Here is a 72,089-nt window from a genome sequence, read left to right on the forward strand (position 1 = left end):
TCTTTCTGTGATTGGGTTAGCTCACTCAGGATGATATTTTCCAGTTCCAACCATTTGCCTACGAATTTCATAAACTCGTTGTTTTTGATAGCTGAGTAATATTCCATTGTGTAGATGTACCACATTTTCTGTATCCATTCCTCTGTTGAAGGGCATCTGGGTTCTTTCCATTTTCTGGCTATTATAAATAAGGCTGCGATGAACATAGTGGAGCACGTGTCTCTTTTATATGTTGAGGCATCTTTTGGGTATATGCCCAAGAGAGGTATAGCTGGATCCTCAGGCATTTTAATGTCCAATTTTCTGAGGAACCTCCAGACTGATTTCCAGAATGGTTTTACCAGTCTGCAATCCCACCAACAATGGAGGAGTGTTCCTCTTTCTCCACATCCTCGCCAGCATCTGCTGTCACCTGAGTTTTTGATCTTAGCCATTCTCACTGGTGTGAGGTGAAATCTCAGGGTTGTTTTGATTTGCATTTCCCTTATGACTAAAGATGTTGAACATTTCTTTAGGTGTTTCTCAGCCATTCGGCATTCCTCAGCTGTGAATTCTTTGTTTAGCTCTGAACCCCATTTTTAATAGGGTTATTTGTTTCCCTGCGGTCTAACTTCTTGAGTTCTTTGTATATTTTGGATATAAGGCCTCTATCTGTTGTAGGATTGGTAAAGATCTTTTCCCAATCTGTTGGTTGCCATTTTGTCCTAACCACAGTGTCCTTTGCCTTACAGAAGCTTTGCAGTTTTATGAGATCCCATTTGTCGATTCTTGATCTTAGAGCATAAGCCATTGGTGTTTTGTTCAGGAAATTTTTTCCAGTGCCCATGTGTTCCAGATGCTTCCCTAGTTTTTCTTCTATTAGTTTGAGTGTGTCTGGTTTGATGTGGAGGTCCTTGATCCACTTGGACTTAAGCTTTGTACAGGGTGATAAGGATGGATCGATCTGCATTCTTCTACATGTTGACCTCCAGTTGAACCAGCACCATTTGCTGAAAATGCTATCTTTTTTCCATTGGATGGTTTTGGCTCCTTTGTCAAAAATCAAGTGACCATAGGTGTGTGGGTTCATTTCTGGGTCTTCAATTCTATTCCATTGGTCTATCTGTCTGTCTCTGTACCAATACCATGCAGTTTTTATCACTATTGCTCTGTAATACTGCTTGAGTTCAGGGATAGTGATTCCCCCTGAAGTCCTTTTATTGTTGAGGATAGCTTTAGCTATCCTGGGTTTTTTGTTATTCCAGATGAATTTGCAAATTGTTCTGTCTAACTCTTTGAAGAATTGGATTGGTATTTTGATGGGGATTGCATTGAATCTGTAGATTGCTTTTGGTAAAATGGCCATTTTTACTAAATTAATCCTGCCAATCCATGAGCATGGGAGATCTTTCCATCTTCTGAGGTCTTCTTCAATTTCTTTCCTCAGTGTCTTGAAGTTCTTATTGTACAGATCTTTTACTTGCTTGGTTAAAGTCACATCGACGTACTTTATATTATTTGGGTCTATTATGAAGGGTGTCGTTTCCCTAATTTCTTTCTCGGCTTGTTTCTCTTTTGTATAGAGGAAGGCAACTGATTTATTTGAGTTAATTTTATACCCAGCCACTTTGCTGAAGTTGTTTATCAGCTTTAGTAGTTCTCTGGTGGAACTTTTGGGATCACTTAAATATATTATCATGTCATCTGCAAATAGTGATATTTTGACCTCTTCTTTTCCGATCTGTATCCCCTTGATCTCCTTTTGTTGTCTGATTGCTCTGGCTAGAACTTCAAGAACTATATTGAATAAGTAGGGAGAGAGTGGGCAGCCTTGTCTAGTCCCTGATTTTAGTGGGATTGCTTCAAGTTTCTCTCCATTTAGTTTAATGTTAGCAACTGGTTTGCTGTATATGGCTTTTACTATGTTTAGGTATGGGCCTTGAATTCCTATTCTTTCCAGGACCTTTATCATGAAGGGGTGTTGAATTTTGTCAAATGCTTTCTCAGCATCTAATGAAATGATCATGTGGTTCTGTTCTTTCAGTTTGTTTATATAATGGATCACGTTGATGATTTTCCGTATATTAAACCATCCCTGCATGCCTGGGATGAAGCCTACTTGATCATGGTGGATGATTGTTTTGATGTGCTCTTGAATTCGGTTTGCCAGAATTTTATTGAGTATTTTTGCGTCGATATTCATAAGGGAAATTGGTCTGAAGTTCTCTTTCTTTGTTGTGTCTTTGTGTGGTTTAGGTATAAGAGTAATTGTGGCTTCGTAGAAGGAATTCGGTAGTGATCCATCTGTTTCAATTTTGTGGAATAGTTTGGATAATATTGGTATGAGGTCTTCTATGAAGGTTTGATAGAATTCTGCACTAAACCCGTCTGGACCTGGGCTCTTTTTGGTTGGGAGACCTTTAATGACTGCTTCTATTTCCTTAGGAGTTATGGGGATGTTTAACTGGTTTATCTGTTCCTGATTTAACTTCGATACCTGGTATCTGTCTAGGAAATTGTCCATTTCCTGAAGATTTTCAAGTTTTGTTGAATATAGGTTTTTATAGTAAGATCTGATGATTTTTTGAATTTCCTCTGAATCTGTTGTTATGTCTCCCTTTTCATTTCTGATTTTGTTAATTTGGACGCACTCTCTGTGTCCTCTCGTTAGTCTGGCTAAGGGTTTATCTATCCTGTTGATTTTCTCAAAGAACCAACTTTTGGTTCTGTTGATTCTTTCTATGGTCCTTTTTGTTTCTACTTGGTTGATTTCAGCTCTGAGTTTGATTATTTCCTGCCTTCTACTCCTCCTGGGTGTATTTGCTTCTTTTTGTTCTAGAGCTTTTAGGTGTGCTGTCAAGCTGCTGACATATGCTCTTTCCTGTTTCTTTCTGCAGGCACTCAGCGCTATGAGTTTTCCTCTTAGCACAGCTTTCATTGTGTCCCATAAGTTTGGGTATGTTGTATCTTCATTTTCATTAAATTCTAAAAAGTTTTTAATTTCTTTCTTTATTTCTTCCTTGACCAGGTTATCATTGAGTAGAGCATTGTTCAATTTCCACGTATATGTGGGCATTCTTCCCTTATTGTTATTGAAGACCAGTTTTAGGCCGTGGTGGTCCGATAGCATGCATGGGATTATTTCTATCTTTCTGTACCTGTTGAGGCCCGTTTTTTGACCAATTATATGGTCAATTTTGGAGAAAGTACCATGAGGAGCTGAGAAGAAGGTATATCCTTTTGCTTTAGGATAGAATGTTCTATAAATATCCGTTAAGTCCATTTGGCTCATGACTTCTCTTAGTCTGTCGACATCACTGTTTAATTTCTGTTTCCATGATCTGTCCATTGATGAGAGTGGGGTGTTGAAATCTCCCACTATTATTGTGTGAGGTGCAATGTGTGTTTTGAGCTTTAGTAAGGTTTCTTTTACGTATGTAGGTGCCCTTGTATTTGGGGCATAGATATTTAGGATTGAGAGTTCATCTTGGTGGATTTTTCCTTTGATGAATATGAAGTGTCCTTCCTTATCTTTTTTGATGACTTTTAGTTGGAAATTGATTTTATTTGATATTAGAATGGCTACTCCAGCTTGCTTCTTCTGACCATTTGCTTGGAAAGTTGTTTTCCAGCCTTTCACTCTGAGGTAGTGTCTTTCTTTGTCTCTGAGGTGTGTTTCCTGTAGGCAGCAGAATGCAGGGTCCTCGTTGCGTATCCAGTTTGTTAATCTATGTCTTTTTATTGGGGAGTTGAGGCCATTGATATTGAGAGATATTAAGGAATAGTGATTATTGCTTCCCGTTATATTCATATTTGGATGTGAGGTTATGTTTGTGTGCTTTCATTCTCTTTGTTTTGTTGCCAAGACGATTAGTTTCTTCCTTCTTCTAGAGTATAGCTTGCCTCCTTATGTTGGGCTTTACCATTTATTATCCTTTGTAGTGCTGGATTTGTAGAAAGATATTGTGTAAATTTGATTTTGTCATGGAATATCTTGGTTTCTCCATCAATGTTAATTGAGAGTTTTGCTGGATACAGTAACCTGGGCTGGCATTTGTGTTCTCTTAGGGTCTGTATGACATCAGTCCAGGATCTTCTGGCCTTCATAGTTTCTGGTGAGAAGTCTGGTGTGATTCTTATAGGTCTCCCTTTATATGTTACTTGACCTTTTTCCCTTACTGCTTTTAATATTCTTTCTTTATTTTGTGCGTTTGGTGTTTTGACAATTATGTGACGGGAGGTGTTTCTTTTCTGGTCCAATCTATTTGGAGTTCTGTAGGCTTCTTGTATGTCTATGGGTATCTCTTTTTTTAGGTTAGGGAAGTTTTCTTCTATGATTTTGTTGAAGATATTTACTGGTCCTTTGAGCTGGGAGTCTTCACTCTTTTCTATACCTATTATCCTTAGGTTTGATCTTCTCATTGAGTCCTGGATTTCCTGTATGTTTTGGACCAGTAGCTTTTTCCGCTTTACATTATCTTTGACAGTTGAGTCAATGATTTCTATGGAATCTTCTGCTCCTGAGATTCTCTCTTCCATCTCTTGTATTCTGTTGGTGAAGCTTGTATCTATAGCTCCTTGTCTCTTCTTTTGGTTTTCTATATCCAGGGTTGTTTCCATGTGTTCTTTCTTGATTGCTTCTATTTCCATTTTTAATTCCTTCAACTGTTTGATTATGTTTTCCTGGAATTCTTTCAGGGATTTTTGTGTCTCCTCTCTATGGGCTTCTACTTGTTTATTTATGTTTTCCTGGAATTCTTTCAGGGATTTTTGTGTCTCCTCTCTATGGGCTTCTACTTGTTTATTTAGTTTTCCTGGAATTCTTTCAGGGATTTTTGCGATTCTTTCCGGCATTTTTGCGATTCCTCTCTGTAGGCTTCTACTTGTTCTCTAAAGGAGTTCTTCACGTCTTTCTTGAAGTCCTCCAGCATCATGATCAAAAATGATTTTGAAACTAGATCTTGCTTTTCTGGTGTGTTTGGATATTCCATGTTTGTTTTGATGGGAGAATTGGGCTCCGATGGTGCCATGTAGTCTTGGTTTCTGTTGCTTGGGTTCTTGCGCTTGCCTCTCGCCATCAGATTATCTCTAGTGTTACTTTGTTCTGCTATTTCTGACAGTGGCTAGACTGTCCTATAAGCCTGTTTGTCAGGAGTGCTATAGACCTGTTTTCCTCTCTTTCAGTCAGTTATGGGGACAGAGTGTTCTGCTTTCGGGCGTGTAGTTTTTCCTCTCTACAGGTCTTCAGCTGTTCCTGTGGGCCTGTGTCTTGAGTTCACCAGGCAGCTTTCTTGCAGCAGAAAGGTTGGTCTTACCTGTGGTCCCGAGGCTCAAGTTCGCTCGTGGTGTGCTGCCCACGGGCTCTCTGCAGCGGCAGCAACCAGGAAGACTTGTGCCGCCGTTTCTGGGAGCTTCAGTGCACCAGGGTTCCAGATGGTCTTTGGCTTTTTCCTCTGGCGTCTGAGATGTGTGTGCAGAGAGCAGTCTCTTCTGGTTTCCCAGGCTTGTCTGCCTCTCTGAAGGTTCAGCTCTCCCTCCCACGGGATTTGGGTGCAGAGAACTGTTTATCCGGTCTGTTTCCTTCAGGTTCCAGAGGTGTCTCAGGCAGGGGTCCTGCCGCTCCTGGGCCCTCCCCCACAGGAGCCCAGAGGCCTTATACAGTTTCCTCTTGGGCCAGGGATGTGGGCAGGGGTGAGCAGTGTTGGTGGTCTCTTCTGCTCTGCAGCCTCAGGAGTGCCCACCTGACCAGGCGGTTGGGTCTCTCTCTCACAGGGTACTCAGCTTTCTTAATTCTCAGTGCTGGATTGATTTGTTAGGTTAAAATAGTAATATTAAATGAACTGGTTTTGTTTTTCAGATTAATTTAATGATTCACTACAAATTTAGTTGATTTTCATATTAATTTAAATGATTCAGTACAAATTTAGTATGAACAATAAACATAAATATGCTTATCATTTGACCAACCTCAAAGGAAAATACCATCAAAGTACAGAATTTTAAAAGATGAAAATTGTGACAAAAATAGGGAGATCTTTGATTTTCTCTAATTTCTGTTGTGTATATGAGGTGTTGAAGAGATCAAATGGTATGAGGTTATTGTAGAATGATTCAAGTTATGACTGAGGTACACAGAGCAGGAAACAAGAGCCTTTTGAATGTAAAAGTTGTAACAGATGAAACAAAAGTTATCTAGTTTATTTAACAATATTTTATTTTCCTATAGATGCAGGATGTTTTTGTGGAGCCCACATTGGTTTGAATTCAGCATGCTGCTGCCACAAGTCCTGGAACTGATTTTCTCATGGCATAGTTGCCTCTAAGACCACTTTAATTACAATCAAATTACAATGTTCTGTCAAGTAATTTGATATATTCTTGGAATTACTTGCTATTAAGTTTATTATTGCAAAAGAGATGTGAAAAAGGTTGAGTGAGTTGGAGGGAGGTGGGATGTGTTCTGTCACAATACAGATGCCACATAATGAAAAGTGCCTCAAAATTGAAAAGGATGACCTCAAATTTTACTCTGTGATTGCAATTTTAGGCACAAAATTTTTAAGTAGACACAAAAAGTATCTGATGATATTTCACAGGTCTTAAGACTTCAAAAACTGACAGCATATTTTCTTTTATTGCATAAAACTCTATGCAATGAAACACTAATGGATAAAAAAATGCAGGGAGCTAACACTCCATTAAATTCTCCTCAGCCAGCCAACACCAACATGCATCTTGCAAGAGAGGAATGATGGTTTATTTTTAATCTCTCAAACAACAAAACAAAGGACAATGAACTAAAACATGACTTCTATCTGAAAGACAAAGGGATTTAAATATCCTGTCCCTTATTGGATATTGGCCATTTTCTTCCACATCTTAAACTACTTCAAGAAATAATCATCTGCTTTTGCAACTGTCTTTGCTTGTGGTAAGTGCTAATAGTTTGACGGTTATGCAGTGAAATGAAAATAGAATTCAAAGAGAAATTATTTGACCTCTAAAATACTTGTTAAAATGAATAGCATACCTAAATTGAGAGTGAGATGTGAGTATTGCCCTTGCACAAGTGTTTTTGTTCTTAATTTCAATAATACCTGCATGGTAATTTGAAAGGAATAAAACTATCATTTTTACACTTGATTCTACAATGACCAATTACCTCTTGCAGAATCAACAGTATTGTTTGCTAAGAGAGAATAATTCTTTTCAGTGGACACTCAAATATATTTTAATCGCGGTATATTTCTTATAAATGTGTATTTCAATTGCTACAATGGTATTCAATCTTATGTTCAAAAACTTCTCATCACTACCTGTTTATTGATGACTTAGGGAAAATCAATGGGTTTCAAGCATGGCAGTGGAACAGTGCTTTTTCATGGGGCAAATACAACCACATTCCTTGAGAGAACTAGTGATGGACCACATGTATATATACCTGTAACTATTGCTTTATGAATGAATACCGTGAGATCTGAAGAGATGAGAAAATTGTGCTCTCAAATTTCTCAACAAGTAGAATATCGGTAGATGATAGATAAACACATAGGTAGTTGATATATCTAGGATGAAAGATAAACAGATGATAAAGAGTATATAGAGTAATTATTGAAATAAATATTGACGAACAAATAATGCCTCAGGGTGTTTCTACTGCATTTAATATATGATTTTGTTTTCCAGCTCCTACCACAAATTCTGTTACCAAAATGATTGTGAAAAATATAACCACAATGAGTGGATTTCTCCTCAAGGGGTTCTCTGACAACTGTGAGCTGCAGATCTTACATGCTTTGCTCTTCTTGGTGACATACCTATTGGGCTCAACAGGTAACTTCATCATTATCACCATCACAACACTGGACTCTCAGCTCCAGTCTCCAATGTATTACTTTCTGAAGCACCTTTCCATTCTGGACCTCTCATCCCTCTCTGTCACAGTTCCTCAGTATGTTGACAGTTCCCTGGCACGAAGTGGCTACATTTTATATGGACAGTGCATGCTGCAGATTTTTTTCTTCACAGGTTTTGCCTGGGGTGAAGTGGCCATTCTCACAGTGATGTCATATGATCGTTATGTAGCTGTTTGCCTTCCACTGCACTATGAGGTCATCATGTGTCCCAGAAAGTGTAGGTGGGCTGTGACAGCTGTGTGGCTAAGCAGCGGCATTCCCGGAACCCTGTACGTAGCAACCATATTCTCTATCAAATTTTGTAGGGCCAAAATAATTCACCAATTCTTCTGTGATGTCCCTCAGTTGCTCAAGCTCTCCTGCTCTAATGATCACCTTGTAATAATGGGAGTGGCTGATTTCCTGTCGGCAATGGCCTTTGCCTGCTTTATTGGGATTGTCATCTCCTATGTCCACATATTCTCCACGGTTCTCAGGATGCCCTCTGCTGAGAGCAGGTCTAAGGTCTTCTCTACTTGCCTGCCCCACCTTTTTGTTTTCTCATTGTTTCTTTCTACAGGCTCCTGTGCATACCTAAACCCTACCTCAGACTCTCCAACTGCTTTAGAGTTCTTATTCTCTGCATTTTACACAGTACTACCTCCAACTCTCAACCCTCTTATTTATAGTCTGAGAAATGAGACCATAAAGAGTGTTGTAAGAAAGTTACTGTTTAGTACAAAATTTGCTGGTTAAAATCATTTTGCCCTGTAGTTACTGACTGTTTAATTAGACACAAAAATGATTTTAATTATTGATATTCTTTCAAACTCTTATTTTAATCATGGACAATGTTTTGTTTTTTTCTATAGACAAACTACATTATATAAAATTGTCCTTATGGAATTACAGTGTGTTATCTCTTTACATTTTAATATAAAAACTGTTGTTCCTTTAAATTAATAAAAATATTAAAAGTCTTGCATTAGAGATCCACTGTTTACCTCCTAATGCATCCATACAGAAACATACACACACACACACACACACACACACACACACTGATATTACTGATATTCTCAGTATATTTCTTAACACTTTTGCAGAGATAATATTGCAATAATAAAAAGAACAAAATTAATAATATTAACCCCATTTCCACTCAAACTCATAATTTGTACGTCAACCATTTATTTTAAATTTTTATTTCAAATTCATTTTTAACTATCAAGATACATATTGGTATAAATATATGATATCACTAGGTAAACTTGAATGGTCAGTTATAGTTTTTCCTGAAGTATAGTTTTCAATTCACATATAAATCTGTAAATCTTCACTCTCTTTTGTCTGTATCAATATATTCAACATCATTATAAGAAATAATAAAAATTCAAGTTTTTCCTTTATACTTCTAAAGATTAGGTTATTGAATCAAATTGTGCTAGGAACATCCCAGCCTGTAGTGTGTTAAAAGGAGACACAGAGTCAGACTCAAGTGTAGCTTTAAAGACTGATGGTTCTAGCTCAATAACTATACTAAATGTTTGTTGATAGCTTCTAAAATGTCCTAAAAACTTTCTAGCTCTGAGGGTTAAAAGCTTCTGGCTTAGGTGATGAACACCTGTAGCCTAAGGGCAGGGGATTAAGTAAAGGATTAATTGTGAGAGCCTTTTCCCTTTTATCCAAATGCCTCTTACTTTTCATGCTAGGGGAAAGTTTGGAGCAGTAAACTTCTGTTGAACCAGGAGAAAAGAATCTTGCTTGCAGAAGGAAAAACAAAAACAAAAACTTTGACACAAGCAAACATGGATTAAACTCACATAAATTCATATAAAGATTCATGCATACAAATTTCTTAAATGTCTACTCTGGGCCCAGCTTACATGCATTTTCATAATTACATCCTCACACACACACATCCAAACTTCCATATGCGTTTGGAGCAAAAGACCAAACATAATGCAGAAAGAACGCACTCATTCTTGATGAAAAATGAGCTCCAATCTTTATTGCATAGAGAAAGAAAAAGCTTTTGCCCTTTAAATGCTAAATGAATTAAACCCGAGTCTGTAAGAAGATAGCCTTTTACTCTTTAATAAGACTAAACCTGGCTTGTTATTAATAAAAGACGTGTTCTGTCTCATGGTAAGGAGAAGACTGACAGTTCTTCCTTTTTCTCTGCAGCTTCTTTTTTCATCTTTCTGCATTCTGCATATTGGTCTCTTAGTTTAAGTTGCCTTATAATTTCTTAGTTCATGGGTTTTGTGTTGTTCATTTATTGCTTTGAGGATGCCTTATTCTCTTCTTAATTTTTTCCTACTTAGGGGATTATAGGAAGAGTAAGTGGTGGGGTAAATTGGGAGGGGCACACTCTTATAGAAGAAGGGGAGTATGAGGTGATAGGGGGCTATGGACAGGAAACTGGAAAAAGGAATAACATCTGAAATGATATTAAAGAAATATCCAAAAAAAAAAAAACCAGAAGCTTTATTTTCCAGTGAAGGTTTTCTTGCAGAGAACATGAACAAACACAAACCCTGCCTGGGACATGATCCTTTCATGACAGTGGGAGTTCAAGGGAATTAGTGTGTACAGTACTTTTCCTGAAATATTGAATACTGATTTGGTCCATGTCACAAGTTTTGGCTGTATACTTTTATGAGAGATGAAATCCTCATAATCTCACTTCACCTCTACCAGTATGTTAATCATTAAATCGAATATCAGTTGTATCCAAACTAGTTTTACTTCAGTCATCTGGTAATCTTATTATTATCACACCCATTGTAGCATTGCTGCTAGACTTCTTTCAAGCACACTTTATTTTCTTTAATAGTGTCTACAAATAACAAGTATGTGGTACTGATAACTTAAATCCATTTATTTTTATTGTTCCATGATTAGTTGTTTATATGTCTCTGGGCCCAAATAAGACATATTGAAAGGCAAAATGTGTACAGGGCCCAATCCTGACAGCTCATGCTGGCTAGGATTTTCAGCAAAGGGAACATCCATCCATTCTTTATAGGAGTATAAATTTACAGCTTCTACAAAAATCAGTGTGGTGGCTCTTCAGGAAGTTGGGACTAGATGTGTCTCAGGATCCACCTTTACAACTCTTGAGGATACACAAAGGATTTTAATTCCTACTGCAGAGATTGTTACTCACCCATGTTCACTGAAGCTCTATTCATAATAGCCAGAAATGTGAAAGTGCCTTGATAATTATCAATGGATGAGTAGATGAAGAAAAGGTGGTACATTTACACAATAGAACATTTTTCAGTCTTTAAAAATGAAATCATGAAATTCACCAGGAAATGAGTGGATTTAGGAAAAATCATCCTGAGTAATGTATTCCAGACCCAAAAAGATAAATTTGGTATGGGACATATTTGCTTATTCGCTTGTATTTGGATGCTACCTGTTAGGTAGGTTAGCAACAGTCTACATAATCACATGAGATGGAACCCATCCCTGACGCTGCTCAAATGGCCAAGAACCTGACACTAGATAGGGCAGGGTTATAGAGAAAAGCCCAATACTTCTAAATGAAGATAGCAGTAAAATTATCCTCACAACATGTTGTAATATACGTGGATTAGTGCCTTGCTCAGCCATCATCAGAGAAGCTTCTACCTGCAGTATATGGGGACAAATACAGAGGTTCACAACTGAACAGCGTGCTGAGAAGGGCTCAGAAACAGCCAGTCTGAAATGGGATAGCTCTATCAAATCTCTTCCCTCACAGCTCAAAGAATACTGCAAAAGAGGAGACAAGAAGAATTTAATAGCCAGAGGGGATAAAAGATTGTAAGAGCCAGGGGGGATGGAGGTCATTAAGAAAATGAAGCCTTCTAAACACAGGTGTACTAAAGCCCAAGTGAACTCCCAGAGACTGTGGTAGGATGCACAGGGCCTGCACAGTAATACAAGATGAGGTCCTAGCACTGAGAAGAGAATTGGACACAGTTGCCATCCCTAAGCAAGAAATGAAAATACAAACATAAAGTTAGTTGTCTCCAGTGGAGAGTAGGGGTGAGAACATCTGTAGGTGGGAAGAAAACTGGGTTTGCCCATAGGTCTGTGAAGTTCATGGGGAATGAAAGTAGAGGGTAGACAGGCCTCTGTAAGTTGTCTCTTGTGCAGTAGGGATGAGATTGAAAAATTGGAAATGGAGGTGTGGAAGAACATTGAAGATCACCTACTTGGTTCTCCTGTCGATGTAAAAACCAAAATATGAATAGCTGTAGAGCTATAACTTGATAGCACAGCTAGCCTTGTTCTCAAGCAATGGAAAAAACAGTAATAGTAAAGCAATATCATGATCAATTTGTCCCTCAATTTCATTGGTCTCAGGAAAGTATTTGGGTCTCACCCATGTAAAACTAAATGATGCTTCAAATTAAAGCTCTACACAATGTAACCCATCAGATGTTCAGAAACCTTTTGGCAAAATCCTATAATTGCATTTCTGTTGGTGACTTTCAAGAGGCCATGAGATTCTATTTGAAGCAAAACAAAGTAATTCTTTATTTGCTGTAGAAGAGAATAAAAATTTTTAAGGAGCAAACCAATTGTTCTCTGGCATCATCTGTGACTTGGCCACACTCAACATCCATCTGTACTGATGATTGCCTAACATGAACTCTAAACTTCAAGTAGAAGGAATCCTTGATATATCTAGATTTCCTCATTAGCCTAACTGATGAATTATGATTTCTTTGAATATAACTTTGATAGAATAAACTATGGATGGCAAATATATAACTTCTTCCATTATTTTTCTCCTGTAATTTATCTATTCTTTTTTCCTGTCATAAATGTAAAATTTTTCTACACAGTAGCTGTCTACCTCAGGTAGTCAGACTATCAGCTGCCCCTGTGAGATATTGCCTACAATGGCTGAATCAAAGACACTCAGTGAGGTGCCCAGAGTTCTGAGCTCCAGTCAACTTTCTGGAGATTCACAGCTCTACTAAGGCCTGAAAACCACTGAGCTGGGACAACTAAACCCCACGATCACAAACCATTCAGTAGCTTTGTGGAAATGTTAAGGACTCCATTTCCCAAGTGACGCGGGGTCAGAGTAAATGAAGTAACTTGGTCTGAGTCCAAATTTTTATTTCAAAAGAGACTACAAATCCAAGTCCATCCCCTCTCCACAAGAAAACAGCTCACCACAATTGTTCTCTAGGGACATAATATGATTTAAAAGTCTGCAGTTGTGAACAAGATATATGTGAAACTGTTGATCAGCTTGGAGAGCTACATCCACAAGACTTCCTGGAGTAAGTTTCCCAAACTTGTATGAGGACAGATCCGTATTTTATGGACATTCTAATGCAACCTTACACTCTAACTAGGTTAATATTAAGTCTATCATAATGAAGTAGGAAGGCCACTTTACTGAAAACAAACTAGATTTTAAAATTCTTGTACACATAATAAGGGACTATGTGAGAAGACTGTTGAATGAGAAAAGTTAGTGTGTTACTTTCTGGAAAATATGACACTTCTGTAAACTGTTAAACCACTTCTAAAATAGCTCTCAGAATCAGCAGAGACATCCAAGGTAGACAAGATCAATGTGATTGTTACTCTGTCCCTGTGTCTTTTTGAAATGTGTAAATTTTTATAACTTGAAGGCAATATTGTTATTCAAGTTACTAACTCACGTTTTTCCTATTAAAGTGTTTACCTCCAAGCTGATGAAACTACCTGTGTGGATCAAGGGATAACTGTTTTAGGAAGGACTCAAACTTTCCTCCTGTCTCATATATAGGAATGATCAATATTATTCAGCTTTCTTTCTTTCTTTTTTTCTTTTTCTTTTTCTTTTTCGGAGCTGGGGACCGAACCCAGGGCCTTGAGCTTGCTAGGCAAGTGCTCTACCACTGAGCTAAATCCCCAACCCCATTACTCAGCTTTCTTAATTCTCAGTGCTGAATTGATTTGTCAGGTTTAAATATTAATATAAAATGAACTGATTTTGCTTGTCACATTAAAATTTTAATTTAAATGATTCAGTAGAAAATTTAGTATATACAGTAAACATAAATATGTTAATCATTAGACCAACCTTACAGAAAAATACTATCAAATCACAGCATTTAAAAGATGAAAATTCTGACACAAATAGGGATAGCTTTGATTTTTCTCAAATATCTGTTGTGTATCTTAGGTGTTGAAGAAATCAAATGGTACGGGGATATTCTAGAATGATTCAACTTATGACTGAGGTACACAGAGCAGGAAAAATGAGGCTTTCAAATGCAAAACCTGTATCAGATGAAACAAAAGTCATCTAGTTTATTTAACAGTATTTTATTTTCCTAGAGATGCAGGATCTTTCTGTGGAGCCCACATTGGTTTGAATTCAGCATGCTGCTGTCAGAGGTCCAGGGATTCATTTCCTCATGGCATAGTTGTCTCTAAGACCACATTAATTACAATCAAATTACAACATCCTGCGATGTAATTGGATGTAGGTTTCGAGTTATTTGCTATCAAGTTCATTCTTGAAAAAGAGATCTGAGGGTGGTGGAGTGAAGTACAGGGAGATAGGATGACACACGACAGATGCCACATGATGGAAAATGTCTCAAAGTTAAAAAGGATGTCCTCAAATAATATTCTGTGATACCATTTTTAAGCACACAATTTTTAGATAGACACAAAACTTATCTGATTATATTTCACAGGACTTAAGACTTCAAAAGACTGACAGCATATTTTCTTTAGTTGCATAAAATTCTGAAATCAAACACTAATGGATTAAAAATGCAGGAAGCTAACACTCCATTAAATTCTCATCAGTCATTCAACACCAACATTCATCTTCCAAGGGAAGAATGATGGTTTCGTTTTAATCCTTCAAATATCAAAACAAAGGACAATGAACTAAAACATGATTTGTATCTGAAACATAAATGGCTTGAAATTTCTAGTCTCTTATTGGATATTGGCCATTTTCCTCCACACCTTAAACTACTTCAAGAAATCAACATCTGTCTTTGCAATTGTTTTTGCTTGAGGTAAGTGCTAATAACTGTTTGATGGCTACACCTGAGGTTAATAGTATAGGCTGCAGTGAAATAAAAATAGAATTCAAAGAGAAATTATTTGACCTGTAAAATACTTGTTGAAATGAATAGGGTTACTAAATTGTACGTGGGTTGTGAGTGTTTCCATTGCCCAAGTGTTTTTATTCTTACTTTCAATAATACCTGCATGGTAATTTGAGAGCAATAAAACTATCATTTGTACACTTGACTCTACAATGACCAATAACTTCTCGCAATAAAAAGAGTATTGTTTGCTAAGAGAGAATAAATCTTTCCAGTAGACACCCAAAACTTATCATAATTCCTGGCAAACATATTTTAATTCATATAAACGTGTATTTTATTTGCTACAAAGGTATTCAATCCTATTTTCAAAATTTTCTCATCCATAGTACATCACTGCTTGTTAACTGGTGACTTAAAGAAAAATCAGTGTGTTTCAACCATGGCAGTGGAGCAGTGCTTTTTCTTGGGGCAAATACAATCACATTCCTTGAGAGAACTGGTGATCGACCACATGTATATACACCTGTAACTACTGCTTTATGATTGAATAATGTGAGATCTATAGAGATGAGAAAAATGTGCTCTCACTTAAATTTCTCAGTAAACAGAATATCAGTAAATGATAGATAAATAGATGATATATCTAGGGAGAAATATAAATAGATGATAAAGTGTATATAGGTAATTACTGAAATAAAATTGATGAACAATAAAGCCTCATCACCTTTTTTGTGTATTTAATGTATTATTTTGTTCTCCAGTTCACAACACAAGTTCTGTTACCAAAATTATTGTGAAAAATATAACCACAATGACTGGATTTGTCCTCATGGGATTCTCTGACAACCATGAGCTGCAGGTCTTACAGGCTTTGCTCTTCTTGGTGACATACCTATTGGGCTCAGCAGGTAACTTCATCATTATCACCATCACAACACTGGACCCACAGCTCCAGTCTCCAATGTATTACTTTCTGAAGCACCTTTCCATTCTGGACCTCTCATCCCTCTCTGTCACAGTTCCTCAGTATGTTGAGAGTTCCCTGGCACGAAGTGGCTACATTTCCTATGGAGAATGCATGATGCAGGTTTTTTTTTTCACAGCTTTGGCCTCAAGTGAGATGGCCATGCTCACAGTGATGTCTTATGACCGCTATGTTGCCATCTGCCTCCCACTGCACTATGAGGTCATCATGGGTCCCAGAAAGTGCACTTGGGCTGTGGCAGCTGTGTGGCTAAGTGGAAGCATGTCAGGGACATTATACACAGTGAGTATACACTCTATCAGATTCTGTGGGGACAAAATAATTCACCAGTTCTTCTGTGATGTCCCCCAGTTGCTTAAGCTCTCCTGCTCTAATGATCACTTTGTAATAATTGGAATGATTGATTTCCTGTCTGTAATTACCTTTGCCTGCTTTATTGGGATCATCATCTCCTATGTCCACATATTCTCCACAGTTCTCAGGATGCCCTCTGCTGAAAGCAGGTCTAAGGTCTTCTCTACTTGCCTGCCCCACCTTTTTGTTGTCTCATTGTTTCTTTCTACAAGCTTCTGTGCATATCTAAACCCAACCTCAGGCTCTCCATCTACTTTAGAGTTCTTATTCTCTGTCTTTTATGCAGTAATACCTCCTACTCTTAACCCTCTTATTTACAGTCTGAGAAATGAGACCATAAAGAGTGTTGTAAGGAAGTTATTGTTTAATATAAAATTTGATGTGTAGGATTATTTTGCCCTGTTGTTTCTGGTTGTTTAATTAAACACGTGAATGATTTTAGTCATTAGCGTTTCCTCAATCTGTAATATTAATGAAAAGTTATGTTTGTTTTCATTTTTTGTAGATAAACTGTGCTATATAACCATGACTTTATGGAAGTACATTTCCTTCTTCCTTTGCATTTTAGTATTAAAAGTGTTGTTCCTTCAAATTAATAAAATATTTAAAAGCTGTGTAAAATATATTCATTACTTTTTAATTCCTAAACATATATATACGCCAACACACTGATAATCTCAGCATTTTTCTTGACAATTTTGCAGAGGCAATATCACAAAAATAAAAACAGAAAATAATACTAATACTAATACTCAAATGGCCAAGAATCCAAGACTAGATAGGCCAGGGTTATAGAGAAAAACCCAATACTAGTAAATGAAGATAGCAGAAAAATTATCCACACAACATATTGCAATATTTGTGGATTAATGTCTTGCTCAATCATCATCAGAGAATGTTCTACCTGCAGCATATGGGGACAAATACAGAGGTTCACAACTGAACCATGTGCTGAGAAGGACTCAGAAACACCCAGACCTCTATGGGATAGCTCTATGAAATCTCTTCCCTCATAGCTCAAAGAATACTGCAAAAGAGGAGGCAAGAAGAATTTAATAGCCAGAGGGGATAAAAGAATGCGCAAGTACCAGGGGGGATGGAGGCCACTAAGAAAATGAGGCCTTCCAAATACAGGTGTACTAAAGCACATGTGAACTCCAAGTGACTGTGGTAGGATGCACAGGGCCAGGACAATTCCACCAGATGGGGTTCCCCCACAGAGAAGTGAAGTGGACCCAGTTGCCATTCCTAACACAGAAATAAAAATGTGAATGTAAAGTCTCAAGTGGAATCTCACTCTAAGAACAAAAACAAACAAAAATATCAAACAAACTCACTGACACTTTTTGTGGTACTCCAGGATGGTTGCAGGTAGGAGCCTAGCATTACTATCATCTGAGAATCTTCATCCAGCAGCTGATCAAAACAGATGTAGAGACCCACAGCCAAACATGAGTCAGAGCCCAGGGAGTCTTGTAGAAGGCTCAGCAGAAGGACTGAGGGAGCCAGAGTGGTCAACGACACCACAAGAATGACCTACAAAGCCAACTATCCTGGGCCCATGGAGGCTCAAAGAATCTGTACCACTAACCAAAGAGCATGCATGGACTGGACTTAGGCCCACTATGCATGTGTAGCTTGGTCTACATAGGGCGTCCATAGAAACTGGAGCAGGGGCAGTCTCAGACTCAGACTCCGTTAGCTGCCTATGGATCACATTCCCTAGCTGGGCTGCCTTGTCTGGCCTCCGTGGGAAAAGACGCACTCAGTCCTGAGGCAAACTGGTATGCTAAGGTGGGTACCATGGGGGGCTTCCACTTATCTGAAAGGAAGGGGAGGATGGAATAGGGAAAAGGGTGTTGGACAATGGGAGTGGAAAGAGAGGAGGGAAGGGGACTGTGATCAGGATGTAAAGTGAATATATTAATTAATAAAGGAGAAAAAACCACAATGGCATCTTTGGAGAATCTATGTCTCGAAATGCTTTATCAGGGCACTTTTCTTAACCATACAGGTCCTTTGCGTATATATTATGGCTTTTGCTTTTTTTTTAATGGAATCACTGGGTGCATGAACATGTGTATTTCTGCACTTACTTGTGTTTTGTGTGCTTTGTCTTTGGTTGTATTTCTTCTGCTTTTTACTGTGTGTGTGTATGTGTGTGTGTGTGTGTGTCTGTGTGTCTGTGTGTTTGTGTCTGTGTCTGTGTGTTTGTGTGTGAGAGAGAGACAGGGACAGAGACAGAGAGAGAGAGAGAATGTATGTGTGTATGTGTGTGCATGTGTGCTGTGTGTGTGTGTGCCCTGTTCCAACAATTTTGTTTTGTTTTATATTTTATTTTATTATTATTATTTATATGTCTGGGATTTTATTGTAATGAGAGATTGGTTGTAGATTTGTATTGGAGGGGAAGTGAGAAGGAACTTGGAGACATTGGAAAATGGGGAAATGGTAATCATAATATATTTTCTTTTGCATATAGTACATTCTTCTTTTGTATATAGACTACTAATCTTCATGTGTTAATTTTGTGCTCTGCTACTTTTCTGAAAGTGTTTATCAGCTAGAGCAATTTCCTAGAATACTATTACAAACACAAAATAAAGAAACTTTGACTTCCTTTCCTGTAGTAGCTATTCCTCATTGTCGACTTGACAATATCTGGAATGAACTACTGTCCAGAATTGGAAGGTTCACCTTTGATCCTGATCTTGAGCCTGGGATACACAAGTTTCTGACCTGGATCTTGGTATGCAGGTCCTGAGGCAAAGTGGCTATGAATCCCAGGAGCTTAAGGCAAGTCAATTGCTGAGTTCAATGTCACCTGTGACAAACCAAGTTCCAGGTCCAGGTGTGATGATACACAGTTTTAATCTGGGACACACCTTCCGCTGGAGACTTACATAAAGACGTTGAAAAAAGGAAGAGTCTCTCTTTTTTGCCTGCCTGTATTGTGGGACTGAGCCACCACTAGATCCTTAGATTTACATTCACAACTGCTGCTGATCAGTGTTGGTGAGTTGGACTACAGACTGTAAGTTATAAACAAATTCTTTTTTATATGGAGATTGTCCATAAGTTCTGTGACTCTAGAGAACCCGGAGTAAGCCAAGATGCTACCAGCAGCATATTTAGAGGAGCAGAAATATAAGGAAAAATCTTTTAAATATCTAGCGTTGGTGTGGTAATTCACCAGCACCTTCAACTACTGAAACCTCCCCCAAATACTCTCTCTCCTGGGACCTAGAGAATATTGAAGATCCGTGATTGAAAATATATTTCCAACTTAAAGAAGCTAGTGCCTTTGATTATCTTCATGAATTAGGTGATGCGGTGTACAAAACTTTCCACAAGTTGGGGGGAAATTGAAATATGATTTTGCTGGCCCATTGCTCTTAGTATCTCTGGAAAACTTATGAAGGAAAAGAATGAGCTGTATGAGAAAATCCAATGTCTCCTGATGCCATTAAATAATTTCAAGCTTTCTAAGTGTGTTCTTGAAGAGAATCTTCTCTCCACCAGCCATAGAGCTTGGATTTGCAAATATCAAACTGAAGCCCTCCTTATAAGGTTGGCTGAATTGCACTGAGAATTCAAGTCTCAGTCTCAGAGGGTGTCAGCAGTTAAATTAAGGGCATCAATTGGCAAAAAAAAAATGTTATCCTATAACTTGGGATAGGGATTTGTGGGAGGACCCTGTTGAAGGTGATAATTGACTCTTCAGATTCTCAATGGTTTACCCCACCTGAAGAAGCAGTACCCTCAGCCCCACAACCCTTGAAATATTGCCTCTTTCACATGAGAAAATTAACCCCTCAGAGAAGTCCAGTAGTGATTTTCAAAGAAGAAAATGCCAGACAGTGTTTATGTTTCTCCAGGCCCACCAACAGTTTGTTCTTGACCCATAACCAAAATCAAGGCAAAAATAGGCCTCTAGGGAGGAGGTAGAATGTGTTGCCATGAGGAAATGCCATCTACTACTAAGGAGCTTAGTGAGTTTGCTAATTCATTCAAGCAGAAGTCTGGAGAATATGTGTGGGAATGAATTTTAACAGTGTGGGATAATGGTGGAAGGAACATAAAACTAGATCAGGCTTAATTTATTGACATGGTCTCTCTGAGTGGAGATTCTAGGTTTAATATGGAAGGCCACACAGTTAAAAAAAAAGTGTCAGAAGTTTGTTTGAATGGTTGTCTGAAGCGTTCATCTAATGATGGCCTACTGAAAAGGAGTTGCAGATGCCAGATATCCCTTGGCTCAGGGTTGATAAAGGGATTTTAAGACTCAGGAAAATTGTAATGCTAGAGTGGATACGTTGTGTAAAACCTAATCCTCCACAATTGGAAGGCCCAGTAGATCAGCCCTTCAGGAATCCTGTAAGATGCAAACTGGTGAGAGGGGCACCAGGACATTTTAAGGATTTTGTTTTTACCATTTTCTTTGTGCCAGACCTTAGGTTTGGAGATACTGCAGCTCAACTAGATGAATTAAATGCAATGAGTTTATTTTGGCCCCAAGTTAACAAGGGCCAGGTGGCAGCATTGAATCACCTGAGACAAGGTGATAGTAGGTAATATAATGGACAGCATAGACAAAATGTGTATAATGATATAGCGTGCAATGGCCAGCACAGGAGAAGTGAATTTATAATGGAATGACTCATTCAGACCTTGGTCTGGCTAATCAGTAATGGTATTTCCAGGCATGAAATAGATAAGAAACCTATTATCTGTTTGATCTGTATAAGCAGAAAAATTCTCAAAAAATGGGAACGGCTACATTGTATTGTGGCGACAGTCAATCTAGGCCAGTAAATCAGTTTACAGACTTGAGGCAGTTTGTAAACCCAGAACCCCTTGATTGAAGGGGTCCCAGGTTCCACTGAGGAAGGATCTTGATAAGACACCTAAAAGTTTGGCTGTTCATCTTTCCCTAGTTCTTCCCTAGAGGGATCTATGACCTTTTACAAGGGTAACTGTACAGTGGGTGAAAGGAAATAATCAGACTTTCTGGGGTCTATTGGATACTGGTTCTGAATTGATGCTAATCCCAGGAGACCCTAAGAAACATTGTAGCCCTCCAGTTAAAGTAGGGGCTTATGGAGGACAAGTGATTAATGGAGTTTTGACTGATGTCTGGCTTACAGATGGTACAGTAGGTCCCTGAACACATCCTGTAGTCATTTCCCCAGTTCTGTAATGTAAAATTCAGATAGATATACTTTTAAGTTGGCAGAATTTTCACATTAGTTCCCTGACCTGTGAAGTGAGCGCTATTTTGGTTGGAAAGGCTAAATGGAAGCCTTTAGAGCTGTCTGCAAAAAAAAGTTGTGAATCAAAACAATATCATAATATGGGTGTAATTGCAGAAAAATTTCAAGGACTGGAAAGATTCAAGAGTGGTTGTTCCCACCACATCTCCCTTTACTCTCCTATCTGGCCAGTAGAGAAGAGAGATGGATCATAGAGAATGACAGTTGACTATCAGAAACTAAATCAGATAGTAACTCATGAATGCACCTGCTGTACCAGATGTAGTTTCATTACTTGAGCAAATTAACACATCTCCTGGTACCTGGTATGCAGCTATTGATCTAGCAAATGCTTTCTTCTCAGTACCTGTCTATAGGGACCAATGGAAGCCATTTGTTTTCAGTTGGCACAGCCAGCAGAATACTTTTACAGTTTTGCTTCAAGGGTAAACTAACTCTCCCGCCCTGTGTTGTAACTTAGTTAGATAGGATCTTAATCATTAGTCTCTTCCACAAAATATCACAGTGGTACATTATATTGATGACATTACGCTGATTGGACAAAGTGAGCAGAAAGTAGCAACTACTTTGGACTCATTCATAACACACATGCGTATCAGAGGATGGGAAATAAATGCAACCAAAATCCACGGACCATCTACATCAGTGAAATTCTTAGGGGTTCAGTGGTGTGAGGCATGCAGAGATATTCCTTCTAAGGTGAAAGAAAGGTTATTGCACCAGGCCCCTCCCACCACCAAGAAAGAAGCACAGAGTTTAGTGGGTCTATTTGCATTCTGAAGACAGGACATTCCTCACTTGGGTGTGTTACTCAGGGCCATGTACCAAGTGACTCAGAGAGCTCCTAGCATTGTCTGGGGCCTGGAACAAGGGAAAACTCTTCAACAAGTCCAGGCTGCTGTGCAGGCTGCTCTAGCTCTTGGACCATATGATCCAGCTGACCCAATGGTATTTGAGGTGTCAGTGGTAGATAGAGATGTTGTTTGGAGCCTCTGGCAGAATCACAGAAGAAACCTTTAGGTTTTTGGAGCAAAGCTATAATGAAGTGGTCCTCTGCAGACCACTATTCTCCCTTTGAAAAACAGCTCTTGGCCTGCTATTGGGCCTTAGTGTAAACTGAACATTTGACAATAAGACACAAAGCTATGATGTGATCTAAACTGTTCATCATGAGCTGGGTGTTATCAGACCCTTCAAGTCAAAAAGCAGGACGTGCACAGGAGCAGTCTATTATCAAATGGAAGTGGTATATACGTGATCCGGCCTTGGTAAGTCCTGAAGGTACAAGCAAGTTATATGAAGTAGTTGCTCAAATGCCTATGGTTTTTATGCCTGTTACCATGCCATCTGTTGCCAAGCATGTACCTTTAGCCTCATGGGGTGTTCCCTATGATTGGCTGACTGAAGAAGAGAAGACTGGGACCTGGTTTACTGACAGCTTTGTATGTTATGCCAACATTGCCCAGAAGTGGACAGCTGCAGAATTACAAGCCCTTTCCGGGACAACCCTGAAAGATATAGGTGAAGGCAAATCTTCACTGTGGGCAGAAGTTCCCGCAGTACACATGCTACTAGAGTTTGTTTGACAAAGAAAAGGCCTGATGCATGATTGTTTACTGATTCTGGGCTGTAGCCACTGGGTTTGCTGCATGGACAGGGATTAAGAAAGATCATGATTGGAAAATTGGTGAGAAAGACATTGGGGCAAAAAGAATGTGGATAGATCCCTCCAAATGGGCAAAGGATGTGAAGATATTTGTGTCCCATGGAAAGGCTCTCCAAAGGGTGACATCAGTTGAGGAGGAGTTCCATAATCAAGTGGATAATGACCTGTTGTGTAGACAGTCAGCCTCTTTCCCCAGCCTTTGATGTCATTGCTCAATGGGCACATGAACAAAGTGGCTATGGTGACTGAGATGGAGGTTATGCTTGGGCCACTTCCTCTGTGGAAAGGACAACATTTTGTTCTTACTTGAGTAGATATCAATTCTGGTCATGGATTAGCCTTTCCTGCACATAATGCTTCTAACAAAACTACCACCCGTGGTTTAGAGAATGACTTGTCCATCATCATCATGGTATTCCATCAGTATTGCTTCTCACCAAGGAACTCATTGTTGGGGAGTTGGACTACAGACTGTAAGTCATCAAAAAAATTCTCTCACTATGTAGAGACTACCCATAAATTCGGCAACTCTGAAGAACCCTGACTACGACACTTCTTCCTTTCTGTCTCCCCTTGGTCTCCTTCAGTTGTCTTACTGTTCTAGCTAAGACTGCTAATAATATATTGAAAAAACATGGAGAGAATCGTCAACCTTGTCTTTTTGGTGAAAATTCATTTAATTTTTCTTCATTTAAATTGATCTTGACTGTGGGCTTCCTGTAAACTGGTTAAATTGTCTTTTACTTATATTTCATTTCTCAGGACCTATGGTTGTATGGTTTCTGGGCTCTAGAAGGTACATTTTGTACTAATTGTTTGACTATGTTTTACTCTAATCTGTAAGCATGTAAATTTGTGTTGATTCTGATTCTAGGAGTTTCTGTCTTGTCTTTGTAGGGTGAGTTTTCAACTCCTTGGTTTCTGTGACATTCACTGGATTTTAGCAGTATGTGGTGGCTGTGGATTGTCTGATACAGAATGTTTCTGTGTCCCTGCCAGATCGTGACTCTGTGGATTCCCAGAAAAAAATGTTTTTCTAGGTGTTATGAGCTGATGTACTTGAATGGGAATAGGCTGGGATAGTGGGGATGAGAATATCTGTAGGAGGGAAAAAAACTGGGTCTGCCACTTGGGTCTGTGGAGTCTGCAGGAAATGAAAGTAGAGAGGGTAGACAGGCCTCTGTAAGTTGTCTCCTGCCCAATGGGGATGAGATTGGAGAACTTGGAAGGGAGATCTGGAAGAACAGTTAAGATCACATACCTGGTTCTCATATAAATGTAAAAACCTAAATATGAATAGCTGTAGAGATATAACTTGGTAGTTCAACTTGCCTTGTTCTCCAGCAATGGAAAAAATAGTAATAGTAAAGCAATATCATGATCCATTTGTCCCTCAATTCCATTGTTTTCAGAAGATTTGTGCCTCACCCCCCTACAAATAACTGATGTTTCAATTAGGCAAAGCTCTACAAAGTGCAACCCATCAGATGTTCAGAAAGCTTTTGAAAAAAATTGTGTATTTGCAATACTTCTGTTGGTGACTTTCAAAAAGTCATGAGATTCTATTTGAAGCAAAACAAGATAATGCTTTATTTTCTGTAGAAAGGAATAAGTAATTTTTAAGGAGGAAACCAATTTTTCTATGGCATCATCTCTGACTTGACCATTCTCAACATCCATCTGTACTGACGATATCCTAGCATGAACTCTAAACTTCAGATAGAAAAAAATACTTGCTGTATTTAGATTTCCTTCTTTCTTTAGTCTAATGGCTAACTTATGTATTCTTTGAAAATCAATGATATAATAAATTTTGGATGGCAAATGTTTAAATCGGTACATTATTTTTCTATTTATATATATATGTATATATATAATTTATATATATTTTGTCCTGCCAGAGATGTACAATTTTGCTACACAGTAGCTGTCTACCTGAGGTATTCAGACCAGCAGCTGCCCTGTGAGATATTGCCTACAATGGCTGAATCAGAAACACTCAGTGAGGTGCCCAGAGTTCTGAGCTCTAACCAGCTTTCTGCAGATTCCCAGGTCTACTAAGGACTGAAAATTGCTGAAAACAGCTGTGTGGAAATGTTAAGGACTCCATTTCCCAGATGACATGGGATCAGAGTAAATGAAGTAACTTGGTCTAAGTCCAAATTTCCATTACAAAAGAGAATACTTCCAAGTCCATCCCCTCTCCGCATGAAAACAGCTCACCACAATTGTTCTCTAGGGACATAATATGATTTAAAAGTCTGCAATCATGGAAAAGATATATGAGAAATTGTTGATCAGCTTGGAATTATACACACAAGACATCCTGAAGTAAGTTTCCCAAACTTGGATGAGGAAAGATCAGTATTTTATGGAAATTCTAACACAACCTTGCAACCTTGCAAAGTTTGTTTGAAAAAGCAAGGCTGTCATTATACCAAGTTTGGAAGGGAGCTTAACTGAAAATAAACTAGTTTTCAAAATTCATATACACATAATAAGGGACCATCTGAGAAGACTGTTGAATGAGAAAAGTTAACCTGTTACATTCCTGCATATGTGACACTTCTATAAACTCTTAAACCCCTTCTTCAACAGCTCTCAGATGCCAACAGAGACAGCCTAAGGTAGACAAGCTCAATGTGACTGTTACTCTGTCCCTGTGTCTTTTTTGATATGTGCAAACTTTTATAAGTTGATGGTAATATTGTTATTCAAGTTACTAACTCTCAAGTTTTCCATTTAAAATGTTTACTCCAAGCTGATGAAACTACCTGTGTGGTTCAAAGGAAACCTGTTTTAGGAAGGACTCAAACATGCCTCCTGTCTCATACATAGGAATGATCAATATTACACAGCTTTCTTAATTCTCAGTGCTGGATTGATTTGTTAGGTGAAAATAGTAATATTAAATGAACTGGTTTTGTTTTTCGGATTAAAATGTTAATTTAAACGATTCAGTACAAATTTAGTATGAACAATAAACATGAATATGTTTATCATTTGGCCAACCTCAAAGGAAAATACAATCAAAGCACAGAATTTTAAAAGATTAAAATTGTGACAAAAATAGGGAGATCTTTGATTTTCTCTAATTTCTGTTGTGCATCTGAGGTGTTGAAGAAATCAAATAGTATGAGGTTATTCTAGAATGATTCAAGTTATGACTGAGGTACACAGAGCAGGAAACAAGAGGCTTTCAAATGTAAAAGTTGTATCAGATGAAACAAAAATTATCTAGTTTATTTAACAATATTTTATTTTCCTATAGATGCAGGATCTTTCTGTGGAGCCCACATTGGTTCGAATTCAGCATGCTGCTGCCACAAGTCCTGGAATTCATTTTCTCATGGCATAGTTGCCTCTAAGACCACTTTAATTACAATCAAATTACAATGTCCTGCCAAGCAATTGGATCTATGCTTGGAATTACTTGCTGTAAAGTTCATTATTGCAAAAGAGATGTGAAGGAGGTTGTGTGAGGTGGAGGGAGGTAGGATGTGTTCTGTCACAATACAGATGCCACATAATGGAAAATGCCTCAAGATCGAAAAGGATGACCTCAAATTTTACTCTGTGATTGCAATTTTAGGCACACAATTTTTAGGTAGACGCAAAAAGTATCTGATGATATTTCCTAGGACTTAAGACTTCGAAAGACTGACAGCATATTTTCTTTCATTGCATAAAACTCTATGCAATGAAACACTAATGGATAAAAAGGTGCAGGAAGCTAAGACTCCTTTAAATTCTCCTCAGCCATCCAACACCAACATGCATCTTGCAAGAGAGAAATGATGGTTTATTTTTAATCCCTCAAACATCAAAACAAAGGACAATGAACTAAAACATGACTTCTATCTGAAACACAAATGACTTTAAATATCCAGTCCCTTATTGGATATTGGCCATTTGCCTCCACATCTTATACTACTTCAAGAAATAATCATCTGCTTTTGCAATTGTCTTTGCTTGTGGTAAGTGCTAATAAATTGATGGTTATGCAGTGAAATGAAAATAGAATTCAAAGAGAAATTATTTGACCTCTAAAATACTTGTTAAAATGAATAGTATACCTAAATTGAGAGTGAGATATGAGTATTGCCCTTTCACAAGTGTTTTTGTTCTTAATTTCAATAATATCTGCGTGCTAATTTGAAAGCAATAAAACTATCATTTTTACACTCGATTCTACAATGACCAATTACCTCTTGCAGAATCAACAGTATTGTTTGCTAAGAGAGAATAACTCTTTCCAGTGGACACTCAAACATATTTTAATCACGGTATATTTCTTATAAATGTGTATTTCAATTGCTACAATGGTATTCAATCTTATGTTCAAAAACTTCTCATCACTACCTGTTTTGATGACTTAGGGAAAATCAATGGGTTTCAACTATGGCAGTGGAACAGTGCTTTTTCATGGGGCAAATACAACCACATTCCTTGAGAGAACTAGTGATGGACCACATGTATATACACCTGTAACTATTGCTTTATGAATGAATAATGTGAGATCTGAAGAGATGAGAAAATTGTGCTCTCAAATTTCTCAACAAGTAGAATATCGGTAGATGGTAGATAAATACATAGGTAGATGATATATCTAGGAGGATAAACAGATGATAAAGAATATATAGAGTAATTATTGAAATAAATATCGATGAACAAATAAATGCTTCAGGGTGTTTCTACTGCATTTAATACATTATTTTGTTTTCCAGCTCCTACTACTAATTCTGTTACCAAAATGATTGTGAAAAATATAACCACAATGAGCGGATTTCTTTTCATGAGGTTCTCTGACAACCACGAGCTGCAAATCTTAGAGGCTTTGCTCTTCTTGGTGACATACCTATTGGGCTCAGCAGGTAACTTCATCATTATCACCATCACAACACTGGACCCACAGCTGCAGTCTCCAATGTATTACTTTCTGAAGCACCTTTCCATTCTGGACCTCTCATCCCTCTCTGTCACAGTTCCCCTATATATAGATAATTCACTGGTAGGAAGTGGCTACATTTCATATGGACAGTGCATGCTGCAGATTTTTTTCTTCACTGGTTTTGCCTGGGGTGAAGTGGCCATTCTCACAGTGATGTCATATGATCGTTATGTAGCTGTTTGCCTTCCACTGCACTATGAGGTCATCATGTGTCCCAGAAAGTGTAGGTGGGCTGTGACAGCTGTGTGGCTAAGCAGTGGCATTCCCGGAACCCTGTACGTAGCAACCATATTCTCTATCAAATTTTGTAGGGCCAAAATAATTCACCAATTCTTCTGTGATGTCCCTCAGTTGCTCAAGCTCTCCTGCTCTAATGATCACCTTGTAGTAATGGGAGTGGCTGATTTCCTCTCCACAATGGCCTTTGCCTGCTTTATTGGGATCATCATCTCCTATGTCCACATATTCTCCACAGTTCTCAGGATGCCCTCTGCTGAAAGCAGATCTAAGGTCTTCTCTACTTGCCTGCCCCACCTTTTTGTTGTCTCATTGTTTCTTTCCACAGGCTCCTTTGCATACCTAAACCCAACCTCAGACTCTCCAACTGCTTTAGAGTTCCTATTCTCTGTCTTTTATGCAGTAATACCTCCAACTCTCAACCCTCTTATTTACAGTCTGAGAAATGAGACCATAAAGTCTGTTGTAAGAAAGTTACTGTTTAGTATGAAATTTGCTGGTTAAAATCGTTTTGCCCTGTAGTTACTTACTGTTCAATTAGACACAAAAAATGATTTTAATTATTGATATTCCTTCAAACTCTTATGTTAATCAAGGACGATATTTTGGGTTTTTTCTATAGACAAACAACATTTGGTAAAAATTGTCTTTATGGAATTACAATGTGTTTTCTCTTTACATTCTAATATGAAATCTCTTGTTCCTTCAAATTAATAAAAATATCAAAAGCCTTGCATTAGAGATCCACTGTTTACCTCCTAATGCATCTACACAGAAACACACAAACTCACACACACACACACACACACACACTGATATTACTGATATTCTCAGTATATTTCTTAACACTTTTGCAGAGACAGTATTACAATAATAAAAAGAACAAAAGTAATATTATTAACCCCATTTCCACTCAAAGTCATAATTTGTAAGTCAACCATTTATTTTACATTTTTTATTTTAAATTCATTTTAAACTATCAAGATAATATTGATATAAATACATGATATCACTAGGTAAAGTTGCATGGCCAGTTATAATTTTTCCAGAAGTACAGTTTTAAATTCATATTAAAATTTATCTGTAAATATCTGCAGTATTACAAGCCCTTCCCGGGAAAACCCTGAAAGCACAGGTGAAGGCAAATCTTAACAGTGGGCAGAACTTCACATAGTACACATGCTATTAGAGTTTGTTTGACAAAGAAATGACCAGATATATGATTTTTCATTGGCTCATAGGCTGTAGCCAATGGATTTGCTACAAGGACAAGGATTAGGAAAGATCATGATTAGAAAATTGGTGAGAAAGATATCTGGGGAAGAAGTATGTGGATAGAGCTCTCTAAATGGGCAGAGGATGTGCAGATATTTCTGTCCCATGAAAATGCTCACCAAAAGGTGACTTCAGCTGAGGGGGAGTTCCATAATCAAGTGGATAATAACCTGTTCTGTAGACAGTCAGCCTCTTTCCCAACTATTGTGTCATTGCTCAATGGGCACATGAACACAGTAACCATGTTGACTGGGATGGAGGTTATACTTGGGCTCAGCAACACAGACTTCCCATTCACTAAGAGTCACCTGGCTACAGCTGCTGCTAAATGCCAGATCTGCCAACAGCTAAGAATAACACTGAGCTCCAGATATGGCACCATACCTCAAGGTGACCAGCCAGCAGCCTTGTGGCAGGTTAACTACATTGGACCCCTTCCTCTGTGGAAAGGACAACATTTTGTTCTTACTTGAGTAGATATCAATTGTTGTCATGTATTTGCCTTTCCTGCACATAATGCTTCTTTTTTTGCCCCCATCTTTATTAACTTGAGTATTTCTTATTTACATTTTGATTATAATTCCTCTTTGGGGTTTCGGTGCCAACATCCCCCTAACCTATCTCCCTCCCCTTCCAAATGGGTGTTCCCCTCCCTATCCTCCCCCCATTAATCCCGTTCACTGGGGGTTCAGTCTTGGCAGAACCCAGGGCTTCCCCTTCCACTGGTGCTCTTACTAGGGGATTCATTGCTACCTATGAGGTTGGAGCCCAGGGTCAGTCCATGTATAGTCTTTAGGTAGTGGCTTAGTCCGTGGAAGCTCTGGTTGGTTGGCATTGTTGTACATATGGGGTCTCGAGCCCCTTGAAGCTCTTTCAGTCCTTTCTAAGATTCCTTCAACAGGGGTCCCATTTTCAGTTCAGTTGTTTATTGCTGGCATTCGACTATATATGCTGTATTCTGGCTGTGTCTCTCAGGAGAGATCTACATCCGCTTCCTGTTGACCTGCACTTCTTTGTTTCATCCATCTTATCTAATTGGCTGGCTGTATATGTATGGGCCACATGTGGGGCAGGCTCTGAATGGGTGTTCCTTCTGCCTCTGTTATAAACTTTGCCTCCCTATTCCAAGGGTATTCTTGTTCCCCTTTTAAGGAATGAAGCATTTGCATTTTGGTGATGCTTCTTGAGTTTCATGTGTTCTGTGCATCTAGGGTATTTCCAGCATTTGGGCTAATAGACACTTATCAATGAGTATATGCCATGTGTGTTTTTCTGTGCTTGGGTTACCTCACTCAGGATGATAGTTTCCAGTTCCCTCCATTTGCCTATGAATTTCATAAAGGCATTGTTTTTGTTAGCTGAGTAATATTCCATTGTGTAGATGTACCACATTTTCTGTGTCCATTCTTCTGTTGAAGGGCATGTGGGTTCTTTCCAGCTTCTGGCTATTATAAATGAGGCTGCTATGAACATAGTGGAGTACATGTCTTTGTTATATGTTAGGGAATTTTGTGGGTATATGCCCAAGAGAGGTATATCTGGGTACTCAGGTAGTTCAATGTCCAATTTTCTGAGGAAACTCCAGATTGAGTTCCAGAATGGTTGTACCAGTCTGCAATCCCACCAACAATGGAAGAGTGATCCTCTTTTTCCACATCCTCGCCAGCATTTGCTCTCACCTGAGTTTTTGATCTTAGCCATTCTTACAGTTGTGTGGTGAAATCTCAGGGGTGTTTTGATTTGCATTTCCCTTATGACTAAAGATGTTGAACATTTCTTTAGGTGTTTCTCAGCCATTCGGCATTCCTCACCTGTGAATTCTTTGTTTGGCACTGAACCCCATTTTTAATAGGGTTATTTGTCTCCCTGCAGTCTAACTTCTTGAGTTCTTTGTATATTTTGGATATAAGCCCTCTGTCTGTTGTAGGATTGGTAAAGATCTTTTCCCAATCTGTTGGTTACCGTTTTGTCCTAGCCACAGTGTCCTTTGCCTTACAAAAACTTTGCAGTTTTATGAGATCTCATTTGTCGATTCTTGATCTTAGAGCATAAGCAATTGGTGTTTTGTTCAGGAAATTTTCTCCAGTGTCCATGTGTTCAAGATGCTTCCCCCCTATTTCTTCTATTAGTTTGAGTGTATCTGGTTTGATGTGGAGGTCCTTGATCCATTTGGACTTAAGCTTTGTACAGGGTGATAAGGATGGATCGATCTGCATTCTTCTACATGCTGACCTCCAGGTGAACCAGCACCATTTGCTGAAAATGCTATCTTTTTTCCATTGGATGGTTTTGGCTCCTTTTCAAAAATCAACTGACCATAGGTGTGTGGGTTCATTTCTGGGTCTTCAATTCTATTCCATTGGTCTATCTGTCTGTCTCTGTACCAATACCATGCAATTATTATTACTATTGCTCTGTAATACCTCTTGAGTTCAGGGATAGTGATTCCCACAGAAGTCCTTTTATTGTTGAGGATAATTTTAACTATCTTGGGTTTTTTGTTATTCCAGATGAATTTGCAAATTGTTCTGTCTAACTCTTTGAAGAATTGGATTGATATTTTGATGGGGATTGCATTGAATCTGTAGATCGCTTTTGGTAAAATGGCCATTTTTACTATATTAATCCTGCCAATCCATGAGCAGGGGAGATCTTTTCATCTTCTGAGGTCTTCTTCAATTTCTTTCTTCAGAGGCTTGAAGTTCTTATCATACAGATCTTTTAGTTGCTTGGTTAAAGTCACACCGAGGTATTTTATATTATTTGGGACTATTATGAAGGGTGTCGTTTCCCTAATTTCTTTCTTGGCTTGTTTCTCTTTGGTGTAGAGGAAGGCTACTGATTTATTTGATTTAATTTTATACCCAGCCACTTTGCTGAAGTTGTTTATCAGCTTTAGTAGTTCTCTGGTGGAACTTTTGAGATCACTTAAATATACTATCATATCATCTGGAAATAGTGATATTTTGAATTCTTCTTTTTCAATCTATATCGCCTTGATGTCCTTTTGTTGTCTGATTGCTCTGGCTAGAACTTCAAGAACTATATTGAATAAGTAGGGAGAGAGTGGGCAGCCTTGTCTAGTCCCCGATTTTAGTAGGATTGCTTCAAGTTTCTCTCCATTTAGTTTAATGTTATCTATTGGTTTGCTGTATATGGCTTTTACTATGTTTAGGTATGGGCCTTGAATTCCTATTCTTTCCAGGACTTTTATCATGAAGGGGTGTTGAATTTTGTCAAATGTTTTCTCAGCATCTAATGAAATGATCATGTGGTTTTGTTCTTTCAGTTTGTTTATATAATGGATCACATTGATGGTTTTCCGTATATTAAACCATCCCTGCATGCTTGGGATGAAGCCAACTTGATCATGGTGGGTGATGGTTTTGATGTGCTCTTGGATTCGGTGTGCCAGAATTTTATTGAGTATTTTTGCGTCGATATTCATAAGGGAAAATGTTCTGAAGTTCTCTTTCTTTGTTGGGTCTTTGTGTGGTTTAGGTATAAGAGTAATTGTGGCTTCATAGAAGGAATTTGGTAGCCCTCCATCTTTTTCAATTTTGTGGAATAGTTTGTATAGTATTGGTATGAGGTCTTCCTTGAAGGTCTGATAGAATTCTGCACTGAACCCATCTGGACCTGGGCTCTTTTTTGTTGGGAGACCATTAATGACTGCTTCTATTCGTTAGGAGTTAATGGGATTTTTAAATGGTTTATCTGTTCCTGATTTAACATTGGCACCTGGTATCTGTTAGGAAATTGTCCATTTCCTGCAGATTTTCAAGTTTTGTTGAGTATAGGCTTTTGTAGTAGGATCTGATGATTTTTGAATTTCCTCTGATTCTGTAGTTATGTCTCCCTTTTCATTTCTGATTTTGTTATTTTGTACACACTCTTTGTTTCCTCTGGTTAGTCTGGGCTAAGGGTTTATCTGTACTGTTGATTTTCTCAAAGAACCACCTTTGGTTCTGAACACTCTCTGCATAGTCCTTTGTTTCTACTTGGTTGATTTCAGCCCTGAGTTTGATTATTTCCTGTCTTCTACTCCTCCTGGGTGTATTTGCTTCTTTTTGTTCTAGAGCTTTTAGGTGTGCTGTCAACCTGCTGACATATTCTCTCTCTGGTTTCTTTCTGCAGGCACTCAGAGCTATGAGTTTTCCTCTTAGCACATCTTTCATTGTATCCCATAAGTTTGGGTATGTTTTACCTTCATTTTCAATAAATTCAAAGAAGTCTTTTTTCTTTCTTTATTTCTTCCTTGACCAGGTTATCATTGAGTAGAGCACTGTTCAACTTCCATGTATACATGGGCGTTCTTCCCTTATTGTTATTGAAGAACAGCTTTTAGCCCGTGGTGTTCTGATAGGATGCATGGGATTATTTCTATCTTTCTGTGTCTGTTGAGGCCTGTTTTATGACCAATTTTATGGTCAATTTTGGAAAAAGTACCATGAGGTGGTGAGAAGAAGGTATATCCTTTTGTTTTAGGATAGAATGTTCTATAAATATCTGTTAGGTCCATTTGGTTCATGACTTCTCTTTGTCTATGTCTCTGTTTAATTTCTGTTTCCATGATCTGTCCATTGATGAGAGTGGGGTGTTGAAGTCTCCTACTATTATCGTGTGAGGTGCAATGTGTGCGTTGAGCTCTAGTAAGGTTTCTTTTATGTATGTAGGTGCCCTTGTATTTGGAGCATAGATATTTAGGATTGAGAGTTCATCTTGGTGGATTTTTCCTTTGATGAATATGAAGTGTGCTTCCTTATCTTTTTTGATGACTGTTAGTTGAAAATCAATTTTATTTGATATTAGAATGGCCATTCCAGCTTGCTTCTTCAGACCATTTGCTTGGAAAGTTGTTTTCCAGCCTTTCACTCTGAGGTAGTGTCTGTCTTTGTCTCTGAGGTGTGTTTCCTGTAGGCAGCAGAGTGCAGGGTCTTCAGTGTGTATCCAGTTTGTTAATCTGTGTCTTTTTATTGAGAGTTATTAAGGAATAGTGATTATTGCTTCCTGTTATATTCATATTTGGATGTGAGGTTATGTTTATGTGCCTTTCTTCTCTTTGTTTTGTTGCCAAGATGATTAGTTTCTTGCTTTTTCTAGGCTGTAGCTTGCCTCCTTATGTTGGGCTTTATCATTTGTTATCCTTTGTAGGGCTGGATTTGTAGAAAGATATTGTGTAAATTTGGTTTTGTCATGAAATATCTTGGCTTTTCCATCTATGTTAATTGAGAGTTTTGCAGGATACAGTAACCTGGGCTGGCATTTGTATTCTCTTAGGGTCTGTGTGACACCTGTCCAGGATCTTCTGGCTTTCATACTCTCTGGTGATAAGTCTGGTGTGATTCTGATAGGTCTGCCTTTATATGTTACTTGACCTTTTTCCCTTACTGCTTTTAATATTCTTTCTTTGTTTAGTGCATTTGGTGTTTTGACTATTATGTGACAGGAGGATTTTCTTTTTTGGTCTAATCTATTTGGAGTTTTGTAGACTTCTTGTATGTTTATGGGCATCTCTTTCTTTAGATTAGGGAAGTTTTCTTCTATGATTTTGTTGAAGGTATTTACCGGTCCTTTGAACTTGGAGTCTTCACTATCTTCTATACCTATTATTCCTAGGTTTGATTTTCTCATTGAGTCCTGGATTTCTTGTATGTTTTGGACCACTAGCTTTTTCCATTTTATATTATCTTTGACAGTTGTGTCGATGAATTCTATGGAATCTTCTGCTCCTGAGATTCTCTCTTCTATCTCTTGTATTCTGTTGGTAATGCTTGTATATACTGCTCCTTGTCTCTTCCATTGGTTTTCTATATCCTGGGTAGTTTCTATTGTGCTTTCTTTATTGCTTCTATCTCCATTTTTAATAACTTCACCTGTTTGATTTGTTTTCCTGGAATTCTTTCAGGGATTTTTGTGATTCCTCTCTATAGGCTTCTACTTGTTTATTTATGTTTTCCCACGTTTCTCTAAGGGAGTTCTTCATGTATTTCTTGAAGTCCTCCAGCATCATTGTAAATCTAGATCTTGCTTTTCAGGCGTGTTTGGATAGTCAGTGTTTGCATTGGTGGGAGAATTGGACTCTGATGATGCCATGCTTGAGTTCCTGCTCTTGCCTCTCGCCATCAGGTTGTCTCTGGTGTACCTTGTTCTGCTATTTCTGACAGTGGCTAGACCATCCTATAGGCCTGTGTGTCAGGAGTGCTGTAGACCTGTTTTCCTGTTTTCTTTCAGCCAGTTCTGCTTTCTGGTATGTAGTCTTTCCTGTCTACTGCTCTTCAGCTGTTCCTGTGGGCCTGTGTCCTGAGTCCACCTGGCAGGTCGCTTGGAGCAGAAAACTTGGTCTTACCTGTGGTCCCGCGGCTCAAGTTGCTCATGGGGGACTGCTTTTGAGCTCTTCGTGAGGGTGGCTACCAGGAGGGCTTGGACCACATTTTCCCTGAGCCCCCGTGCACTGGGGTCCCAGATGGCATCAGGGCACATAATGCTTCTAACAAAACCAGCACCCATGGTTTAAAGAATGACTTGCCCATCATCATGGTATCCACACAGTATTGCTTCTCACCAAGGAACTCATTGTTGGGGAGTTGGACTACAGAGTATAAGTGATCAAAAAATTCTCTCCGTATATGGATACTACCCATAAGTTCTGTAGTTATAAAGAACCCTGACTATGACACTTCTTCCTATCTGTCTCTTCCGGGTCTCCTTCAGTTGCCTTATTCTTCTACCTAAGACTGCTAATACTATATTGACAAAACCTGGAGAGAATGGTCAACCTTGTCTTTTTGGTGAAATTTCATTTAGTTTTTCTTCATTTAAGTTGATCATGACTGTGGGCTCCCTGTAAACTGGTTAAATTGTCTTTTAGTTATATTTCATTTCTTAGGACTTATTGTTGTATGATTGCTGGGTTCTAGAAAATACAATTTGTACTAATTGTTTGACTATATTGTTTCTCTAATCTCTAAACATGTAAATTTCTGGTGATTCTGATTCTAGATGTTTATGTCTTGACTTTGTAGGGTGTGTTTTCAACTCCTTGGTTTATACCATTTTCCTTGTATTTTAGGAGCATGTGGGGGCTGTGGATTGACTGATACAGAGTGTTTCTGTATCCCTGCCATGTGGATGCACTGTGGATTCCAAGAAAAAATGTTTTTCTAGATGTTAGGAGCTGACATAAATGACTGGAGATAGGCTGAGAGAGTGGAGGTGAGAAAACCTGTAAGAGGGAAAAAAACTGGGTCTGCCCCATGGGTCTGGGGAGGCCACAGTGAATGAAAGTAGAGAGGGTATACAGGCCCTTGTAAGTTGTCTCCTGCCCAATAGGGATGAGATTGAAATATTGGAAACGGAGGTTTGGAAGAACAGTTTAAACCACTTACCTGGCTCTCATATAAATGTAAAAACCTAAATTTGGATAGCTGTAGAGGTATAACTTGGTATCATATCTCTCCTTGTTCTCCAGCAATGGAAAAAATAGTAATAGTAAAGCAGTACCATGATCCATTTGTCCCTCAATTCCATTGTTTTCAGCAGAGGATTTGTGCCTTACCCATCTACAACTAACTGATGTTTCAAATTGGGCAAAGCTCTACAGAGTGCAACCCATCAGATGTTCAGAAAGCTTTTGGAAAAATTGTGTATTTGCATTTCTGTTGGTGACTTTCAAGAAGTCATGAGATTCTATTTGAAGCAAGACAAGGTAATGCTTTATACTCTGTAGAAAGGAATAAGTAATTTTTAAGGAGGAAACAATTTTTTCTATGGCATCATCTGTGACTTGACCACACTCAACATCCATCAGTACTGACGATATCCTAAAATGAACTCTAAATTTCAAATAGAAAAATATGCTTTCTGTATTTAGATTTCTTCCAATAGTCTAATGGCTAAATTATGAATTCTTTGAAAATAACTGATAGAATAACCTATGGATGGCAAATTTATAAAACTTACGTTAATTTTCTAGTGTAATTTATATATATTTTGTCCTGCAAGAGATGTACAATTTTGCTACACAGTAGCTGTCTACCTGAGGTATTCAGACCAGCAGCTGCCCTGTGAGATATTGCCTACAATGGCTGAATCAGAAACACTCAGTGAGGTGCCCAGAGTTCTGAGCTCTAATCAGCTTTCTGGAGATTCACAAGTCTACTAAGGACTGAAAATTGTTGAACTGGGACAACTAAACCTCAAGATCACAAAACCATTCATCAGCTGTTTGGAAATGTTAAGGACTCCATTTCCCAGATGGCATGGGGTCAGAGTAAATGAAGTAACTTGGTCTAAGTCCAAATTCCCATTACAAAAGAGACTACACCTCCAAGTCCATCTCCTCTCCACAAGAAAACAGCTCACCGCAATTGTTCTCTAGGGACATAATATTATTTAAAAGTCTGCAATCATGGAAAAGATATACGAGAAATTGTTGATCAGCTTGGAATGCTACAGGCACAACAAGACATCTGGAGTGAGTTTCCAAAACTTGGATAAAGAATGAAGAGTATTTTATGGAAATTCTAAAACAACCTTGCAATCTAAGTTAGTTTTAAAAAGCAAGGCTATCATTATAATAAGTTAGGAAGGGATCCTTGCTGAAAATAAACTAGTTTAAAAAATTCATATACATATAATAAGAGACCATGTGAGAAGACTGTTGAATGAGAAAAGTTAACCTGTTACATTCCTGCATGTGTGACACATCTGTAAACTGTTAAACCCCTTCTTCAACAGTTCTCAGATGTCAACCAAGGCAGCCCTAGATAGACAAGCTCAATGTGATTGTTACTCTGTCCCTGTATCTTTTTTGATATGTGCAAATTTTTATAACTCGATTGTAATATTGTTATTCACGTTACTAACTCTCAAGTTTTCCATTTAAAATGTTTACTCCAAGCTGATGAAACTACCTGTGTGGTTCAAGGTAGACCTGTTTTAGGAAGGACTCAAAAATGCCTCCTATCTCATACATAGGAATGATCAATATTACTCAGCTTTCTTAATTCTCAGTTCTGGATTAACTTGTTAGGTTAAAATAGTAATATTAAATGAACTGGTTTTGTTTTTCAGATTAAAATATTAATCTAAATGATTCAGTACAAATTTAGTATGAACAATAAACATAAATATGTTTATCATTTGACCAACCTCAAAGGAAAATACCTTCAAAGCATAGAAATTTAAAAGATGAAAATTGTGACAAAAATAGGGAGATCTTTGATTTTCTGCAATTTCTGTTGTGTATATGAGGTGTTGAAGAGATCAAATGGTATGAGATTACTCTAGATTGATTCAAGTTATGACTGAGGAACACAGAGCAGGAAACAAGAGGCTTTCGAATGTAAAAGTTGTAACAGATGAAACAAAAGTTATCTAGTTTATTTAACAATATTTTATTTTCCTATAGATGCAGGATGTTTTTGTGGAGCCCACATTGGTTTGAATTCAGCATGCTGCTGCCACAAGTCCTGGAACTGATTTTCTCATGGCATAGTTGCCTCTAAGACCACTTTAATTACAATCAAATTACAATGTCCTGTCAAGTAATTGGATCTATGCTTGGAATTACTTGCTATAAAGTTCATTATTGCAAAAGAGATGTGAAGGAGGTTGAGTGAGGTGGAGGGAGGTAGGATGTGTTCTGTCACAATACAGATGCCACATAATGAAAAGTGCCTCAAAATTGAAAAGGATGACCTCAAATTTTACTCTGTGATTGTAATTTTAGGCACAAAATTTTTAGGTAGACATAAGAAGTATCTGATATTTCACAGGTCTTAAGACTTTAAAAGACTGACAGCATATTTTCTTTTATTGCATAAAACTTTATGCAATGAAACACTAATGGATAAAAAAAATGCAGGGAGCTAACCCTCCACTAAATTTTCATCAGCCAGCTAACACCAACATGCATTTAGCAAGAGAAGAATGATGGTTTATTTTTAATCTCTCAAACATCAAAACAAACGACAATGAACTAAAACATGACTTCTATCTGAAACATAAATGGCTTTAAATAGCCAGTCTCTTATTGGATATTGGCCATTTTCCTCCACACCTTAAACTACCTCAAGAAATCAACATCTGTCTTTACAATTGTCTTTGCTTGTGGTAAGTGCTAGTCACTGTTTGATGGCTACACCCAAGGTTAATAGTATAGGCTGCAGTGAAATAAAAATAGAATTCAAAGAAAAATTATTTGACCTCTAAAAAAATCCTTAAAATGAATAGGGTATCTACATTGAGGGTGGGATGTAAATATTGCCCTTGCAGAAGAATTTTTTTTCTCTCTTTCAATAATATCAGCATGGTAACTTGAGAGCAAAAAAATGATCATTTTTAAACTTAATTCTACAATGACCAATAACCTCTTGCATGATCTACACAATTGTTTTCTAAGAGAGAATAATTCTTTCCAATGGGCACCCAAACATATTTTAATTCCTGGCATATTTCTTATAAATGTGTATTTCATTTGCTAGAGTGGTATTCAATCCTATGTTCTCATCCATACTACATCACTGATTGTTTATTGATGACTTAAGAAAACCAGTGTGCTTCAACCATGGCAGTGGAACAGTGATTTTTCATGGGGCAAATACAACCACATTCCTTGAGAGAACTAGTGATGGATCACATGTATACACCTGTAACTACTGCTTTATGAGTGAATAATGTGAGATCTGTAGAGATGAGAAAATTGTGCTCTTATTTAAATTGCTCAACAAGTAGAGTATCGGTAGATGATAGATAAATACATAGATAGATGATATTTCTAGGAAGACAGAAATACATGAAAAGAGTATATAGAGTAATTATTGAAATAAATATTGATGAACAAATAAATGCCTCAGGCTGTTTGTACTGCATTTAATATATTATTTTGTTTTCCAGATCCTACCACAAATTCTGTTATCAAAATGATTGTAAAAAATATAACCACGATGAGCGGAATTCTCCTCATGGGGTTCTCTGACAACCATGAGTTGCAGATCTTGCATGCTTTGCTCTTATTGGTGACATACCTATTGGGCTCAGCAGGTAACTTCATCATTATCACCATCACAACACTGGACCCACAGCTCCAGTCTCCAATGTATTACTTTCTGAAGCACCTTTCCCTTCTGGACCTCTCATCACTCTCTGTCACAGTTCCTCAGTATGTTGACAGTTCCCTGACACGAAATGGCTACATTTCATATGGCCAGTGCATGATGCAGGTTTTTTCCTTCATTGTTTTGGCCTGGAATGAACTGGCCATTCTCACAGTGATGTCTTATGACTGCTATGTTGCCATCTGCCTCCCACTACACTATGAAGTCATCATGGATCCCAGAAAGTGCACTTGGGCTGTGACAGCTGTGTGGTTAAGTGGAAGCATCTCAGGAACGTTATACACAGCAAGTACACTCTCCATCAGATTCTGTGGGGACAAAATAATTCACCAGTTCTTCTGTGATGTCCCCCAGTTGTTAAAGCTCTCCTGCTCTAAAGATCACCTTGTAATAATTGGAATGATTGATTTCCTGTCTGTAATTGCCTTTGCCTGCTTTATTGGGATCATCATCTCCTATGTCCACATATTCTCCACAGTTCTCAGAATGCCCTCTGCTGAAAGCAGGTCCAAGGTCTTCTCTACTTGCCTGCCCCACCTTTTTGTTTTCTCATTGTTTCTTTCTTCAGGTGCCTGTGCATATCTAAACCCAACCTCAGACTCTCCAACTGCTTTAGAGTTCTTATTCTCTGTCTTTTATGCAGTAATACCTCCAACTCTCAACCCTCTCATTTACAGTCTGAGAAATGAGACCATAAAGAGTGTTGTAAGGAAGTTATTGTTTAGTACAAAGTTCACTGGGTAGGATTATTTTGCCCTGTTGTTCTGGCTGTTTAATTAAACACGTGAATGATTTTAGTCATTGGGGTTTCTTCAAACTATAACCTTAATGAAGAGTAATGCTTTGTTTTCATTGTTTGTAAATAAACTGTGTTATATAACCATGTCCTTATGGAAGTACAGTGTTTTATTTCTTTGCATTTCAGTATTAAATGTGTTATTCCCTCAAATTAATAAAATATTTAAAAGTCTTATAATATAGATTCATTACTTTTACTTTCTAAAACATACATATGAAGACACAATGACAATCTCATTATTTTTCTTGCCACATTTGCTGAGGCAATATCACAAAAAAAAAACCCAGAAAAGTCCTAGGTCCACCACCAAGTTATAATTTTAAGTCAACAATTTATTTAAAATTTTTATTTTAAAATTATTTTTGTCTATTGCAATACATATTGACATAAATGTGTATGATATCAGTAGATAAATTTGCATAGTTAAATTTTTCTTGAACTTCAGTCTTCAATTTATATCAAAATTTATATATAATCCTTTATTTTTCCTATATAATATATCTTTAATACTTAATTATTGTTAAGTAATTTGTCATGTGTTTGTAAGTTATCAAACTTTGTCTTTATATTCTAAAGAATAAGTTTATTGGATCGAAGTGAAGAAAATGTTCAACTCTTTTAAATGATGTGATCATATTGTTTTCTACAAATAGACCACTTATGTGTCTAATAACAATGTAGGGCCAAAGCTCTTCTAAAACTCTTATGATTTGACTAGTTCATGAAGAACTGTTGACACAGACAGAGCTGGATAAAATCCTGCCAGATGCCTGGAACATACTGATCAATAGCACTGGAATCTGGTGAGATTTGTATTTCAGTAATAACCCCAATCCACCTTTGCTAAATTTCTTCAAATGTGTGATAACTCAACAGATCAAACCCAGTGATAATACATTTAATTTTCATGTTATCAAAGTCTTATATATTTCCTTTTCTTTTTGTAAGAAGATTCATAAGAATAATAATCCCTCATTTTATAGTGGTAAAACAATCCTTCAGTCTCTATTTCTATTATTCAGTCCATATTTTGTATTCAAATTTTGTGTATAGTATATTGAGTCTTAGATTTTGACACTTGTAATGAGAAAAGTTGTTCAATCTAGATTTTCAAAATACAACCACAAATGATTGATCACTAGACCTTTTACCTCCTCAGATATTTGACTGTTCAATCCATCTGCAGAAACATGGATATTACATTTGATTCTTTTTGAGTTGCATATTTTCTGAAATACTCATGCTAGCCTTCAAGTTTATTATTTGCTTGAACTACAGCATAACCAACTCAATTCCATTTTCTAACCTTATATTTTAATTTATTTACATGAGCATCCATTTATAAATTTTGAATGACAAAATATTGGCTTATCATTACCAAATGCCTTGGGTAAAAAGCTAATATTTGGTTTATAATTATTTTGTTGTCTTCTCTACTAGGTTTGTTGAATGCCTTCATTTTAGATAATAAAGTTATATTCTTTAAGATTATTGATCTTTCCTTTTTTTCTTGTTTCAAGTTTATTTGTAAAAACAGTATAGGACACTGGTCCTCTGCAAATAGTGTGTAGGTAAGTGTGTCAAGCAGTCCATCTGACTTCACACTAACAGGAGCTTTCTCTATGGAGTTTTCACAGGGGCCTGAGCACCTTCAAGAGTCTGAGCTGGAGCTGAAGGCTGGGCCTTAGCTGGAGCTTTGGCCCCTGTCTTGGTTTGAACCTTGGGCTTTGGTTGGCAGAGTCTATGACCCTTGGCCATGTAGCTCTGAATCCTCTTTGCCAAGCATTGGATGAGCAATGAAAGCCAGAGGGCTGAGTTTGTGTCTGGAGCCATTTGACATTTTGGACTTATGGCCTGAGGCTTCACAAGGGCCTTGATGTCCTCTGTGCATTCACTCGCTGCCTTTGCATTGTTGGTCTTGTCTTCTTCAGGCCTTTCCTGTTGTGCTTCTTGGAAAAGCACATGTTCCTCAGGAACCTGGGGTCTTTGTGACCAGAGTTTCTTGATGCCATTCCTGTGCCATTTGCAGGAATGGATGTGTGTGGTGTGGTTCTTGGATATGGACTTGTCTACATGGTAACTCAAAGCCCCATAGCCTGATATTTCAAGTATATAAAATAATTTGGGAAATATTGTGTTCTGTGATATTACATAGTTTACTTTTCTTTTTTTTTCTGTTTGTTATCATTTAGATTTATTATTATTCCTTATATGACTATCATATGCATATACCTCTAATTAGACATAAAATTATTAAAAGAATGAACTATATTCCATTGATTCCTTAAAACTATGTACTTACTGTATCTACCAGCCATCAATTATGCAATACATATATATATATAAATGATTGTTTATTTTTATGTACTAATGCTTGAACAATTAATAGCCAATAGCAAACATTCTTTTTAATACCATAAATGAAAGATCAAATCATTCAAGTAGTAATTTGAATATTTTTTTTATTTTTTATTTTTTTTATTAACTTGAGTATTTCTTATATACATTTCAAGTGTTATTCCCTTTCCCGGTTTCCGGACAAACATCACCCTCCCCCCTCCCCTTCCTTATGGGTGTTCCCCTCCCAAACCTCCCCCCATTGCCACCCTCCCCGCATAGTCTAGTTCACTGGGGGTTCAGTCTTAGCAGGACCCAGGGCTTCCCCTTCCACTGGTGCTCTTACTAGGATATTCATTGCTACCTATGGGGACAGAGTCCAGAGTCAGTCCATGTATAGTCTTTAGGTAGTGGCTTAGTCCCTGGAAGCTCTGGTTGCTTGACATTGTTGTACTTTTGGGGTCTCGAGCACCTTCAAGCTCTTCCAGTTCTTTCTCTGATTCCTTCAACGGGGGACCTATTCTCAGTTCAGTGGTCTGCTGCTGGCATTCGCCTCTGTATTTGCTGTATTCTGGCTGTGTCTCTCAGGAGCGATCTACATCCGGCTCCTGTCGGTCTGCACTTCTTTGCTTCATCCATCTTGTCTAATTGGGTGGCTGTATATGTATGGGCCAGCTGTGGGGCAGGCTCTGAATGGGTGTTCCTTCAGTCTCTGTTTTAATCTTTGTCTCTCCCTTCCCTGCCAAGGGTATTCTTTTTCCTCATTTAAAGAAGGAGTGAAGCATTCACATTTTGATCATCCGTCTTGAGTTTCCTTTGTTCTAGGGATCTAGGGTAATTCAAGCATTTGGGCTAATAGCCACTTATCAATGAGTGCATACCATGTATGTCTTTCTGTGAGTGGGTTAGCTCACTCAGGATGATATTTTCCAGTTCCAACCATTTGCCTACGAATTTCATAAACTCGTTGTTTTTGATAGCTGAGTAATATTCCATTGTGTAGATGTACCACATTTTCTGTATCCATTCCTCTGTTGAAGGGCATCTGGGTTCTTTCCAGTTTCTGGCTATTATAAATAAGGCTGCGATGAACATAGTGGAGCACATGTCTCTTTTATATGTTGAGGCATCTTTTGGGTATATGCCCAAGAGAGGTATGGCTGGATCCTCAGGCAGACAAATGTCCAATTTTCTGAGGAACCTCCAGACTGATTTCCAGAATGGTTTTACCAGTCTGCAATCCCACCAACAATGTAGGAGTGTTCCTCTTTCTCCACATCCTCGCCAGCATCTGCTGTCACCTGAGTTTTTGATCTTAGCCATTCTCACTGGTGTGAGGTGAAATCTCAGGGTTGTTTTGATTTGCATTTCCCTTATGACTAAAGATGTTGAACATTTCTTTAGGTGTTTCTCAGCCATTCGGCATTCCTCAGCTGTGAATTCTTTGTTTAGCTCTGAACCCCATTTTTTAATAGGGTTATTTGTTTCCCTGCGGTCTAACTTGTTGAGTTCTTTGTATATTTTGGATATAAGGCCTCTATCTGTTATAGGATTGGTAAAGATCTTTTCCCAATCTGTTGGTTGCCGTTTTGTCCTAACCACAGTGTCCTTTGCCTTACAGAAGCTTTGCAGTTTTATGAGATCCCATTTGCCGATTCTTGATCTTAGAGCATAAGCCATTGGTGTTTTGTTCAGGAAATTTTTTCCAGTGCCCATGTGTTCCAGATGCTTCCCTAGTTTTTCTTCTATTAGTTTAAGTGTGTCTGGTTTGATGTGGAGGTCCTTGATCCACTTGGACTTAAGCTTTGTACAGGGTGATAAGCATGGATCGATCTGCATTCTTCTACATGTTGCCCTCCAGTTGAACCAGCACCATTTGCTGAAAATGCTATCTTTTTTCCATTGGATGGTTTTGGCTCCTTTGTCAAAAATCAAGTGACCGTAGGTGTGTGGGTTCATTTCTGGGTCTTCAATTCTGTTCCATTGGTCTATCTGTCTGTCTCTGTACCAATACCATGCAGTTTTTATCACTATTGCTCTGTAATACTGCTTGAGTTCAGGGATAGTGATTCCCCCTGAAGTCCTTTTATTGTTGAGGATAGCTTTAGCTATCCTGGGTTTTTTGTTATTCCAGATGCATTTGCAAATTGTTCTGTCTAACTCTTTGAAGAATTGGATTGGTATTTTGATGGGGATTGCATTGAATCTGTAGATTGCTTTTGGTAAAATGGCCATTTTTACTATATTAATCCTGCCAATCCATGAGCATGGGAGATCTTTCCATCTTCTGACGTCTTCTTCAATTTCTTTCCTCAGTGTCTTGAAGTTCTTATTGTACAGATCTTTTACTTGCTTGGTTAAAGTCACACCGAGGTACTTTATATTATTTGGGTCTATTATGAAGGGTATTGTTTCCCTAATTTCTTTCTCGGCTTGTTTCTCTTTTGTATAGAGGAAGGCAACTGATTTATTTGAGTTAATTTTATACCCAGCCACTTTGCTGAAGTTGTTTATCAGCTTTAGTAGTTCTCTGGTGGAACTTTTGGGATCACTTAAATATACTATCATGTCGTCTGCAAATAGTGATATTTTGACCTCTTCTTTTCCGATCTGTATCCCCTTGATCTCCTTTTGTTGTCTGATTGCTCTGGCTAGAACTTCAAGAACTATATTGAATAAGTAGGGAGAGAGTGGGCAGCCTTGTCTAGTCCCTGATTTTAGTGGGATTGCTTCAAGTTTCTCTCCATTTAGTTTAATGTTAGCAACTGGTTTGCTGTATATGGCTTTTACTATGTTTAGGTATGGGCCTTGAATACCTATTCTTTCCAGGACTTTTATCATGAAGGGGTGTTGAATTTTGTCAAATGCTTTCTCAGCATCTAATGAAATGATCATGTGGTTCTGTTCTTTCAGTTTGTTTATATGATGGATCAGGTTGATGGTTTTCCTTATATTAAACCATCCCTGCATGCCTGGGATGAAGCCTACTTGATCATGGTGGATGATTGTTTTGATGTGCTCTTGGATACGGTTTGCCAGAATTTTATTGAGTATTTTTGCCTCGATATTCATAAGGGAAATTGGTCTGAAGTTCTCTTTCTTTGTTGTGTCTTTGTGTGGTTTAGGTATAAGAGTAATTGTGGCTTCATAGAATGAATTCGGTAGGGCTCCATCTGTTTCAATTTTGTGGAATAGTTTGGATAATATTGGTATGAGGTCTTCTATGAAGGTTTGATAGAATTCTGCACTAAACCCGTCTGGACCTGGGCTCTTTTTGGTTGGGAGACCTTTAATGACTGCTTCTATTTCCTTAGGAGTTATGGAGTTGTTTAACTGGTTTATCTGTTCCTGATTTAACTTCGATACCTGGTATCTGTCTAGGAAATTGTCCATTTCCTGAAGATTTTCAAGTTTTGTTGAATACAGGCTTTTATAGTAAGATCTGATGTTTTTTGAATTTCCTCTGAATCTGTAGTTATGTCTCCCTTTTCATTTCTGATTTTGTTAATTTGGACACACTCTCTGTGTCCTCTCATTAGTCTGGCTAAGGGTTTATCTATCTTGTTGATTTTCTCAAAGAACCAACTTTTGGTTCTGTTGATTCTTTCTATGGTCCTTTTTGTTTCTACTTGGTTGATTTCAGCTCTGAGTTTGATTATTTCCTGCCTTCTACTCCTCCTGGGTGTATTTGCTTCTTTTTGTTCTAGAGCTTTTAGGTGTGCTGTCAAGCTGCTGACATATGCTCTTTCCTGTTTCTTTCTGCAGGCACTCAGCGCTATGAGTTTTCCTCTTAGCACAGCTTTCATTGTGTCCCATAAGTTTGGGTATGTTGTACCTTCATTTTCATTAAATTCTAAAAAGTTTTTAATTTCTTTCTTTATTTCTTCCTTGGCCAGGTTATCATTGAGTAGAGCATTGTTCAATTTCCACGTATATGTGGGCATTCTTCCCTTATTGTTATTGAAGACCAGTTTTAGGCCGTGGTGGTCCGATAGCACGCATGGGATTATTTCTATCTTTCTGTACCTGTTGAGGCCCGTTTTTTGACCAATTATATGGTCAATTTTGGAGAAAGTACCATGAGGAGCTGAGAAGAAGGTATGTCCTTTTGCTTTAGGATAGAATGTTCTATAAATATCCGTTAAGTCCATTTGGCTCATGACTTCTCTTAGTCTGTCTACATCTCTGTTTAATTTCTGTTTCCATGATCTGTACATTGATGAGAGTGGGGTGTTGAAATCTCCCACTATTATTGTGTGAGGTGCAATGTGTGTTTTGAGCTTTAGTAAGGTTTCTTTTACATATGTAGGTGCCCTTGTATTTGGGGCATAGATATTTAGGATTGAGACTTCATCTTGGTGGATTTTTCCTTTGATGAATATGAAGTGTCCTTCCTTATCTTTTTTGATGACTTTTAGTTGAAAATTGATTTTATTTGATATTAGAATGGCTACTCCAGCTTGCTTCTTCTGACCATTTGCTTGGAAAATTGTTTTCCAGCCTTTCACTCTGAGGTAATGTCTGTCTTTGTCTCTGAGGTGTGTTTCCTGTAGGCAGCAGAATGCAGGGTCCTCGTTGCGTATCCAGTTTGTTAATCTATGTCTTTTTATTGGGGAGTTGAGGCCATTGATATTGAGAGATATTAAGGAATAGTGATTATTGCTTCCCGTTATATTCATATTTGGAAGTGAGGTTATGTTTGTGTGCTTTCATTCTCTTTGTTTTGTTGCCAAGATGATTAGTTTCTTGCTTCTAGGGTATAGCTTGCCTCCTTATGTTGGGCTTTACCCTTTATTATCCTTTGTAGTGCTGGACTTGTGGAAAGATATTGTGTAAATTTGGTTTTGTCATGGAATATCTTGGTTTCTCCATCTATGTTAATTGAGAGTTTTGCAGGATACAGTAACCTGGGCTGGCATTTGTGTTCTCTTAGGGTCTGTATGACATCAGTCCAGGATCTTCTGGCCTTCATAGTTTCTGGCGAAAAGTCTGGTGTGATTCTGATAGGTCTGCCTTTATATGTTACTTGACCTTTTTCCCTTACTGCTTTTAATATTCTTTCTTTATTTTGTGCGTTTGGTGTTTTGACAATTATGTGACGGGAGGTGTTTCTTTTCTGGTCCAATCTATTTGGAGTTCTGTAGGCTTCTTGTATGCCTATGGGTATCTCTTTTTTTTAGGTTAGGGAAGTTTTCTTCTATGATTTTGTTGAAGATATTTACTGGTCCTTTGAGCTGGGAGTCTTCACTCTCTTCTATACCTATTATCCTTAGGTTTGATCTTCTCATTGAGTCCTGGATTTCCTGTATGTTTTGGACCAGTAGCTTTTTCCGCTTTACATTATCTTTGACAGTTGAGTCAATGATTTCTATGGAATCTTCTGCTCCCGAGATTCTCTCTTCCATCTCTTGAATTCTGTTGGTGAAGCTTGTATCTACAACTCCTTGTCTTTTCTTTTGATTTTCTATGTCCAGGGTTGTTTCCATGTGTTCTTTCTTGATTGCTTCTATTTCCATTTTTAATTCCTTCAACTGTTTGATTGTGTTTTCCTGGAATTCTTTCAGGGATTTTTGCGATTCCTCTCTGTAGGCTTCTACTTGTTCTCTAAGGGAGTTCTTTATGTCTTTCTTGAAGTCCTCCAGCATCATGATCAAATATGATTTTGAAACTAGGTCTTGCTTTTCTGGTGTGTTTGGATATTCCGTGTTTGCTTTGGTGGGAGAATTGGGCTCCGATGATGCCATGTAGTCTTGGTTTCTGTTGCTTGGGTTCCTGTGCTTGCCTCTCGCCATCAGATTATCTCTAGTGTTACTTTGTTCTGCTATTTCTGACAGTGGCTAGACTGTCCTATAACCAGTGTGTCAGGAGTGCTGTAGACCTGTTTTCCTGTTTTCTTTCAGCCAGTTATGGGGACAGAGTGTTCTGCTTTCGGGCGTGTAGTTTTTCCTCTCTACAGGTCTTCAGCTGTTCCTGTGGGCCTGTGTCTTGAGTTCACCAGGCAGGTTTCTTGCAGGGGAAAAGTTGGTCCTACCTGCAGTTCCAAGGCTCAAGTTTGCTCGTGGGGTACTGCCTAAGTCCTCTCCGCTGTGGCAGCAACCGGGAAGATCAGCGCCGCTCTTTCCGGGAGCCTCCGTGCACCAGGGTTCCAGATGGCGTTTGGTGTTTTCCTCTGGCGCCTGGATGTGCACAGAGTGCAGTCTCTTCTGGTTTCCCAGGCGTGTCCGCCTCTCTGAAGGTTCAGCTCTCCCTCCCACGGGATTTGGGTGCAGAGAACTGTTTATCCGGTCTGTTTCCTTCAGGTTCCGGCAGTGTCTCAGGCGCAGGGGTCCTGCCGCTCCCGGGCCCTCCCCTACGGGAACCCAGAGGCCTTATACAGTTGCCTCTTGGGCCAGGGAAGTGGGCAGGGGTGGGCAGTGTTGGTGGTCTCCTCCGCTCTGCAGCCTTAGGAGTGCCCACCTGATCAGGCGGTGAGGTCTCTCTCCCACGGGTTTTGGGAGCAGAGAGCTGCTGCGGTCCGGGATCCGCCGGTGTGGGACTTCCGGTAAACACAGGAAGTGCCCGGCCTTAGAGGAATTTTGCCTCTGTGTGTCCTGAGTTCACCAGGCAGGTTTCTTCCAGGGGAAAAGTTGGTCCTACCTGCAGTTCCAAGGCTCAAGTTTGCTCGTGGGGTACTGCCTAAGTCCTCTCCGCTGTGGCAGCAACCGGGAAGATCTGCGCCGCTGTTTCCGGGAGCCTCCGTGCACCAGGGTTCCAGATGGCGTTTGGTGTTTTCCTCTGGCGCCTGGATGTGCACAGAGTCCATAGTTTACTTTTCTTCCACAAGTACCAAAAGCTTTCTCATAAAACACAAAGAGGAAATTTGCATTTTTAACAATAATACATTTCTCAATTCTTGTTATATAATTGCATTTGTGTGGTTCTTTTACATATAACTTACTTTCTATTAACAGTAACTCTGTGATGAACAACCAATGACCTGTGAATTCCATAAACATGAAACATATCTAACCTCTTGCTTCAAAGTAGCAACACGCTTCTTCTTCTGGTTTCCTATATGTAGAATGTAAATACAAGACCTAGGTTATAACATTGGGTGCTCCAGATGGAGACACCAGCGTAGAGAAAAACAGAAAGAAGACCCTAAGAAGCAGTCATTTCCACAAAATTTGGTGGTTTAGGTGCTCAGCTTTAGAAAGCAGTTTCTGAAGTTCAGAGTCCAATCTACGAATCAGTAAATCAGTAGTACAACAATCATTGTCTGAGCCCAGTTTCCCGCATTGTTGTGTATTCTGGGCCATTCCTGGCCCTGGGGTCATCTGTTCAAAGCTTGATTACCTGCCTTCCAAAGAGATCCTGTGACATACCCAGTATGCTCTTAAAATCCTGTTTAAGTAAGAAAAAGAAAAATAAGGTGTGTAGAAGTTACATAATGAGGTCATCAGCATTTAAAATCCCACATCATTTTTGCTTTCCAAAGAAACCTCACATCAAATAATAACCTTGATTGTTCTTATTCATAACTTTTGTATTTATATGACTAAATGCCTTGAACAGCTTGAAAAAAAAGAAAAGTAAGAGGTATTTCCAAATTTGACACAAAACACAAAAGAGAGATAACTAATGTTGTGTAATGAAAAATGTGTATAAACTAGTAATCCCAGGGTTTGGTGATTCAGTTAATGGCCTAAGGGAGCTGGAAAAAGCTTGAGTTTCAATGGGATGTATTAAATTCATGTTTCTACATGTTATATTACAGCTTCTCAGACTCATTCTTATATTCAATTTGACCATGGAAGCACATTTTATTTCTTTGTGTTGCTTCTATATCCTGTCACACTCCTCAGTTAAAACATATCTGTTACATCATTTAAACAAACTTAATGTGTTGCTATTTTGAACACCCATTTGTTCTGTAAAAGTGAAATCAATGAACTATACTTTGTTTAGGCTGGATTCCTCTCAGACATAGATCTAGTGTGAGTATGAACAAGTAAGGTGGAAGGCACACTGCCTCTCACTTAGTGTCACTTTACTTAGTTCTATTTTAAATTATTTATTTTAATTTTCATATTATAATATAATTACATACTTTCTTAATTTCTTCCTTCCCTCCAAATCAGCACATATAGCCTACCTTGCACCCAAAATTATTAAAAAGAAATTACAGGAATCAATAATTTGTAAGGTTTTTGTGTGGTTCATTTATTGCTTTGAGGACACATTATTCTCTTCTTAATATATATATTTCTACTTAAAAAACTTGACTGTTGAGTGAAGATTTTCCTGCAGAAAACATGAACATACACAAACACTGCCTTGAACAAACATTTGGGCATAGAACTTTCATGACAGTGGGACTTCCAGGCAATTACTGTGTACAGTAATTTTTCTAAAATATTGAGTACAGATTTTGGCACAGTTTTGTGTGTCTCATGAATTTTGGCTATACACTTTTATGAGAGATGAAATCCTCATAATCTTACCTCATCCCTACCAAAATACTAACCATCAAATTGAATATAAGTTGTACGCAAATTACTTTTACTTCAGAAATATGGTAATCTTATTATTACCCCCATCATAGTATTAGTGCGTGTTTCAAGCACACTTTTATTTTCTTTAACAGTGTCTACAAGTAACAAGAATGTGTTACTGATAACTTAAATCCATCTGTTTTTATTATTCCATGATTAATTCTTTATCTGTTGCTGTGCCTAAGTAGGATATATTGAAAGGCAAAATGTGTACAGGGACCAGCCCTGACAGCTCATGCTGGCTAGGATTTTCAGCAAAGGGAAACTCCATCCACTGTATAAAGGGGTACAAATTTACAGCTTCTACAAAAATCAGTATTGTGGTTCTTCAGGAAGTTGGGACTAGATATGTCTCAGGATCTACCTTTACAACTCTTGAGGATTTAAAGGATTTTAAATCCTACTACAGAGATTGTTATTCACCCAAGTTCACTGAAGCTCTATTCATAATAGCCAGAAATGTGAAAGTGCCTTGATAATTATCAATGGATGAGTAGATGAAGAAAAGGTGGTACATTTACACAATAGAACATTTTTCAGTCTTTAAAAATGAAATCATGAAATTCACCAGGAAATGAGTGGATTTAGGAAAAAGCATCCTGAGTAATGTATTCCAGACCCAAAAAGATAAATTTGGTATGGGACATATTTGCTTATTTGCTTGGATTTGGATGCTACCTGTTAGGTAAGTTAGCAACAGTCTACATAATCACATGAGACGGAACCCATCCGTGACGCTGCTCAAATGGCCAAGAACCTGACACTAGATAGGCCAGGGTTATAGAGAAAAGCCCAATACATCAAAATGAAGATAGCAGTAAAATTATCCTCACAACATGTTGCAATATACATGGATTAGTGCCTTGCTCAGCCATCATCAGAGAAGGTTCTACCTGCAGTATATGGGGACAAATACAGAGGTTCACAACTGAACCATGTGCTGAGAAGGGCTCAGAAACAGCCAGTCCTAAATGGGATAGCTCTATCGAATCTCTTCCCTCAGAGCTCAAAGAATACTGCAAAAGAGAAGAAAAGAAGAATTTAATAGCCAGAGGGGATAAAAGATTGTAAGAGCCAGGGGGGATAGAGGTCATTAAGAAAATGAAGCCTTCTAAACACAGGTATACTAAAGCCCAAGTGAACTCCCAGAGACTGTGGTAGGATGCATAGGGCCTGCACAATAATACAAGATGAGGTCCTAGCACTGAGAAGAGAATTGGACACAGTTGCCATCCTGAGCAAGAAATGAAAATACAAACATAAAGTTAGTTGTCTCCAGTGGAGTTTCACTCTAAAAACAAAAACAACAAAAGCAAAAACTATCAATCAAACCCACAGAAATTATTAATGATACTCAGGTACACTCGCAGGTAGGAGACAAGCATAACTGTCAATTGAGAATCTTCATCCAGCAGCTGATGGAAACAGATGTAGAGACCCACAGCCAAACGTTAGACAGGGCTCAGGGGGTCTTGTAGAAAGCTCACGAGAAGGATTGAGGGAGTCAGAATGGTCAACAACACCGCATGAATGACCTATGAAGCCAAAAAACCTGGGCCCATGGAGGTTCAAAGAAGTTGTACCACCTACCAAAGAGCATGTATAAATTTGACCTAGGCCCCCTACACATGTGTAGCTTGCTATTCATAGGGGTTTCATAGCAACTGGAGCAGGGGCTGTCTCTGTTGACTGCTTTTTGGATTCCATTACCCTAGCTGGTCTGTCTTTTCTGGCTTCCATGGGAAAAGATGCTTGCACTTAGTCCTGAGGTAACCTGGTATGCTAAGGTCAGTACCATGGGGGTGGGGGACTTCCACTTTTCTTAAGAGAAGGGGAGGATGGAATAGGGAAAAGGGTGTTGGACAATGGGACTGGAAAGAGAGGAGGGAAGAGAACTCAGGATGTAAAATGAATATATTAATAAAGGAGAAAAAACCACAATGGCACAAATCTTGGAGAAAAACCATAAATCTTTGGAGATTCAGTGTGTCATAATGTTTTATCGGGGCATTTTTCTTAACCTTACAGGTCCTTTGCATATATATTATGGCTTCTTGGTTTTGTTTTGTTTTTAATGGAATCTCTGGGTGCATGAACATGGGGATCTCTGCATTTACTCGTGTTTTATGTGATTTTTCTTTAGCTGCATTTCTTCTGGATTTTACTCTCTCTCTCTCTCTCTCTCTCTCTCTCTCTCTCTCTCTCTCTCTCTGTCTGTGTGTGTGTGTGTGTGTGTGTGTGTGTGTGTGTGTTGTCCTCTTCCAATTATTTTGTTTTGTTTTATATTAGATTTTTTATTGTTATTTAGATGTTAGGTTTTTGTTCTAATGACAGATTGGTTGTAGATCTGAATTGGAAGGGAAATGAGAAGGAACTTTGAAGCATTGGAAAATGGGAAATCATAATCATATTATATTCTGTGTTATTCTTCTTTTGTATATAATCTAGTAATGTTCATGTGTAAATTTTGTGCCCTGCTTCTTTGCTGAAAGTGTTCATCAGCTATAGCAATTTCCTGCTGAAACTTTCACAAACACAAAATAAACTTTGACTTCCTTTCCTGTCTCCTTCAGTTTTCTTACCATTCTTGCTAAGACTGCAAATACTATATACTAAAAAATCTTAGAGATAATGTTCATCATGGTCTTTTTAGTGAAATTTCTTTTAGTTTTACTTCATTAAGTTGATCTTGACTGTGAACTTCCTGTAAACTACCTTAATTGTCCTTTAGCTATATTTCATTTCTAAGGGCCTATGCTTGTATGGTTGCTGGACTCTAGAAAGTACATTTGTATTAGCTGTTTGACTATGTTTTTATTCTAATCTCTAAGCATGTAAATTTGAGCTGATTCTGATTCTATGTCTTGTCTTTGCGTGGTGGGTTTTCAACTCCCTGGTCTCTGTCACCTTCACTGGATTTTAGGAGCATGTGTGACTGTGGACTCTCTGATACAGAGTGTTTCTGTGTCCCTGCCAGTTGGCAATACTGTGGATACCCAGAAAGCATGTTTTTCTAGGTGTTAGGAGGTGACAAAAATGAATGGGGATAGGCTAGGAGAGTAGGGGTGAGAACATCTGTAGGTGGGAAGAAAACTGGGTTTGCCCATAGGTCTGTGAAGTTCACGGGGAATGAAAGTAGAGGGTAGACAGGCCTCTGTAAGTTGTCTCTTGTGCAGTAGGGATGAGATTGAAAAATTGGAAATGGAGGTGTGGAAGAACATTGAAGATCACCCACTTGGTTCTCCTGTCAATGTAAAAACCAAAATATGAATAGCTGTAGAGCTATAACTTGATAGCACAGCTAGCCTTGTTCTCAAGCAATGGAAAAAACAGTAATAGTAAAGCAATATCATGATCAATTTGTCCCTCAATTTCATTGGTTTCAGGAAAGTATTTGGGTCTCACCCATGTAAAACTAAATGATGCTTCAAATTAAAGCTCTACACAATGCAACCCATCAGATGTTCAGAAACATTTTGGCAAAATCCTATAATTGCATTTCTGTTGGTGACTTTCAAGAAGCCATGAGATTATATTTGAAGCAAAACAAAGTAATTCTTTATTTGCTGTAGAAGAGAATAAGTAATTTTTAAGGAGCAAACCAATTTTTCTCTGGCATCATCTGTGACTTGGCCACACTCAACATTCATCTGTACTGATGATTGCCTAATATGAACTCTAAACTTCAAGTAGAAGGAATCCTTGATATATCTAGATTTCCTCGATTAGCCTAACTGATGAATTATGATTTCTTTGAATATAATTTTGATAGAATAAACTGTGGATGTCAAATGTATAACTGCTTGCATTATTTTTCTCCTCTAATTTATGTATTATTTTTTCCTGTTAGAAATGTGCAATTTTTCTACACAGTAGCTATCTACCTGAGGTAGTCAGACTATCAGCTGCCCCTGTGAGATATTGCCTACAATGGCTGAATCAGAGACACTCAGTGAGGTGCCTAGGGTTCTGAGCTCCAGTCAACTTTCTGCAGATTCACAGGTCTACTAAGGACTGAAAACCACTGAGCTGGGACAACTAAACCCCATGATCACAAACCATTCAACAGCTGTGTGGAAATATTAAGGACTCCATTTCCCAGATGGTATGGGGTCAGAGTAAATGAAGTAACTTTTTCTAACCCCAAATTTCTAATTCAAAAGAGACTACACCTCCAAGTCCATCCCCTCTCCCCAAGAAAACAGCTCACCACAATTGTTCTCTAGGGACATAATATGATTTAAAAGTCTGCAATTGTGGACAAGACATATGCGAAGTGTTGATCAGCTTGGAGAGTTACATCCACAAGACATCCTGGAGTAAGTTTCCCAAACTTGCATGAGGACAGATCCGTATTTTGTGGATATTCAAATGCAACCTTACACTCTAACTAGGTTAAAATTAAGGCTATCATAATGAAGTAGGAAGGCCACTTTACTGAGAATAAACTAGATTTTAAAATTCTTGTACACATAATAAGGGACTATGTGAGAAGACTGTTGAATGAGAAAAGTTAATGTGTTACTTTCTGGAAAATATACTTCTGTAAACTGTTAAACCACTTCTTCAACAGCTCTCAGAATCAGCAAAGACAGTCCAAGATAGACAAGATCAATGTGATTGTTACTCTGTCCTTGTGTCTTTTTGAAATGTGTTAATTTTTATAACTCGATGGCAATATTGTTATTCAAGTTACTAACTCACATTTTTCCTATTAAAGCGTTTACCTCCAAGCTGATGAAGCTACCTGTGAGGTTCAAGGGATACCTGTTTTAGGAAGGACTCAAACTTGCCTCCTGTCTCATACATAGGAATGATCAATATTACTCAGCTTTCTTAACTATCAGTGCTGGATTGATTTGTCAGGTTAAAATATTAATATTAAATGAACTGATTTTGCTTGTCACATTAAAATTTTAATTTAAGTGATTCAGTAGAATATTTAGTATAAACAGTAAACATAAATGTGTTAATCATTAGACCAACCGCAAAGGAAAATACTATCAAAGCACAGAATTTAAAAGATGAAAATTTTGACAAAAATAGGGAGATCTTTGATTTTTCTCTAATATCTTTGTGTATCTGAGGTGTTGAAGAAATCAAATGGTATGGGGATATTCTAGAATGATTCAAGTTATGTGTGAGTTACACAGGACAGGGAAAATGAGGCTTTCAAATGCAAAACCTGTATCAGATGAAACAAAAGTCATCTAGTTTTTTTGAACAGTATTTTATTGTCCTATAGATGCAGGATCTTTCTGTGGAGCTCAAAGTGGTTTGAATCCAGCATGTTGCTACCACAGGTTAGGGACTCATTTTCTCATGGCATAATTGGCTCTTAGATGACTTTAATTACAATCAAATTACACTGTCCTGTAAAGTAATTGGATCTAGCTTTGGAATCATTTGCTATCAAGTTCATTCTTGCAAAAGATATGTGAGAGAGTTGGAGTGAGTTAGAGGGATGTGGGTATTCTTTCACAAGAGAGGTGCCATATAATGGAAAATGCCTCAGGATTGAAAACGGTGACCTCAAATTTTATTCTGTGATTCCATTTTTAAGCACACAATTTTTAGATAGGCACAAACATTATCTGATTATATTTCACAGGGCTTAAGACGTCAAAAGACTGACAGCATATTTCTTTTCTTGCATAAAACTCTATGCAATGAAACACCATTGGATTAAAAAATGCAGGAAGCTAAGACTCCATTAAATTCTCATCAGTCATTCAACACCAACATGCATCTTTCAAGGGAAGAATGATGGTTTCTTTTTAATCCCTCCAATATCAAAACAAAGGACAATGAACTAAAACATGACTTCTATCTGAAACATAAATGGCTTTAAATTTCTAGTCTCTTATTGGATATCGGCCATTTTCCTCCACACCTTAAACTACCTCAAGAAATCAACATCTGTCTTTGCAATTGTCCTTTCCTGTGGTAAATGCTAATAACTGTTTGATGACTATACCCAAGGTTAATAGTATAGGCTGCAGTGAAATAAAAGTAGAATTCAAAGAGACATTATTTGACCTGTAAAATTTCAAAGAGACATTATTCAACCTGTAAAATACTTGTTGAAAAGAATAGGGTTTCTAAATTGAGAATGGGATGTGAGTGTCTCCCTTGCCCAAGTGTTTTTATTCTTACTTTCAATAATAACTGCATGGTAATTTGAGAGCAATAAAACTGTCATTTGTACACTTGATTCTACAATGACCATAACCTCTTGCAGTAGAAATAGTATTGTTTGCTAAGAGAGGATAGCACTTTCCAGTGGACAACCAAACATATTTTAATTCCTGGTGTATTTCATATAAATGTATATTTCATTTGCTACAATGGTATTCAATCCTATGTTCAAAACCTTCTTGTCCATGGTATATCACTGCCTGTTTATTGATGACTTAAAGAAAAATCAGTGTGTTTCAACCATGGCAATGGAGCAATGCTTTTTCATGGGGCAAATGCAACCACATTTCTTGAGAGAACTAGTGATGGATCACATGTATATCCACCTGTAACTACTGCTTTATGATTGGATAATGTGAGATCTATAGAGATGAAAAAATGTGTTCTCACTTAAATCTTTCAAAAAATAGAATATTGGTAGATGATAGATAAATAGGTGATATATCTACAGATATATATATACATATATAGATAGATGATAACGAGTATATAGAGTAATTATTGAAGTAAAAATTAATGAACAAATAATGCCTCATCTCTTTCTTGTGCATTTAATATGTTATTCTGTTCTCCAGCTCACAACACAAGTTCTGTTACCAAAATGATTTTGAAAAATATAAGCACAATGAATGGATTTCTCCTCATGGGGTTCTCTGACAACCATGAGGTGCAGGTCTTACAGGCTTTGCTCTTCTTGCTGACATACCTATTGGGCTTAACAGGTAACTTCATCATTATCACCATCACAACACTGGACCCTCAGCTCCAGTCTCCAATGTATTACTTTCTGAAGCACCTTTCCATTCTGGACCTCTCATCACTCTCTGTTACAGTTCCTCAGTATGTTGACAGTTCCCTAGCACGAAGTGGCTACATTTCATATGGCCAGTGCATGATGCAGGTTTTTTTCTTCACAGCTTTGGCCTCCAGTGAGATGGCCATGCTCACAGTGATGTCTTATGACCACTATGTGGCCATCTGCCTCTCACTGCACTATGAGGTCATCATGAGTCCCAGAAAGTGCACTTGGTCTGTGGCAGCTGTGTGGCTAAGGAACATTATACACAGCAAGTACACTCTCTATCAGATTCTGTGGGGACAAAGTAATTCACCAGTTCTTCTGTGATGTCCCCCAGTTGCTTAAGCTCTCCTGCTCTAATGATCACCTTGTAATAATTGGAATGATTGATTTTCTGTCAACAATGGCCTTTGTCTGCTTTATTGGAATTGTTATCTCCTATGTCCAAATATTCTCCACAGTTCTCAGGATGCCCTCTGCTGAAAGGAGGTCTAAGGTCTTTTCTACTTGCCTGCCCCACCTTTTTGTTGTCTCATTGTTTCTTTCTACAGGCTTCTGTGCATATCTAAACCCAACAGCAGCCTCTCCAAGTGTTTTAGAGTTTTTATTCTCTGTCTTTTATGCAGTAATACCTCCTACGCTTAACCCTCTTATTTACAGTCTCAGAAATGAGACCATAAAGAGTGTTGTAAGGAAGTTACTGTTTAGTACAAAATTCGCTGGGTAGGATTATTTTGCCCTGTTGTTTCTGGCTGTTTAATTAAACACATGAATGATTTTCGTCATTAGGGTTTCCTCAAACTGTAATGTTAACGAAGAGTTATATTTGTTTTCATTTTTTGTAGATAAACTGTGTTATATAACCATGTCTTTATGGAAGTACATTTCCTTCTTCCTTTGCATTTTAGTGTTAAAAGTGTTGTTCCTTCAAACTAATAAAGTATTTAAAAGCTTTGTAATATATATTCATTACTTTTTACTTCCTAAACATACATAAGCCGACACTGTGAGAATCTCAGTATTTTTCTTGACAATTTTGCAGAGGCAATATCCCAAAAATAAAAAGAGAAAAGTAATACTAATACTAATACTCCAATGGCCAAGAATCCAAGACTAGATAGGCCAGGGCTATAGAGAAAAACCCAATACTAGTAAATGAAGATACCAGTAAAATTATCCACACAACATATTGCAATATTTGTGGATTAATGTTTTGCTCAGCCATCATCAGAAAAGCTTCTACCTGCAGTATATGGGGACAAATACAGAGGTTCACAACTGAACAGTGTGCTGAGAAGGACTCAGAAACACCCAGTCCTCAATGGGATAGCTCTATCGAATCTCTTCCCTCAGAGCTCAAAGAATACTGCAAAAGAGGAGAAAAGAAGAATTTAATAGCCCGAGGGGATAAAAGAATGTAAGGGATGAGGGGATGGAGGCCACCGTGAAAATGAGGCCTTCTAAATACAGGTGTACTAAAGCACAGGTGAACTCCCAGAGACTGTGGTAGGATGCACAGGGCCTGCACAATTCCCCAAAATGGGTTCCCAGCACTGAGAAGTAAAGTGTTCAGAGTTGCCGTCCCTAACCCAGAAATAAAAATATAAATGTAAAATCCATTGTCTCCAGTGGAGTCTCACTCTATAAAAAATAACAATAAAAAACCCAAAAGTATCAAACAAAAAAACCCACAGATATTATTGATGGTACTCAGGTATACTTGCAGCTAGGAGCCAAGCACAACTGTCATCTGAGAATCTTCATCCAGCAGCTGATGGAAACAGATGTAGAGACCCACAGCCGAACGTTAGACAGGGCTCAGGGAGTCTTACATAAGGATTGAGGGATACAGAGTTATCAAGGACATCACAAAAATAACGTACATAGCCACCTGACCTGAGCCCCTGGAGGCTCAAAGATTCTGTACCACCAACCAAAGAACATGTGTGGACTGGACTTAGGCCCCCTACACACGTGTAGCTTGGTCTTCATAGGGGTTCCATAGCAACTGGTGCAGGAGCTGTCTCTGATTCAGACTCTGTTGGATGCCTTTGGATTCCATTCCCCTAGCTAGGCTGCCTTGTCTGGACTCCATGGGAAAGGATGCACTTTGTCCGGAGGCAACCTGGTATGTCAAGGTGGGTACCATGTTGGGGGGGGGGCTTCAACTTTTCTGAATAGATGGGGTGGATGGAATAGGGAGAGGGAAGTTGGACAATGCCACTGGAAATAGAGGAAGGAAGGGGACTGTGATCAGGATGTAAAGTGAATATATTAATTATTAAGGAGAGAAAAACCGCAATGGCATCTTTGGAGAATCTATGTCTTATAATGTTTTATCAGGGCCTTTTCATAACCTTACAGCTCCTTTGCATACATATTATGGCTTCTGGTCTTTTTTAAAGGAATCCCTTGGTGCCAGAATATGTGTATCTCTGCATTTACTTGTGTTTCATGTGGTTTGCCTTTGGCTGTATTTCTTTTTTTTTCTCCATCTTTATTAAATTGGGTATTTCTTATTTACATTTCAATTGTTATTCCCTTTCCCGGTTTCCACACCAACATCCCCCTAACCCCTCCCACTCCCCTTCTATATGGGTGATCCCCTCCACATTCCACCCATTACAGTCCTTCCCCCAACAGTCACGTTCACTGGGGGTTCAGTCTTGCCAGAACCAAGGGCTTCCCCTTCCACTGGTGCTTACTAGGCTATTCGTTGCTACCTATGAGGTTGGAGCCCAGAGTCAGTCCATGTATAGTCTTTTGGTAGTGACTTAGTCCCTGGAAGCTCTGGTTGGTTGACATTGTTGTTTATATGAGGTCTCGAGCCCCTTCAAGCTCTTCCAGTCCTTTCTCTGATTCCTTCAACGGGGGTCCTGTTCTCAGTTCAGTGGTTTGCTGCTGGCATTGGCCTATGGATTTGCTGTATTCTGGTTGTGTCTCTCAGGAGAGATCTACATCCGGTTCCTGTCGGCCTGCACTTCTTTGCCTCATCTATCTTGTCTCATTGGGTGGCTGTATATGTATGGGCTACATGTGGGGCAGGCTCTGAATGGGTGTTCTTTCAGTCTTTATTCTAAACTTTGCTTCCCTATTCCCTCCCAAGGGTATTCTTGTTCCCCTTTTAAAGGAGGAGTGAAGCATTTGCATTTTGGTCATTCGTCTTGAGTTTCATGTGTTCTGTGCATCTAGAGTAATTCGAGCATTTGGGCCAATATCCACTTATCCATGAGTGCATACCACATGTGTTTTTCTGTGATGGGGTTACCTCACACCAGTCAGAGTGGCTAAGATCAAAATCTTCGGTGACAGCAGATGATGACCTGGATGTGGAAAAAGAGGAGCACTCCTCCATTGTTGGTGGGATTGCAGACTGGTACAACCATTCTGGAAATCAGTCTGGAGGTTCCTCATAAAATTGGACATTGCACTACCTGAGGACCCAGCTATACCTCTCTTGGGCATATACCCAAAAGATGCTCCAACAAATAACAAAGACACATGCTCCACTATGTGCATAGCAGCCTCATTTATAATAGCTAGAAGCTGGAAAGAACCCAGATGCCCTTCAACAGAGGAATAGATACAGAAAATGTGGTACATCTACACAATGGAATACTACTCAGCTATCAAAAATAACGACTTTTTAAAATTTCTTCAGATTCTGTTGTTATGTCTCCCTTTTCATTTCTGATTTTGTTAATTGGATACTGTCTCTGCGCCCTATGGTTAGTCTGTCAAAGTGTTTATCTATCTTGTTGATTTTGTCAACGACCCAGCTCCTGGATTTTTTGGTTTTTTGTATAGTCCTTTTGGTTCTACTTGTTTGATTTCAGCCCTGATTTTATTTGCTTCCTGCCATCTATTCATCTTGGGTGTATTTGTTTCTTTTTGTTCTCTAGCTTTTAGGTGTGCTGTCAAGCTGCTAATGTATACTTTCTCCTGTTTCTTTTGCAGGCACTCAGAGCTGTGAGTTTTCCTCTTAGCACTGCTTTCATTGTGACCCATAAGTTTGGGAATGTTTTTTCTTCATTTTCATTAAATTTTAAGAAGTCTTTAATTTCTTTCTTCATTTCTTCCTTGACCAAGTAGTCATTGAGTAGACCATTGTTCAACTCTTTTTTCTAGGAGCTGAGGACCAATCACAGGGCCTTGCACTTGCTAGCCAAGCATTCTACCACTGAGCTAAATCCCCAACCCACATTGTTCAACTTTTATATTTGGGCATTCTATCATTATTGTTGGCATTGAAGACCAGCCTTAGTCTGTGGTGATCTGATAGGGTACATGGGATTATTTCTATCTTCCCGTATCTGTTGAGGCCTGTTTTGTGACTGCTTATATGGTCAGTTTTGAAGAAGGTACCATGAGGTACTGAGAAGAAAGTATATCATTTTGTTTTATGATGGAATGTTCTATACATACCTGTTAAATCCATTTGGTTAATAACTTCGGATAGTTTTTCTGTGTCTCTGTTTACTTTCTGTTTCAATGATCTGTCCATTGATGAAAGCAGGGTGTTGAAATCTCCTACTATTATTGTATGAGGTACAATGTGTGCTTTGAGCTTTAGTAAGGTTTCTTCGATGGATGTAGGTGCACTTGTATTTGGAGCATAGACATTTAGGATTGACAGTTCATCTTGGTGGATTTTTCCTTTGATGACTATGAAGTGTCCTTCTTTATATTTTTTGATGACTTTTGGTTGAAAATCAGTTTCATTCAATATTCTAATGGCTACTCCAGCTTGTTTCTTCAGGCAGTTTGCCTTGAAAGTTGTTTTCTACCCTTTAATTCTGAGGTAGTACCTGTCTTTTTCTCTGAGGTGCGTTTCCTGTATGCAGCAAAATCCTGGGTCCTCTTTACATATCCACTCTGTTAGTCTATGTCCTTTTATTGGGGAATTGAGTCCATTAATGTTGAGAGATATTAAGGAATACTGATTGTCACTTACTGTTATTTTTGTATTTAGAGATGGAATTATATTTGTGTGTCTTTCTTATTTTGGTTTTGTTACAAGGAGATTACTTTCTTGCTTTTGAATGGGATAGTTTCCCTCCTTGTGTTGGAGTTTTCCATCTGTTATCCTTTGTAGGGATGGATTTACAGAAAGATATTTGTAAATTTGGTCTTTTTTCATGAAATATCTTAGTTTCTCCATCTATTAATTGAGAGATTTGTTTGATATAGTAGCCTGTGCTGGCATCTGTGTTCTCTTAGGGTCTGTATGACACCTGTACAGGGTCTTCTGGCTTTCATAGTCTCTGGTAAGAAGCCTGGTGTAATTCTTTTTTATCCCCACTCCCCTGGTGTAATTCTTATAGGTCTGCATTTATATGTCACGACCTTTTTCACTTACTGCTTCTAATATTCTTTCTTTGTTTTGTGCATTTGGTATTTTGGCTATTATTTGACAGGAGGAATTTCTCTTCTAGTCCAATCTATTTGGAGTTCTGTAGGCTTCTTATATGTTTATGGATATCTCTTTATTTAGGTTAGGGAAGTTTCTTATTGTCCTGTACAAAGTTCAAGTCCAAGTGGATCAAGGACCTCCACATAAAACCAGATACACTCAAACTAATAAAAGAAAAAGTGGGGAAGAGCTTCGAAAACATGGGCACTGGTGAAATTTCCCATAAGAGAACACCAATGGCATATGCTTGAAGATGAAGAATCGACAAATGGGACCCCAAAAAATTACAAAGCTTCTTTAAGGCAAAGGACACTGCCTTTAGGCCAAACAGCTACCAACAGATTGGGAAAATATCTTTATCAATCCTATATCTGATAGAGGGGTAATATCCAATATATACAAAGAATTCAAGAAGTTACTCCAGAGAATCAAATAACGTATTAAAAACGTGGTACAGAGCTAAACAAAGCATTCTCAACTGAGGAATATCAAATTGCTGAGAAGTACCTAAAAATGCTCAACATCCTTAATCATCAGGGAAATGCAAATCAAAACAACCATAAAATTCCACCTCAAACTAGTCAGAATAGCTAAGATCAAAAACTCACGTGACCACAGATGCTGGTTAGGATGTGGAAAAAGAGGAACACTCCTCCATTGTTGGTGGGATTGCAAGCTAGTACAACCACTCTTGAGATTAGTCTAGAGGTTCCTCAGAAAATTGGATATTGAACTACCTAAGGACTCAGCTATACCCCTCCTAGGCATATACCCAAGTGATGGTCCAACATATAATAAGGATACATGCCCCACTATGTTCATAGAAGCTTTTTACAATAGCCAGAAGCTGGAAAGGACCCAGATGTCCTTCAACAGAGGAATGGGTACAGAAAATTTGGTATAGCTACACAATGGATTACTACTCAGCTATAAAAAAATGACTTCATGAAATTCATAGGCAAATAGATGGAACTAGAAAATATCATCCTGAGTGAGGTTACCCAGTCACAAAAGAACACATATTGTATTCATTCACTGATAAGTGACTACCAGCCCAAAAGCTCAAATTACCCAAGGTACAATCCACAGACCACATGAAACTCAAGAAAAAGAACAACCAAACTGCAGATACTTCAGTCTTTCTTAAAGGGGGGAATAAAAATATACATAGAAGAGATATGGAGACAAAGTATGGAGCAGAGACTGAAGGAATGGCCATTCAGATCAGGGGATCCAGCACATAGATGCACAGCCACCAAACCCAGACACTATTGCTGATGCCAAGAAGTACATGCTGACAGGATGCTGATATATCTCCTGAGAGCTTCTGCCAGAACATGACAAATACAGAGGCGAATGCTTGCAGCCAACCATTGGACTGAGAACGGGGTCTCCATTGAAGTAATTAGAGAAAGGGTTGAAGGAACTGAAGGGGCTTGCAACCCCAAAAAACAACAGTAACAACCAACCATTCCCAGGGACTAAACCACTACTCAAAGAATACATGTGGAGAGACTCATGACTCCAGCTGCATATGTAGCTGAGAATGGCCTTGCTGGGCATAAATGGGAGGAGAAGCCCTTGGTCCTGCCAAGGATGGACCCTCCAATGTAGGGGAATATCAGGGTAGGGAGGCAGGAAGGGGTGGGTAGTTGGGGGGACACTCATATAAGAAGTGGGAGGGGGAGGAGAGAGGGGGTTTATGGATGGGAAACTGGGAAAGGGGAGAACATTTAAAATATAAATAAAAAGATATCCAATAGAAGATCTTGAGCAAAAAAAAAAAAGGAATAAAAAAGAAACAATATGTTCACATCATTTAAGAGACTTGAATATTTTGTCACTTTGACTCAATAAACCCCTTTTTTTAGAATTATAATTACAAAGGTGATAGCTTACAAATGTGTATATCAAATTACTTATAATAATTAAATATTGAAGATACTTTCAATAAGAAAAATGAAGGACTATATGCAGATAAATTTTAATATGAATTGAAAACTGTACTTCAGGAAAATTATAATGTAAGACTATGCAAATTTATCTACTGATATCATGTGCATTTATATCCATATGTATATTAATAGGCAAAAGTGATTTTAAAGTAAAAATTTAAAAATAAATTGTTGATTTAAAATTATAACTTGTTGGTAAACCTAGGGCTAATAGCATTATTTTTTTAATGTTTTTGCAATATTGCCTCTGCGAAAGTGTTTAGAAATATAATGACATTGTCAGTGTTTCTGCATGTCGATGTGTTAGGAGGTAAAAGTGTACTGAATCTGTATTATAAGATTTTTAAATATTTTTTATTGTAAGGAACAACTCTTTAATACTAAACTAAAGAAATAAATGCAATGTACTTCCATAAGGACATAGTTACACAATGTAGTTTATCTACAGGAAAACAAAACAAATCATTATTCTTCATTAACAATACAGTTTGAAGGAATCTCAATGATTAGAATCATTCTTGTGTCTAATCGAACTGTCAGAAAAAACAAGGTAAAATGATTTTAACCAGCAAATTTTGTACTAAACAGTAACTTCCTTAAAACACTCTTTATGGTCTCATTTCTCAGACTGTAAATAAGAGGGTTGAGAGTTGGAGGTATTACTGTGTAAAAGATGGAGAATAAGAACTCTAAAGTAGATGGAGAGTCTGAGGTTGGGTTTAGATATGCACAGGCGCCTGAAGAAAGAAACAATGAGACAACAAAAAGGTGGGGCAGTCAAGTAGAGAAGACCTTGGACCTGCTTTCAGCAGAGGGCATCCTGAGAACTGTGGAGAATATGTGGACATAGGAGAAGACGATCCCAACAAAGCAGGTAAAGGCAATTACAGACAGGAAATCAATCACTCCAATTACTACAAGGTGATCATTAGAGCAGGAGAGCTTGAGCAACTGGAGGACATCACAGAAGAACTGGTGAATTACTTTGTCCCCACAGAATCTGATGGAGAGTGTACTTGCTGTGTATAATGTCCCTGACATGCTTCCACTTAGCCACACAGCTGCCACAGCCCAAGTACATTTTCTGGGACTCATGATGACCTCATAGTGCAGTGGGAGGCAGATGGCCACATAGCGGTCATAAGACATCACTGTGAGAATGGCCATCTCAGTATAGGCCAAAGCTGTGAAGAAAAAAACCTGCATCATGCACTGGCCATATGAAATGTAGCCACTTCGTGCCAGGGAACTGTCAACATACTGAGGAACTGTGACAGAGAGTGATGAGAGGTCCAGAATGGAAAGGTGCTTCAGAAAGTAATACATTGGAGACTGGAGCTGAGGGTCCAGTGTTGTGATGGTGATAATGATGAAGTTACCTGTTGAGCCCAATAGGTATGTCACCAATAAGAGCAAAGCATGCAAGATCTGTAGCTCATGGTTGTCCGAGAACCCCATAAGGAGAAATCCTCTTGTTGTGGTTATGTTTTTCACAATCATTTTGATAACAGAATTTGTGGTAAGAGCTGGAAAATAAAATAACACATTGAACGCAGTAGAAAGAGGCTGTGACATTATTTGTTCATCAAAATTTCTTTCAATAATTAATATATATTCTATCTATCATCTATACTTATGAACTTAAGTGAGAACACATTTTCTCATCTCCCTAGATCTCACACTATCCACTCATAAAACAGTAGTTACAGTTGAATATACAAGTGGGCTTCTTGTAACACTGGGTTCTATCGAGGAACGTGGTTTTGTTTTCTCCATGAAAAAGCACTGGTCCACTGCCACAGTTGAAACCCATGGCTTCTCTTTAAGTCATCAATAGTCAGTCAGTGATGGATGGGCTGTGGAATGAGTTCTTGAACATAGATTGGGTTGGTTATGTATAGCATAGACAGGGTACTATGTTAGCTAATGAAATAGGCATTTATAGCAAATATACCTGTGATTAAAATATAGTTTAGCTGTCCACTGGAAACAGCAATTCTCTCTTAGTAAACAATGTTGTCATTATAGCAAGAGGATATTGCAGTTGTAGAATCAAGTGTAAAAAGTGCTTTTAAATACTATGCAGGAATTATTGAAATCAGTAAGAAAAATACTTGTGGAAGGCGAATACTCACATGACACTTTCAACTAGATATCCTATTTCTTTTTAAGGACTGTTTTAGTGGACAAACAGTTTCTATTTGAATTCTATTTCTATTTAACTGCTGTCCATCGTACTTGGCTTCCCATGTAGCCATCAAAAAGTTATTAACTCTTACTAAAAGGAAAATAATTGCAAAGTCAGATGCTGATTTCTTGAGATGGTTTAAAATGCGGAGGAAAAGGGCCAATATCCAATAAGAGATTACATATTTAATGTCATTTATGTTTCCAATAGAAATCATGCTTTAGTTCATGGTCCTTTTCAGACATAAGGGATTGAAAATACCCCATTATTCTCCCCTTTCAAGATGCATGTTGGTATTCAGGGACTGATGAACATTAAATGAAGCATCACCTCCTGCATGTTTCTTTGTTGTGGTTCCATTAGTGAGTTCTAGGCAACAAAAGCAAATGAACTATCATCACATATTATCAGGTTTACTTAAAATCCTTGTGCTTCCAATAAAATTGCAAAATAAAATTTGAGGTCATCCTTTTCAATGTTGAGGCATTTCTTTTCAAAAACTCAGGTGACAGCAAATACTGATGAGGATATGGAGAAAGAAGAACACTCCTCCATTGTTGGTGGGATTGCAGACTGGTACAACCATTCTGGAAATCAGTCTGGAGGTTCCTCAGAAAATTGAACATTCCACTACCTGAGAACCCAGCTATATCTCTCTTGGGCATATACCCAAAAGATGCCCCAACATATAACAAAGACACATGCTCCACTATGTTTATAGCAACCTTATTTATAAAAGCCAGAAGCTGGAAAAAACCCAGATGCCTTTCAACAGAGGAATGGATTCAGAAAATGTGGTACATCTACACAATGGAGTACTACTCAGCAATCAAAAACAATGGCTTAATGACATTCATAGGCCAAACGAATCAACTAGAAAATATCATCCTGAGCGAGGTAACCCAATCACAGAAAAACATACATGACATTAGCCCAAAAGCTCGAATTATCCAAGAAGCAAACTACAGACCACATAAAGCTCCAGAAGAAGGATGACCAAAATGCGGATGCTTCCACTCCTTCTTAGAAGGGGGAAGAAAATATTCATAGGAGGGGATATGCAGGCAAAGTTTAGAGCAGAGACTGAAGGAACAGCCATTCAGAGCCTGCACATGAGGCCCGTATATATATAGCCACCAAACTAGATAAGATTGATGACACTAAAATGTGCATGCTGACAGGAACTGGATGTAGATCTCTCCTGAGAGACACAACCAGAGCATGTCAAATATAGAGGTGAACGCTAGCAGCAAACCACTGAACTGAGAACAGGATCCCCTTTGGGGGAATTAGAGAAAAGATTGAAAGAACTTGAAGGGTCCCCATAAGAACAACAAGGCCAACCAACCAGAGCTTCCAGGGACTAAACCATCACCCAATTGTTGGGGGGAGGGCGGTAATGGGGGGAGGATGGGGAGGGGAACACCCATATAGAAGAGGAGGGGAAGGGGTTAGGGGTATGTTGGCCTGGAAACCGGGAAGGGGAATAAAAATCGAAATGTAAATAAGAAATACTCAAGTTAATAAAGATGGGGAAAAAAAGTGAATTGCGCTTTGAAACCACCCCTCAAAAAGACTATACATGGACTGACCCAGGGCTTCAACTGCATATGTAGCAGAGAATAGCCTTGTTGGGCACCAGTGGAAGGGGAAGCCCTTGGTCTTACCAAAGTTGGACCCCCAGTGCAGGGGAATGTTGGCAGGGTGGTAAGGGGATGTAGATGGGGGAACACCCTTATGGGAGAAGGGGGATAGGGGGACTATGGACAGGAAACCTGGCAAGGGGATAATATTTGAAGTGTAAATTAAGAAATATATCCAGGGGCTGGGGATTTAGCTCAGTGGTAGAGCGCTTACCTAGGAAGCGGAAGGCCCTGGGTTCGGTCCCCAGCTCCGGAAAAAAAAAAAAGAAATATATCCAATAAAAAGAAAAAAAATAGGTCAATTTACATTCTTCTACATGCTGACCTCCAGTTGAACCAGCACCATTTGTTGAAAATGTTATCTTTGTTCCACTGGATGATTATAGCTCCTTTGTCAAAGATCAAGTGATCATAGGTGTATGGATTCATTTCTGGGTCTTAAACTCTATTTCACTGATGTATCTGCCTGTCTCTGTACCAATACCATATAGTTTTTATGACTATTCCTCTAGAATACTGGTTGAGGTCAGGGATGGTGATTCCCCAAGAAGTTCTTTTATTGTTGAGGATAGTTTTCGCTATCCTGGGTTGTTTGCCATTCCAAATGAATTTGCAAATTGCTCATTTTAACTCTATGAAGAATTGAGTTGGAATTTTGATGGGGATTGCATTGAATCTGTTGATTGCTTTTGGCAAAATTTCCACTTTTACTATATTAATCCTTCCAATCAATGGGCATGGGAGATCTTTCCATCTTCTGAGATCTTCTTCAATTTCTTTCATCAGAGACTTGAAGTTCTTGTCATACAGATCTTTCACTTGCTTGGTTAGTGTCACACTGAGGTATTTTATGCAATTTTTGACTGTCGTGAAGGATGTCATTTCCCTATTTTCTTTCTCAGCCTGTTTATTCTTTGAGTAGAGGAAGGCTATTTATTTGAGTTTTTTATTGGATATAATTCTTTATTTACATTTCAAACGATATTCCCTTTCCCAGTTTCCTGTCCATAAGTCCCCTATCCTCTCCCCCACCCCATAAGGGTGTTCCCCCATCCACCCCCTGACATTCCCCTTCACTGGTGGTCCAACTTTGGCAGTACCAAAGTTTTCCCCTTCCACTGGTGCCCCAAAAAGTCTATTTCTCTGCTACCTAGGCAGTTTGAGCCCTGAGTCAGTCCATGTGTAGTCTTTGGGTAGTGATTTAGTCCCTGACAGCTCTGGTTGGTTGGCATTGTTGTTCTTATGAAGTTGCAAACACCTTCAACTCTTTTTTTCAATCCTTTCTCTAACTCCTCCAACAGGGATCCCGTTCTCAGTTCAGTGGTTTGCTGCTAGCGTTTGCGTCTGTATTTGACATGCTATCCAGCTATTTTGCTGAATTTGTTTTTAAGGCTTACAGGTGTAAGTTTTGG

General features: G+C 38.3%; 4 protein-coding genes and 2 pseudogenes across 4 annotated transcripts; 5 read left to right on the forward strand and 1 right to left on the reverse strand.

Annotated features, from left to right (window-relative positions):
• Positions 1 to 7,691: 7,691 nt before the first annotated feature.
• Or14j3 (olfactory receptor family 14 subfamily J member 3) lies at positions 7,692 to 8,630 on the forward strand. The gene has a single exon (NM_001001115.1). The coding sequence runs from the start codon at positions 7,692 to 7,694 to the stop codon at positions 8,628 to 8,630; it is 939 nt and encodes a 312-aa protein (NP_001001115.1).
• A 7,131-nt stretch (positions 8,631 to 15,761) lies between these two features.
• On the forward strand, positions 15,762 to 16,676 carry Or14j3d (olfactory receptor family 14 subfamily J member 3D). The gene has a single exon (NM_001000276.1). It carries the CDS (start codon positions 15,762 to 15,764, stop codon positions 16,674 to 16,676), a length of 915 nt encoding a protein of 304 aa, NP_001000276.1.
• An 11,305-nt stretch (positions 16,677 to 27,981) lies between these two features.
• Or14j3e (olfactory receptor family 14 subfamily J member 3E) lies at positions 27,982 to 28,920 on the forward strand. The gene has a single exon (NM_001000509.1). It carries the CDS (start codon positions 27,982 to 27,984, stop codon positions 28,918 to 28,920), a length of 939 nt encoding a protein of 312 aa, NP_001000509.1.
• Positions 28,921 to 40,616: 11,696 nt separating this feature from the next.
• Positions 40,617 to 41,555, forward strand: Or14j15 (olfactory receptor family 14 subfamily J member 15). Its single transcript, NM_001000886.1, has one exon. It carries the CDS (start codon positions 40,617 to 40,619, stop codon positions 41,553 to 41,555), a length of 939 nt encoding a protein of 312 aa, NP_001000886.1.
• Positions 59,281 to 60,205, forward strand: Or14j11-ps1 (olfactory receptor family 14 subfamily J member 11, pseudogene 1; annotated as a pseudogene).
• On the reverse strand, positions 67,408 to 68,346 carry Or14j10e-ps1 (olfactory receptor family 14 subfamily J member 10E, pseudogene 1; annotated as a pseudogene).

The sequence above is a fragment of the Rattus norvegicus genome, chromosome 20 (genome assembly GCF_036323735.1).
Source record: "Rattus norvegicus strain BN/NHsdMcwi chromosome 20, GRCr8, whole genome shotgun sequence".
Lineage (NCBI taxonomy): Eukaryota > Metazoa > Chordata > Mammalia > Rodentia > Muridae > Rattus > Rattus norvegicus.

Bases quoted from the DNA above. Each gene is read 5' to 3' on its own strand.
- Or14j15 (NM_001000886.1), top strand. From the start codon at position 40,617: ATGATTGTAAAAAATATAACCACGATGAGCGGAATTCTCCTCATGGGG.
- Or14j3e (NM_001000509.1), top strand. From the start codon at position 27,982: ATGATTGTGAAAAATATAACCACAATGAGCGGATTTCTTTTCATGAGG.
- Or14j3d (NM_001000276.1), top strand. From the start codon at position 15,762: ATGACTGGATTTGTCCTCATGGGATTCTCTGACAACCATGAGCTGCAG.
- Or14j3 (NM_001001115.1), top strand. From the start codon at position 7,692: ATGATTGTGAAAAATATAACCACAATGAGTGGATTTCTCCTCAAGGGG.